Source organism: Leptodactylus fuscus, chromosome 4 (assembly GCF_031893055.1).
Source record: "Leptodactylus fuscus isolate aLepFus1 chromosome 4, aLepFus1.hap2, whole genome shotgun sequence".
NCBI classification, from domain to species: domain Eukaryota; kingdom Metazoa; phylum Chordata; class Amphibia; order Anura; family Leptodactylidae; genus Leptodactylus; species Leptodactylus fuscus.
Genome location: NC_134268.1, coordinates 204,713,142 through 204,785,230, shown reverse-complemented (window position 1 = coordinate 204,785,230; position 72,089 = coordinate 204,713,142). Strand labels below are relative to the sequence as shown.

General features: G+C 43.0%; 1 protein-coding gene across 1 annotated transcript; it reads left to right on the top strand.

Annotated features, from left to right (window-relative positions):
- The first annotated feature begins 14,852 nt into the window (after positions 1 to 14,852).
- Positions 14,853 to 70,084, top strand: ARMC3 (armadillo repeat containing 3). The gene is made up of 19 exons (XM_075271711.1): positions 14,853 to 14,869; positions 19,938 to 19,986; positions 21,591 to 21,708; positions 26,743 to 26,868; positions 28,900 to 28,968; positions 30,800 to 30,975; positions 31,217 to 31,411; positions 33,111 to 33,294; positions 41,667 to 41,819; positions 41,904 to 42,009; positions 53,010 to 53,259; positions 56,755 to 56,891; positions 57,223 to 57,391; positions 58,764 to 58,864; positions 60,411 to 60,509; positions 60,708 to 60,800; positions 66,840 to 67,046; positions 68,558 to 68,720; positions 69,881 to 70,084. Exons 2-19 carry the CDS (start codon positions 19,939 to 19,941, stop codon positions 70,082 to 70,084), a joined length of 2,598 nt encoding a protein of 865 aa, XP_075127812.1. The 5' UTR covers positions 14,853 to 14,869; position 19,938.
- The last annotated feature ends 2,005 nt before the right edge of the window (positions 70,085 to 72,089 follow it).

Sequence of the window (72,089 nt, the reverse complement as noted above, 5' to 3'; positions counted from 1 at the left end):
ATAATACACACAGTGATGTCACAGTACAGGGATAATACACACAGTGATGTCACAGTACAGGATAATACACACAGTGATGTCACAGTACAGGGATAATACACACAGTGATGTCACAGTACAGGATAATAAACACAGTGATGTCACAGTACAGGGATAATACACACAGTGATGTCACAGTACAGGGGTAATACACACAGTGATGTCACAGTACAGAGGTAATACACACAGTGATGTCACAGTACAGGGATAATACACACAGTGATGTCACAGTACAGGGATAATACACACAGTGATGTCACAGTACAGGGATAATACACACAGTGATGTCATAGTACAGGGATAATACACACAGTGATGTCACAGTACAGGGATAATACACACAGTGATGTCACAGTACAGGATAATAAACACAGTGATGTCACAGTACAGGGATAATACACACAGTGATGTCACAGTACAGGGGTAATACACACAGTGATGTCACAGTACAGAGATAATACACACAGTGATGTCACGGTACAGGGATAATACACACAGTGATGTCACAGTACAGGGATAATACACACAGTGATGTCACAGTACAGGGATAATACACACAGTGATGTCACAGTACAGGGATAATACACACAGTGATGTCACAGTACAGGGATAATACACACAGTGATGTCACAGTACAGGATAATAAACACAGTGATGTCACAGTACAGGGATAATACACACAGTGATGTCACAGTACAGGGATAATACACACAGTGATGTCACAGTACAGGATAATAAACACAGTGATGTCACAGTACAGGGATAATACACACAGTGATGTCACAGTACAGGGATAATACACACAGTGATGTCACAGTACAGGATAATAAACACAGTGATGTCACAGTACAGGGATAATACACACAGTGATGTCACAGTACAGGGGTAATACACACAGTGATGTCACAGTACAGGGATAATACACACAGTGATGTCATAGTACAGGGATAATACACACAGTGATGTCACAGTACAGGGGTAATACACACAGTGATGTCACAGTACAGAGATAATACACACAGTGATGTCACGGTACAGGGATAATACACACAGTGATGTCACAGTACAGGGATAATACACACAGTGATGTCACAGTACAGGGATAATACACACAGTGATGTCACAGTACAGGGATAATACACACAGTGATGTCACAGTACAGGGATAATACACACAGTGATGTCACAGTACAGGATAATAAACACAGTGATGTCACAGTACAGGGATAATACACACAGTGATGTCACAGTACAGGGATAATACACACAGTGATGTCACAGTACAGGATAATAAACACAGTGATGTCACAGTACAGGGATAATACACACAGTGATGTCACAGTACAGGGATAATACACACAGTGATGTCACAGTACAGGATAATAAACACAGTGATGTCACAGTACAGGGATAATACACACAGTGATGTCACAGTACAGGGGTAATACACACAGTGATGTCACAGTACAGGGATAATACACACAGTGATGTCATAGTACAGGGATAATACACACAGTGATGTCACAGTACAGGGGTAATACACACAGTGATGTCACAGTACAGAGATAATACACACAGTGATGTCACAGTACAGGATAATACACACAGTGATGTCACAGCACAGGATAATACACACAGTGATGTCACAGTACAGGATAATACACACAGTGATGTCACAGTACAGGGATAATACACACAGTGATGTCACAGTACAGAGATAATACACACAGTGATGTCACAGTACAGAGATAATACACACAGTGATGTCACAGTACAGAGATAATACACACAGTGATGTCACAGTACAGAGATAATACACACAGTGATGTCACAGTACAGAGATAATACACACAGTGATGTCACAGTACAGAGATAATACACACAGTGATGTCACAGTACAGAGATAATACACACAGTGATGTCACAGTACAGGGATAATACACAGTGATGTCACAGTGCAGGGATAATACACACAGTGATGTCACAGTACAGGGATAATACACACAGTGATGTCACAGTACAGGGGTAATACACACAGTGATGTCACAGTACAGAGATAATACACACAGTGATGTCACAGTACAGGGATAATACACACATTGATGTCACAGTACAGGGATAATACACACAGTGATGTCACAGTACAGAGATAATACACACAGTGATGTCACAGTACAGAGATAATACACACAGTGATGTCACAGTACAGGGATAATACACACAGTGATGTCACAGTACAGGGATAATACACACAGTGATGTCACAGTACAGGGATAATACACACAGTGATGTCACAGTACAGGATAATACACACAGTGATGTCACAGTACAGGGATAATACACACAGTGATGTCACAGTACAGGGATAATACACACAGTGATGTCACAGTACAGGGATAATACACACAGTGATGTCACAGTACAGGGATAATACACACAGTGATGTCACAGTACAGGGATAATACACACAGTGATGTCACAGTACAGGGATAATACACACAGTGATGTCACAGTACAGGATAATACACACAGTGATGTCACAGTACAGGGGTAATACACACAGTGATGTCACAGTACAGGGATAATACACACAGTGATGTCACAGTACAGGGATAATACACACAGTGATGTCACAGTACAGAGATAATACACACAGTGATGTCACAGTACAGAGATAATACACACAGTGATGTCACAGTACAGGGATAGTACACACAGTGATGTCACAGTACAGGGATAATACACACAGTGATGTCACAGTACAGGGATAATACACACAGTGATGTCACAGTACAGGGATAATACACACAGTGATGTCACAGTACAGGGATAATACACACAGTGATGTCACAGTACAGAGATAATACACACAGTGATGTCACAGTACAGAGATAATACACACAGTGAGGTCACAGTACAGGGATAATACACACAGTGATGTCACAGTACAGAGATAATACACAGAGTGATGTCACAGTACAGGGATAATACACACAGTGATGTCACAGTACAGGGATAATACACAGAGTGATGTCACAGTACAGGGATAATACACACAGTGATGTCACAGTACAGAGATAATACACACAGTGATGTCACAGTACAGGATAATACACACAGTGATGTCACAGTACAGGGATAATACACACAGTGATTTCACAGTACAGGGGTAATACACACAGTGATGTCACAGTACAGAGGTAATACACACAGTGATGTCACAGTACAGGATAATACACACAGTGATGTCACAGTACAGGGATAATACACACAGTGATGTCACAGTACAGGGATAATACACACAGTGATGTCACAGTACAGGGATAATACACACAGTGATGTCACAGTACAGGGATAATACACACAGTGATGTCACAGTACAGAGATAGTACACACAGTGATGTCACAGTACAGAGATAATACACACAGTGATGTCACAGTACAGGATAATACACACAGTGATGTCACAGTACAGGGATAATACACACAGTGATGTCACAGTACAGAGATAATACACACAGTGATGTCACAGTACAGGGATAATACACACAGTGATGTCACAGTACAGGGATAATACACACAGTGATGTCACAGTACAGGGATAATACACACAGTGATGTCACAGTACAGGGATAATACACACAGTGATGTCACAGTACAGGGATAATACACACAGTGATGTCATAGTACAGGGATAATACACACAGTGATGTCACAGTACAGGGATAATACACACAGTGATGTCACAGTACAGGATAATAAACACAGTGATGTCACAGTACAGGGATAATACACACAGTGATGTCACAGTACAGGGATAATACACACAGTGATGTCACAGTACAGGATAATAAACACAGTGATGTCACAGTACAGGGATAATACACACAGTGATGTCACAGTACAGGGGTAATACACACAGTGATGTCACAGTACAGGGATAATACACACAGTGATGTCACAGTACAGGGATAATACACACAGTGATGTCACAGTACAGGGATAATACACACAGTGATGTCATAGTACAGGGATAATACACACAGTGATGTCACAGTACAGGGGTAATACACACAGTGATGTCACAGTACAGAGATAATACACACAGTGATGTCACAGTACAGGGATAATACACACAGTGATGTCACAGTACAGGGATAATACACACAGTGATGTCACAGTACAGGGATAATACACACAGTGATGTCATAGTACAGGGATAATACACACAGTGATGTCACAGTACAGGGATAATACACACAGTGATGTCACAGTACAGGGATAATACACACAGTGATGTCACAGTACAGGATAATACACACAGTGATGTCACAGTACAGGGATAATACACAAAGTGATGTCACAGTACAGGATAATAAACACAGTGATGTCACAGTACAGGGATAATACACACAGTGATGTCACAGTACAGGGATAATACACACAGTGATGTCACAGTACAGGGTAATAAACACAGCGATGTCACAGTACAGGGATAATACACACAGTGATGTCACAGTACAGGGGTAATACACACAGTGATGTCACAGTACAGAGATAATACACACAGTGATGTCACAGTACAGGGATAATACACACAGCGATGTCACAGTACAGGGATAATACACACAGTGATGTCACAGTACAGGGATAATACACACAGTGATGTCATAGTACAGGGATAATACACACAGTGATGTCACAGTACAGGGATAATACACACAGTGAAGTCACAGTACAGGGATAATACACACAGTGATGTCACAGTACGGGATAATACACACAGTGATGTCACAGTACAGGGATAATACACACAGTGATGTCACAGTACAGGATAATAAACACAGTGATGTCACAGTACAGGGATAATACACACAGTGATGTCACAGTACAGGATAATAAACACAGTGATGTCACAGTACAGGGATAATACACACAGTGATGTCACAGTACAGGGATAATACACACAGTGATGTCACAGTACAGGGGTAATACACACAGTGATGTCACAGTACAGGGATAATACACACAGTGATGTCACAGTACAGGGATAATACACATAGTGATGTCACAGTACAGGGGTAATACACACAGTGATGTCACAGTACAGGGATAATACACACAGTGATGTCACAGTACAGGGATAATACACACAGTGATGTCACAGTACAGGGGTAATACACACAGTGATGTCATAGTACAGAGATAATACACACAGTGATGTCACAGTACAGGGATAATACACATAGTGATGTCACAGTACAGGGATAATACACACAGTGATGTCACAGTACAGGGATAATACACACAGTGATGTCACAGTACAGGGATAATACACACAGTGATGTCACAGTACAGGATAATACACACAGTGATGTCACAGTACAGGGATAATACACACAGTGATGTCACAGTACAGGATAATAAACACAGTGATGTCACAGTACAGGGATAATACACACAGTGATGTCACAGTACAGGGGTAATACACACAGTGATGTCACAGTACAGGATAATACACACAGTGATGTCACAGTACAGGGATAATACACACAGTGATGTCATAGTACAGGGATAATACACACAGTGATGTCACAGTACAGGGATAATACACACAGTGATGTCACAGTACAGGGATAATACACACAGTGATGTCACAGTACAGGGATAATACACACAGTGATGTCACAGTACAGAGATAATACACAGAGTGATGTCACAGTACAGGGATAATACACACAGTGATGTCACAGTACAGAGATAATACACACAGTGATGTCACAGTACAGGGATAATACACACAGTGATGTCACAGTACAGGGATAATACACACAGTGATGTCACAGTACAGGGATAATACACACAGTGATGTCACAGTACCGAGATAATACACAGAGTGATGTCACAGTACAGGGATAATACACACAGTGATGTCACAGTACAGAGATAATACACACAGTGATGTCACAGTACAGGATAATACACACAGTGATGTCACAGTACAGGGATAATACACACAGTGATGTCACAGTACAGGGATAATACACACAGTGATGTCACAGTACAGGGATAATACACACAGTGAAGTCACAGTACAGGGATAATACACACAGTGATGTCACAGTACGGGATAATACACACAGTGATGTCACAGTACAGGGATAATACACACAGTGATGTCACAGTACAGGATAATAAACACAGTGATGTCACAGTACAGGGATAATACACACAGTGATGTCACAGTACAGGATAATAAACACAGTGATGTCACAGTACAGGGATAATACACACAGTGATGTCACAGTACAGGGATAATACACACAGTGATGTCACAGTACAGGGGTAATACACACAGTGATGTCACAGTACAGGGATAATACACACAGTGATGTCACAGTACAGGGATAATACACATAGTGATGTCACAGTACAGGGGTAATACACACAGTGATGTCACAGTACAGGGATAATACACACAGTGATGTCACAGTACAGGGATAATACACACAGTGATGTCACAGTACAGGGGTAATACACACAGTGATGTCATAGTACAGAGATAATACACACAGTGATGTCACAGTACAGGGATAATACACATAGTGATGTCACAGTACAGGGGTAATACACACAGTGATGTCACAGTACAGGGATAATACACACAGTGATGTCACAGTACAGGGATAATACACACAGTGATGTCACAGTACAGGGGTAATACACACAGTGATGTCATAGTACAGAGATAATACACACAGTGATGTCACAGTACAGGGATAATACACATAGTGATGTCACAGTACAGGGATAATACACACAGTGATGTCACAGTACAGGGATAATACACACAGTGATGTCACAGTACAGGGATAATACACACAGTGATGTCACAGTACAGGATAATACACACAGTGATGTCACAGTACAGGGATAATACACACAGTGATGTCACAGTACAGGATAATAAACACAGTGATGTCACAGTACAGGGATAATACACACAGTGATGTCACAGTACAGGGGTAATACACACAGTGATGTCACAGTACAGGATAATACACACAGTGATGTCACAGTACAGGGATAATACACACAGTGATGTCATAGTACAGGGATAATACACACAGTGATGTCACAGTACAGGGATAATACACACAGTGATGTCACAGTACAGGGATAATACACACAGTGATGTCACAGTACAGGGATAATACACACAGTGATGTCACAGTACAGAGATAATACACAGAGTGATGTCACAGTACAGGGATAATACACACAGTGATGTCACAGTACAGAGATAATACACACAGTGATGTCACAGTACAGGGATAATACACACAGTGATGTCACAGTACAGGGATAATACACACAGTGATGTCACAGTACAGGGATAATACACACAGTGATGTCACAGTACCGAGATAATACACAGAGTGATGTCACAGTACAGGGATAATACACACAGTGATGTCACAGTACAGAGATAATACACACAGTGATGTCACAGTACAGGATAATACACACAGTGATGTCACAGTACAGGGATAATACACACAGTGATGTCACAGTACAGGGATAATACACACAGTGATGTCACAGTACAGGGATAATACACACAGTGAAGTCACAGTACAGGGATAATACACACAGTGATGTCACAGTACGGGATAATACACACAGTGATGTCACAGTACAGGGATAATACACACAGTGATGTCACAGTACAGGATAATAAACACAGTGATGTCACAGTACAGGGATAATACACACAGTGATGTCACAGTACAGGATAATAAACACAGTGATGTCACAGTACAGGGATAATACACACAGTGATGTCACAGTACAGGGATAATACACACAGTGATGTCACAGTACAGGGGTAATACACACAGTGATGTCACAGTACAGGGATAATACACACAGTGATGTCACAGTACAGGGATAATACACATAGTGATGTCACAGTACAGGGGTAATACACACAGTGATGTCACAGTACAGGGATAATACACACAGTGATGTCACAGTACAGGGATAATACACACAGTGATGTCACAGTACAGGGGTAATACACACAGTGATGTCATAGTACAGAGATAATACACACAGTGATGTCACAGTACAGGGATAATACACATAGTGATGTCACAGTACAGGGATAATACACACAGTGATGTCACAGTACAGGGATAATACACACAGTGATGTCACAGTACAGGGATAATACACACAGTGATGTCACAGTACAGGATAATACACACAGTGATGTCACAGTACAGGGATAATACACACAGTGATGTCACAGTACAGGATAATAAACACAGTGATGTCACAGTACAGGGATAATACACACAGTGATGTCACAGTACAGGGGTAATACACACAGTGATGTCACAGTACAGGATAATACACACAGTGATGTCACAGTACAGGGATAATACACACAGTGATGTCATAGTACAGGGATAATACACACAGTGATGTCACAGTACAGGGATAATACACACAGTGATGTCACAGTACAGGGATAATACACACAGTGATGTCACAGTACAGGGATAATACACACAGTGATGTCACAGTACAGAGATAATACACAGAGTGATGTCACAGTACAGGGATAATACACACAGTGATGTCACAGTACAGAGATAATACACACAGTGATGTCACAGTACAGGGATAATACACACAGTGATGTCACAGTACAGGGATAATACACACAGTGATGTCACAGTACAGGGATAATACACACAGTGATGTCACAGTACCGAGATAATACACAGAGTGATGTCACAGTACAGGGATAATACACACAGTGATGTCACAGTACAGAGATAATACACACAGTGATGTCACAGTACAGGATAATACACACAGTGATGTCACAGTACAGGGATAATACACACAGTGATGTCACAGTACAGGGATAATACACACAGTGATGTCACAGTACAGGGATAATACACACAGTGATGTCACAGTACAGAGATAATACACAGAGTGATGTCACAGTACAGGGATAATACACACAGTGATGTCACAGTACAGAGATAATACACACAGTGATGTCACAGTACAGAGATAATACACACAGTGATGTCACAGTACAGGGATCATACACACAGTGATGTCATAGTACAGAGATAATACACACAGTGATGTCACAGTACAGGATAATACACACAGTGATGTCACAGTACAGGATAATACACACAGTGATGTCACAGTACAGGGATAATACACACAGTGATGTCACAGTACAGGGATAATACACACAGTGATGTCACAGTACAGGGATAATACACACAGTGATGTCACAGTACAGGGACAATACACATAGATGTCACAGCAATAAGTTCATTAGTACAGTTCCATCACAAATAATCTGACAGAGGGGCCACACGGTGGCTCAGTGGTTAGCACTGCAGCCTTGCAGCGCTGGAGTCCTGGTGTTCAAACCATCTGCAAGGAGTTTGTATGTTCTCCCCGTGTTTGCATGGATTTCCATCCCATATTCCAAAGACATACTGATAGGGAAAAAATGTACATTGTGAGATCTATGTGGGGCTCACAATCTACATTTAAAAAAAACAACAAGAAAAAAAAAACAAAAAACAAATAATCTGACAGACCCCATTATACGGCAGTGAATGATGACTTAGGATTTCATTGTTTACTATAACTGTCATGGCTTTGCTTTGAACATTAATGTGAACAAAGCCTGGATTCCTTCTGCCGTTTTATCTGCCAGTTTCGCCTCCTCAGGTTCTGTTGCATACATTGGATATAATATCTCCCCATACAGTGTTATTACCATTACATCATCAGACACCTCGGCACACCCCCATGTATTCCTTTCTTAGTCCTGGGGTTCCTTCGTGCATGGTCGGGGCCCCTCTTATGATAGTTTTGGGGCTGTCGTGCTTTCGGTTATAATTGGGAGCCACAATACAGATGTGAACAGATCAGTTATTAGAAAATGGGTCGGAGGAAACCTCGGCACTGATTCCTAAGTGTAAGTGACATCCGTGACACCTAAATCTGGTAAAATCCCGCTGTCACTTAGATTTAAGTAACAGAATGAGGTTATATGGTGTTCAGCTTGTTATAGGAACAGGTGGTCGTGATATGATATACCCTCAGCAGTGTAATAGCCACCAGATGGAACGCGCCCGCACCATCCACACGGACTGGAAACGGCAAAACTTTGCAAATTTCATCTATATATATTTTGGCTCCGTACGTTGGACAATGAGACTGTGATTATGAGGCCTGGACAGTCAGCCAAAAGTCAGCGGCCTATCAGATACTTAGACTGTCACGAAAACCCTCATTTCAAGGTCTTTACGCCCACATCGGGTGACCCAGAGGGGAATTAGGGCCATTTTTAAACACATTGGATCATTGGATTTTTACCAGGTTCTTTTTGGTGTCGTTTGTGTCATTTTTTTTTATCATTGAACCTTGTGTTTGTCCAGTTTGTCTGTACATTGACCCCATTTTTCCTCTTATCTGAGTCGTGTTCATAGATAGAAGAGGATTTTGATCAATTTCGCCTTCAGCCAAACTGAATTTAAAAATACCGCACTTCAGAGGCGTAATGTGAATCCCCTGGGCCCCAGTGCAAAATCTGTACCAGGCCCCCAGCTATAATGTATCATAGTACTGGTTATATTGGGAAGAGACACCTCTTAGGCCCCCCCAAGGCTCCAGGGCCCGGGTGTGACTGTACACACCGCAACCCCCTCAAGTTATAAATTCTGAGCTGTATTAACACTTTATGTGCCCCCCACATATATACACAATATAGTAGCCCCCTTATAATACCCTCTGTCCCCTCAGTGACCATTCAATGAATATATTACATAACCGTTAAAAAAAATAAGTTATACTCACCTGACCAAAATCCCACGGAGTTGCCTGCAGTGTGTAGTGGTGTCACCAGCTTCGCACCTCCCTAATGGTGGAGCACAGGGCGGATCGCGCCATTCTCCTCCATTGTATTCAACTTTATAGAGTTGAAATCACTACTTTCCTCCCTGGACATCACCCAAAATTTGGGACCGTCCCTATTGATGTGGATGCACCCTTTACCCTATAGTGAAAGCGGCCACGAATACATTCCCATTACCCTTCCTCCCCCTCGCAAATGGTTCCATTTTATGGGACTACGTATTAGGGTGTGTTCACATAGTCAGGTTGTTCAGGTGCAGATTCTAAAAACAGGAGAAGCGATGTCTGTTGTCTAGGGGTGTATGCAGATGGAGTGCTATTAAAACTGCATCAAAATCCACACAGGAAGTTCTCTAGGCGTAAGGACAATTGTTCCCGATCTACAGGACAGAGGATTAGTGTCCAATCGCTGACAGCAGAATGAACAGGTCCCCTCAAGCCTCCTTCTATATGGAGCACTAGTGCGCTTACATGACCGACCCTATGGAGATTTCGGTTTTGGTAGCCCAGAAATAGAACAGAATGGTCACACAAGAGCGCTAGCGCTCCATTTACAAGGAGGCTTTAGAGAAAGTTCACTCTGAGTTTTTTGGTCAGGATTTTGAGACCGTATCCGCCTCAAAATCCTGACCAAAAAGACGGCTCCCATAGAAATCAATTGGAGTCGCTCAGGTCTTTTTTCCAGGAGCCGTTTCTTCCGACTCCAAGAAAATTAAGCGAGGTGCCCATTCTTCAGGGCGAGTCACCTCGCAATTCGGCCTGAAGACACTCCTTTCTCCGGACTAGGCCCATTCATTGGGCCTAATCCAGAGCAGAGTGCGCGACTGGATGCTGGTGCATCAGTTGTGGCTACCCGCTTTTTGGATTGGAATCTGAGGCGGCCTCCGCAGCTTATTGACTGTCTGCATTACTTTATAGTTAGTTCATGGACTAGAGCAGGGAACAGCAACCTTCAGCTCTCCAGCTGCTGTGAAACTACAACTCCCAGCATGCTCCATTTATTTCCATGGGAGTTCTAGGAACAGCAGAGCAAGGATGCATGCTGGGAGTTGTAGTTTTACAACAATTGATTTCCTACCTCTGGACATGTCGAGGTGACTCCTGACGTGTCCTTAGAAGTTGGAGACCAGACATGTGATATCCTAGTTGTAGAATACAAACGTCATATTCCTAGAAAAGTTAAAATAGTCGTTTATTAAAGGATATTACTGGAGCCAAAACTGAGTATCTGACGGATGGGGATGGAGCCAGGATGAACTTGTGTAACCTGAACCCACTAGTACAGTAGAGCTGTGTACAGTATGGCGGTATCAGGACCTACCCAAGGACACGAGTACTGTTACCCTTACTAGAGCACAAGGTCAGTAAATCAAAATTGCGATTAATTGGGCATTTTACCCCAATTATGATTAATGGTGATTATTTAGGCCAGGCCAAAACCGTTAAAACAGCAACAAGTAAAAAGCCCATGTCCTGTATTTCTTTTCCACCCTGATGTGCTAGAGTAGGGTTTGGCATTGGTTAGGTCAGGACCACAGACTGTGAGCAAGATTCGGATTTTCCATCAGGTCAATTCAGCATCGTGTTCCTACTAAACGTTCACATTTTTCACAAACTTTTTCACATTTTTTGCATTTGATGGGTTCCCATTTTCAGAACATTTCGGTGTATTGAGGGATCCGTTAAAAGGGATAAGAATAGAACATGACCCATTTTTTACAGTCCCTAAAAAAGGACCATCTAAATGCCGGTCACGTGAATATCTCCATTAACATACGTGAAAAAATTGCCGATTTTCATACTAAGACACTGCCGGGACGGTAATCTCTGGTGGCACCGCAACCCTATAATAGTGAATGCAAGCCGGTCATGCAAGTGTATTGATGCTCCATTCACAAAGAGGCCTTAGGAGGACTTTTGATCCCCCGTCCTGATTATTGGAGTGTTTGGGCCCCAATCGACCGGACCCTTATTCCCTGTCCTGTGGATTGGGAATAAGTGTCCATAATGGAACAACTCCTTTAACTCCAGCAGGTCCCAGGCCCTATTTACTTACCGATTCTGCTGTCAGCTGTCGGTGCTTCCCATTCCGTGGAGGCGGCGGTAATCGGTAAGTAAGGCCGTGGGCCTGTGAACCCCAAAAACACCACAATCATTATACTCAGGGGGTCTTTTCAGGAATTGAGGGAATAAAGGACAGACGTCTTCTCCTTCTTCCTCTTCTTCTTGCCCAATCCACTTGTGGCTTTCAGAAACCGCAGCTAGTGATTGATAAGTAATGTCACCTGCCTGACAGTGTACAGAGCCGGAGTATTGCTGCCAGGGACGGGCACAGCCAGAAGATGATTCCAGCCATCCATCGTCTGTCGCAAGCTGTTGTCCCCATTACTGCAGCAGGGACATAAATATTAATTTGCCAACACAAACTTCATATAAAATGTAACTAAAGTGAAAGAAACAATTACAGTGAATTAATGAAGAGCTATTAAATCCGCGCGCTGTGTGAACGCAGCTTTACATTATTATTCTAAACACCCGCGCGCATAATTCATGAGGGAGGCGCGTAAAAATGGAAATTCACACGATGAGAACAATTCTCTCATTATCAACCTGCAAGGCATTCTCAGGTGCTAAAAACCAAAAAGATATACAATAGAATACAGTGAAGGCGAGAGACCACACAGCCGTATAGTCAGGTATAGGAGGGAGACGTACAAGTATCCAGTACATAAGTGACCGGAGTTCTAACATGATGTCAGGATTATCTCCAATATTCTGTACTGATACCTGTTATACTATATATTGTCAGGGGTCAGATATAGAGATCCAAGTCACCTGTATACGGTAGTCCTAGAGTTCTATTCTATATCATATCTATCTATCTATCTATCTATCTATCTATCTATCTATCTATCTATCTATCTATCTCCTATCTATCTATCTATCTATCTATCTATCTATCATCTATCTATCGCCTATCTATATCCTATCTATCTATCTATCTATCTATCTCCTATCTATCATCTATCTATCTATCTATCTATCTATATCTATCTATCTATCTAATATATATCTATCATCTATCTATCTATCTATCTATCTATCTATCTATCTATCTCCTATCTATCTATCTATCTATCTATCTATCTATCTCATATCTATCTATCTATCTATCTATCTATCTATCTATCTATTATATCATAAATGCATAAGGATCTATTTTCATTCATTATTTCTTTTTTTACATGCTTCCTTCTTTCCTTTCATTTTTACTCTTTCATTCTGTCTATTTTTCTGTTCTGCCTATCAATCATAGATATGAAAGGATCTTTGCATTTTTTTCTTTCTCTCTTTCTTTCTCTAGGTTTCTTTCTTTCTTTCTTTCTCTAGGTTTCTTTCTCTCTTTCTTTCTCTCTTTCTTTTTCTAGGTTTCTTTCTCTCTTTCTTTCTCTAGGTTTCTCTCTTTCTCTCTTTCTTTTTCTCTCTCTCTTCCTTCCTTCTTCTCTCTGCGGACAGAACACTGTGTTACAGCAGGCAAAGTGTTTTATGCAAATGATGCAGCTGCTTTCAATTAGTATTATGTAATATAATTAATACCGGGTTATAAAGGCTCATAGATAAAACCTGCGTTTGCTGAGATTCTACCAGAGCTGATCATTATTTCTGATGATATTATTATATTTCTAAGCTCTTCATTGTCTCATCCTCCAGGTGTTGTGTATGGCCCTGTCTTCTTGTGTTCACAGTATCTTACACTGCGGTCAGGTTCATAAGTGTCACATATATAATTGCCTCTTTACATGTACAACCATGTGACTGTTCCATGCCTGACTATATCTCTAGGCTATCATTTATCATCTTGAAAGGTGAAACATCTTATTTTTTCCTCACATATGACAACCATCATAAGCTGAATGACTCATATACCTTATTCTAGAGACAAATGACGGTCCTTGGGCACAATGTTGGCTGGCAGCTGTCTTACCTATTGGATATAGGAGGACGAAGAAATAGAGCTCTAAGCTCACTTTCTCTCTCTCTATTGTATAACCCTATATATATATATATATATATATATATATATATATATATATATATATATATATATATATATATATATATATATATCTCCTTTATCATATAACCCTATATATCACAGAGCTCAGCTTCTCTCCTATATCATATAACCCTATATATCACAGAGCTCAGCTTCTCTCCTCTATCATATAACCTATATATCACAGAGCTCAGCTTCTCTCCTCTATCATATAACACTATATATCACAGAGCTCAGCTTCTCTCCTCTATCATATAACCCTATATATCACAGAGCTCAGCTTCTCTCCTCTATCATATAACCCTATATATCACAGAGCTCAGCTTCTCTCCTCTATCATATAACCCTATATATCACAGAGCTCAGCTTCTCTCCTATATCATATAACCCTATATATCACAGAGCTCAGCTTCTCTCCTCTATCATATAACCTATATATCACAGAGCTCAGCTTCTCTCCTCTATCATATAACACTATATATCACAGAGCTCAGCTTCTCTCCTCTATCATATAACCCTACTAGCTGGTACCCGCGACTTCGTCTGCGGTGATTGTAGCAGTGGGTATATACAGGCGTGGGTAAGGTTTTCGTACTGTGTATAAGGTATGGGATATGAAATGTAAGTTTGTATCTTGTTTTTGCTGTAATTCAGAGAATACGTGAGACTTTTGTGTTGAAGTTACTTTGTATTAGAGCTGCTATATATACGCTGTTGTGAGAAACTTTACATAGTGACTTTGGGACAGAAGTATTTGAAGTTAACCCTTTCCCGCCGATGGCATTTTTTGATTTTCGTTTTTGACTCCCCTCCTTCTAAACCCCATAACTTTTTTATTTCTCCGCTCCCAGAGCCATATGAGGTCTTAATTTTTCCTGGGACAAATTTTTCTTCATGATGCCACCATTACTTATTCTATATAATGTACTGGGAAGCAGGGAAAAAATTCAGAATGGGGTGGATTTGAAGAAAAAATGCATTTCTGCGACTTTCTTACAGGCTTTGGTTTTACGGCGTTCACTATGCAACCAAAATGACATGTCCCCTGTATTCTGTGTTTCGTTACGATGCCGGGGATACTAAATTTATATGGTTTTATTTACATTTTGACCCCTTAAAAAAATCCAAAACTGTGTTAAAAAAATTTTTTTTTGAAAAGTCGCCATATTCCGACGGCCGTAACTTTTTTTATACGTCCGTGTACGGGGATGTATAGGGCGTCTTTTTTTGCGGGACTGGGTGTACTTTGTAGTTCTACCATTTTTGCGAAATGTTATTGCTTTGATCACTTTTTATTCAAATTTTTATCAGAATCAAAACTGTGAAAAAACGGTGATTTGGCACTTTTGACCATTTTTCCCGCTACGGCGTTTACTGAACAGGAATAATATTTGTATAGCTTTGTAGAGCGGGCGATTTCGGATGCGGGGATACATAACATGTATGTGTTTCAGAGTTTTTAAGTACTTTTATATGTGTTCTAGGGAAAGGGGGGTGATTTGAATTTTTAATCCTTTTTATTTGTTTTTATATTTTTTTTACTTTTTTTTAAACTTTTTTTTTTTGCATTTATTAGACCGCCTAGGGGTATTGACATGGGTGGGCGGTGTCGTGGATTGTCAGAGCGGTGGGGGTCGGCAAACATGGCTGCTCCGGAGCGTTAAAGAGAGCCTCCTGGAGTATCGTTAAGGTGAGGGGCAAAGTGGTAAAGTATATGTATATGAGATTGTGTGGGGTTAGGGGCGAGGCTGTAGGGGGCAATATGAATTTTTTGGCTTGCTATGGTCCAAAGTGTGTGAGATTGCAGAGATGGTGGTGTGAGTTTGGGTTTTGTGGGGGTCCTGGCACAAACGTATGTGCGCTATTGTGACGAAAAGTAGCCTATTGCGCAATCGGGTGTATTAACTATGTTTGTGGAAAATTTCAGCCAAATCGGTGGAGCGGTTTTTGCGTGATTGAGGAACAAACATCCGAACATCCAAACTCACAAACCCACAAACTTTCACATTTATAATATTAATAGGATATATCACAGAGCTCAGCTTCTCTCCTCTATCATATAACCCTATATATCACAGAGCTCAGCTTCTCTCCTCTATCATATAACCCTATATATCACAGAGCTCAGCTTCTCTCCTCCATCATATAACCCTATATATCACAGAGCTCAGCTTCTCTCCTCTATCATATAACCCTATATATCACAGAGCTCAGCTTCTCTCCTCTATCATATAACGCTATATATCACAGAGCTCAGCTTCTCTCCTCTATCATATAACCTATATATCACAGAGCTCAGCTTCTCTCCTCTATCATATAACCCTATATATCACAGAGCTCAGCTTCTCTCCTATATCATATAACCCTATATATCACAGAGCTCAGCTTCTCTCCTCTATCATATAACCCTATATATCACAGAGCTTAGCTTCTCTCCTCTATTATATAACCCTATATATCACAGAGCTCAGCTTCTCTCCTCTATCATATAACACTATATATCACAGAGCTCAGATTCTCTCCTCTATCATATAACCCTATATATCACAGAGCTCAGCTTCTCTCCTCTATCATATAACCCTATATATCACAGAGCTCAGCTTGTCTCCTCTATCATATAACCCTATATATCACACAGCTCAGCTTCTCTCCTTTATCATATAACCTATATATCACAGAGTTCAGCTTCTCTCCCTCTATCATATAACCTATATATCACAGAGTTCAGCTTATCTCCTTTATCATATAACCCTATATATCACAGAGCTCAGCTTCTCTCCTCTATCATATAACCCTATATATCACAGAGCTCAGCTTCTCTCCTCTATTATATAACCCTATATATCACAGAGCTCAGCTTCTCTCCTCTATCATATAACCCTATATATCACAGAGCTCAGCTTCTCTCCTCTATCATATAACCCTATATATCACAGAGCTCAGCTTCTCTCCTCTATCATATAACCCTATATATCACAGAGCTCAGCTTCTCTCCTCTATCATATAACCCTATATATCACAGAGCTCAGCTTCTCTCCTCTATCGTATAACCCTATATATCACAGAGCTCAGCTTCTCTCCTCTATCATATAACCCTATATATCACAGAGCTCAGCTTCTCTCCTCTATCCTATAACCCTATATATCACAGAGCTCAGCTTCTCTCTTCTATCATATAACCCTATATATCACAGAGCTCAGCTTCTCTCTTCTATCATATAATCCTATATATCACAGAGCTCAGCTTCTCTCCTCTATCATATAACCCTATATATCACAGAGCTCAGCTTCTCTCCTCTATCATATAACCTATATATCACAGAGCTCAGCTTCTCTCCTCTATCATATAACCCTATATATCACAGAGCTCAGCTTCTCTCCTCTATCATATAACCCTATATATCACAGAGCTCAGCTTCTCTCCTCTATCATATAACCCTATATATCACAGAGCTCAGCTTCTCTCCTCTATCATATAACCTATATATCACAGAGCTCAGCTTCTCTCCTCTACCATATAACCTATATATCACAGAGCTCAGCTTCTATCCTCTATCATATAACCCTATATATCACAGAGCTCAGCTTCTCTCCTCTATCATATAACCCTATATATCACAGAGCTCAGCTTCTCTCCTATATCATATAACCCTATATATCACAGAGCTCAGCTTCTCTCCTCTATCATATAACCCTATATATCACAGAGCTCAGCTTCTCTCCTCTATTATATAACCCTATATATCACAGAGCTCAGCTTCTCTCCTCTATCATATAACACTATATATCACAGAGCTCAGATTCTCTCCTCTATCATATAACCCTATATATCACAGAGCTCAGCTTCTCTCCTCTATCATATAACCCTATATATCACAGAGCTCAGCTTGTCTCCTCTATCATATAACCCTATATATCACACAGCTCAGCTTCTCACCTTTATCATATAACCTATATATCACAGAGTTCAGCTTCTCTCCCTCTATCATATAACCTATATATCACAGAGCTCAGCTTCTCTCCTATACCATATAACCCTATATATCACAGAGCTCAGCTTCTCTCCTCTATCATATAACCCTATATATCACAGAGCTCAGCTTCTCTCCTCTATCGTATAACCCTATATATCACAGAGCTCAGCTTCTCTCCTCTATCATATAACCCTATATATCACAGAGCTCAGCTTCTCTCCTCTATCCTATAACCCTATATATCACAGAGCTCAGCTTCTCTCTTCTATCATATAACCCTATATATCACAGAGCTCAGCTTCTCTCTTCTATCATATAATCCTATATATCACAGAGCTCAGCTTCTCTCCTCTATCATATAACCCTATATATCACAGAGCTCAGCTTCTCTCCTCTATCATATAACCTATATATCACAGAGCTCAGCTTCTCTCCTCTATCATATAACCCTATATATCACAGAGCTCAGCTTCTCTCCTCTATCATATAACCCTATATATCACAGAGCTCAGCTTCTCTCCTCTATCATATAACCCTATATATATCACAGAGCTCAGCTTCTCTCCTCTATCATATAACCTATATATCACAGAGCTCAGCTTCTCTCCTCTACCATATAACCTATATATCACAGAGCTCCGCTTCTCTCCTCCATCACATCCTATTCTCAGATAAAGCATAGAAAACCATGTCACAGCTTCACTTTAAGTTGCTTTTAAAGAAAATTGAATCCTTTGTTTAATCGGAAATTTAGCAATTTAACATGTAGAAATTTTCTGATTTCATGGAAACATTAAGGCTTTAAGGCTGTAATGTGTGAATCTAGCCTTAAACTTTTTATTGAAAGTGGATTATCCTGTATGAATATGTAGAAATTCTAAATTTATTATGTTTTGTTTGTAGAATGGGGAAAAAAGTTAAGAAGGAAGTTGAACCACCTCCAAAGGATGTGGTAAGTACATAAGTAAGCAGTAAGGAGCGGCGGTAGGAAGTACTGACGTTTCTAAAAACTGAAGCAAATACTATGGCCGACATCATTGTAAATATCCTTAAAGGGAGTGTGTTACCAGAATCCGCCATGTAAATCCATCCCCCAAAGTAGATAGGTTCGGGTCATCTGCATCAAACAGTGTTTACTCCTTACCGAGATATTGTTGTGTTTGTCAATATGTAAATTAGTTCTTTGGAGCTATTGTAACGCCCTTGTTGCTCCAAAGAGTTCATTTGCATATTGAAAAACACAGCAATATCTCAGCAATGGAGGCAGAGATTCACAAGGGGGAAACACTGATTCAGATGATCCTTACCTATGTATCTGTAGTTTGCTGGGTTCTGGTGACAGACTCCCATTAAATATGGTAGATGACCATGAGCGTACACAAACTAACAGTTTATATTAATCATTTATTTTCATGAATTCATAGAGCATTATTATACTGTAGTGTAGATCATGAATATGAGATGGGAGTCTTACACCTGGAACCCCCACCAGTCAGCTAAAAGCAGTAGCCGCAGCCACTGGTCGTAGCGCAGTGTATACTTGCTGAAAGTACGCCTAAATGGGAGCTGAACTGCAGTAACCCATGGATGGCTACTATACAGTGTACTGAGCTATGCACTTCTGGTGAGCACTAGAGATGAGCGAGTACTGTTCAGATCAGCCGATCCGAACAGCACGCTCCATAGAAATGAATGGATGCACCTGGTACTTCCGCTTTGACGGTGGCCAGCCGCTTAACCCCCCGTGTGCCAGCTACGTCCATTCATTTCTATGCGAGCGTGCTGTTCGGATCGACTGATCCGAACAGTACTTGCTCATCTCTAGTGAGCACAGCTCTGTACACTGTGTGGCTATCCATTGATCAGTAGGGGTGCCGGGTGTTGGACCCTCACTAATCTGACATATATGCTGAGGCCTGGCCTTGGGTCGCCTAAGTCCCAGCACCTTTTGATTTCTTTGCAGTATCAATGTACTACTTACAAATATAACACTTACACTGGCTATTAAAGGGATTTTCCGTGCTAAAAACCATTGCTAACCTATCCTAAGGATAGGTCACCAATATCAGAATTGTGGGGGTCTGACATCCAGCACCCCCATCACTCTCGCATGTGGTACAGAGAGAATGGAGCAGGAAGCAGTCAGCTCTGTTCTCTGTGCAGTGGCTGAACCGAGTCACTGCAAATAAACCGTAGCCGATCTGCAGTACCTGGTCTGGCCACTGCCCAGAGAACAGCACTGTCTGCTTCCCACTCCCACTATTGTGATATTGACCTATCCACAATATTTTATACCAGAAAACCCCTTAAAGGAATTGCTCAACCATTGCAACTATTTTTTCACTTTTCTAATGCATTTGAGTCTACAGCTCCCATTCAGGCCTATGTTTTTCTTTCTTATGGATTCCATGTGGATTTCTAATATATCTATGTCTAAAATGCCAGGTATAGTATTCGCCTTCACTACCCATCCACCACTCATGACTAGTTTGGGTATGTATAATGTAATTCACATGTATCGCTCACATGTACTTTCATTTCCCTTCATTTTTGCAGTTTGATCCTTTAGCAATTGAAAGCAAAAAGGCAGAAACTGCAGTCCTGATGCTTCAGTCTCCAGAAGAGGACATTCTTGCCAAATCCTGTGATGCCTTATACAAATTTGCACAAAAAGGTTTGTAGTATACAATGTAGCTTAATGCAACAATTTGTGATATAAAAATATACCTAAATAAGGAATAAAGTATATGGCTTTCACAAATCTGCCTCCTGGTGTAGCAGGGAGCTGCAGTTTTCCTGTTGCACCAGCTGTGCCATTTTGGACCCTCAGAGATCAGGTGAGTGAAGTGGCAGTGCCACATCCACTTCATAGACTATGTGACTTCACATTCATCGGCCTGTTCACAGATCATTTGTATTCAAGTGAATGGGCAGAGCTGTGATATCAATCACAGCCGCTATACAAATGTATGACACTGTGCTTGGTAAGCAATGAAGAGGCCGCAGAGCTCAGCCAAACACTAAAATAGCTGATTGGCAGGGGTGCTGACATCCGGGACCCCTGTGAAACTTCAATTGATGACCTAAGGATGGGTTATTAATTATTAAAAAGGTTATCCAGCTTCCAAAACTTATCTGCTAAATACTCTCTGTTTCCTTTTCTTGGCTTTATTTTACTTTCTGCTCCTTGTGTCACTGTTATTTACATTCAGAGAATCCGTTAAAAAACTACATTTCCCACAATGCATCTCCCTGCTCTCACTCTCTGTGTTTGCTGCACCCATGGGGAAGGGAATTGAGCTTCCAAACGAAACATGGCAGCAGTATATGGCTGGGGATCTGGGAGTGATTTATTACGTGTGATTTCAGTGCAGGGGAGAGTGGAGAAGAGAGGGGTACACAGAGAGTGAGAGCAGGCAGATGAATCATGGGAAATGTAGTTGGTCTACAGATTCACTGCATGTAAATATAAGTGATACAAGGAGCAGCAAGTAAAATAAAACCAAGCACAGGGTACACAAGGGAACGGGGAGGATTTAGCACTGCTGTGGATGTGTTTACAGATAATTTTTGGAAGCTGGATAACCCCTTTAAGTCTGGAAAATCCCTTTAATAAACAGGGAGTATGTACACCAGGATGTTAGTGAAGGAATTCTTGCATATTTGTATAACTTAATGGCCATCTGTACACCATTTTTCATATGGGTATAGTGAGGACCAGCAGCTCATTGTCACTGTGCAAGAACATCAGGCTGTCAACACAGTGCCCCCCCCCCCCCCATATAACAGTGTATGAGCTTCTCACTGGTGACCCCATAAGACGACAGCTACTTCTTCATAATAACTAGGCGGCCCAAGGGTATAACATCCATTCCTTGTATTCCTCAGGGTTGGACTGACCCATCACAATACAATAGCATTTTATGGTGGCCAGACATGAGTTCCAAACGTCCAGAAGAAGACAACCCCATTTAGAGCTGATTATAGAGCCAATCACTTGTCAGTAGAGTTTATTACTTAAGACGTTCTTCATCATATATACCATGCAATGATAACCACTAAGCTTGCGGTGCAGTAATATGTGGCTGCGTACATATTTAGAATGAATGAAGGGGCAGAACTGTCTCATCTGCTGCACCCAGTTTGATGCTGGTATTCATTGACATTCGCTAGTGGTTTATTGTACATTTTTATATGGCTGAATGGTTTTTACGTAATTCTGTGTAGTACAGTACAACTTGCTCAGTCAGGTGCCCGCTGGACGTGACTGCTGGACTTTGCCTCCATGTATTCCTTCACTTACAATAACATCTCTATATCTTAGGCTGGCAGGTTACTTTCTGTTCCCACATTGATGTATATATCGCCTATATACACTCATCGGCCACTTTATTAGGTACACCTGTCCAACTGCTCGTTAACACTTAATTTCTAATCAGCTAATCACATGGCGGCAACTCAGTGCATTTAGGCATGTAGACATGGTCAAGACAATCTCCTGCAGTTCAAACCGAGCATCAGTATGGGGAAGAAAGGTGATTTGAGTGCCTTTGAACGTGGCATGGTTGTTGGTGCCAGAAGGGCTGGTCTGAGTATTTCAGAAACTGCTGATCTACTGGGATTTTCACGCACAACCATCTCTAGGGTTTACAGAGAATGGTCCGAAAAAGAAAAAACATCCAGTGAGCGGCAGTTCTGTGGGCGGAAATGCGTTGTTGATGCCAGAGGTCAGAGGAGAATGGCCAGACTGGTTCGAGCTGATAGAAAGGCAACAGTGACTCAAATAGCCACCCGTTACAACCAAGGTAGCCAGAAGAGCATCTCTGAACACACAGTACGTCGAACTTTGAGGCAGATGGGCTACAGCAGCAGAAGACCACACCGGCTGCCACTCCTTTCAGCTAAGAACAGGAAACTGAGGCTACAATTTGCACAAGCTCATCGAAATTGGACAATTGAAGATTGGAAAAACGTTGCCTGGTCTGATGAGTCTCGATTTCTGCTGCGACATTCAGATGGTAGGGTCAGAATTTGGCGTCAACAACATGAAAGCATGGATCCATCCTGCCTTGTATCAACGGTTCAGGCTGGTGGTGGTGGTGTCATGGTGTGGGGAATATTTTCTTGGCACTCTTTGGGCCCCTTGGTACCAATTGAGCATCGTTGCAACGCCAAAGCCTACCTGAGTATTGTTGCTGACCATGTCCATCCCTTTATAACCACAATGTACCCAACATCTGATGGCTACTTTCAGCAGGATAATGCAATGCCATGTCATAAAGCTGGAATCATCTCAGACTGGTTTCTTGAACATGACAATGAGTTCACTGTACTCCAATGGCCTCCACAGTCACCAGATCTCAATCCAATAGAGGAGCATCTTTGGGATGTGGTGGAACGGGAGATTCGCATCATGGATGTGCAGCCGACAAATCTGCGGCAACTGTGTGATGCCATCATGTCAATATGGACCAAAATCTCTGAGGAATGCTTCCAGCACCTTGTTGAATCTATGCCACGAAGAATTGAGGCAGTTCTGAAGGCAAAAGGGGGTCCAACCCGTTACTAGCATGGTGTACCTAATAAAGTGGCCGGTGAGTGTATATTGCCTAGCAGAGTGGCTGTCAGATGACAGCTATTCCTTTTTTTTATGTAGATTGTGAGCCCCATATAGGGCTCACAATGTACATTTTATTTCCTATCAGTATGTCTTTGTAGAATAGGAGGAAATCCACGCGAACACGGGGAGAACATACAAACTCCTTGGCGATGTTGTTCCTGGCGGGATTTGAACCTAGGACTCCAGCACTGCAAAGTTACAGTGCTAATCACTGAGCCACTGTATTGCCCTGTCAGCTACTCCATTTTGTATAATTGCTAGTAATTCTCCTTAAGGCCGGAGCCCAACGTAGTGAAAACGTAGAGTTTTGACTGCGGCAGTAATGCCATATTTTATACTATCTGCAAAGTAGATGGGATTCTGACTACTCCCATCCACACATTGCAGAATAAATCTGCAGCGAAAAAGCTGCTTTTTTAAAAAAAAATCCAGCATTTTTGACAATTGCAGCATGTCAATGATACCTCTGGAAACGCTGGCGTTTTCTATCCAGGTATAATAAGGGCACTGCGGACTTTTTGTAAAAACACAGGGCGTTTCTGCCACATTTTTTCCACAGTGTTTTTTTTTTGCTCCAGCTCACTATGTAATTATAATCTATGATATAGTTAATTTTTTTATTTTGAAGTCAGAGTTGGAGTCAGCAACATTTTTTCATAGCCCAGCTCTACCCAAATCTGTTCCCGAGTGCAACTCCACGACTCCAACACCATGTCTGGAAAATCATCTAATTTCCCCAGGTCCCGCTCTCTTTGTCCCTTGTAAACAGCTATTTTGCCTGGGGAAGCAGCAGCTAACCAGCTGGCCATTTCTCTTCTAGTCGCAACTGCAGGCGAAATGCAGTATTATAGGGTAGCCACAATGGTGAACCTAGCCTCTCTACTGTCTGAGGCGGACGATGAAGAGACTCCCCCCACCCCTCACCGACTGAATACTGGGGAGTGATTTATTACTCACCTCTCTGGGATCCAATGTTAATCCTAGCAGGCTTCAGGCCTTCTCTATCAGTACCATACAGGCCAGAAGCCTGTGCTAGTAGTAACAGCTTGTTACCATAAAGGCCCAAAGCCTGTGCTAGCAGTAACAGGCTGTTACTACTAGCACAGGCTTCGGGCCTATATGGTACTGCTTCTGTATGGTAATGTCCCAGATCACGTGACATCTTGGACATTACCATACAGGTCCGAAGCCTGCTAGGATTAACATCGGATCCCAGAGAGGTGAGTAACAGTGTTTATTATGTTCCCTCACCTCCCCTGGGGTTCCAATTATTATACTCGGGGGTCTGAGAAGATCTCCGAGAATAATAGCGGTAGTGGGATCGCGACCTGGGCCCGAGCCTGCTCACTGCCCTAGGAGCAGGCCCGGGGAGGTAGGTAAATAGGCCACTACCTAATGGGGATACTCCAGCAGGTAGCGGCCTATTATAAAACAAAATAAAAGTATCTTTACTTACGGACCTTGCCGCCGCCTCTTCACTTCCCCGACAATAAGACGTTTGCGTCTCAGCGCAGGAGGCATGATGGTGCCACCTACACTGAGACACAGAGGTCTAGACTATCACAGGAGAAGGCGGGTTCTTTTCTGAGCGGCTGTCTCCTGCACTAGTTTAGAAAAAAAAGTTAAAAAAAATATATATATGATTGCCGCGGCTGCCGCCTCCTCCGGAGTGCCACCTGAGGCCGTCGCCTCACCTTGCCTCATTAGAGGTGCGGCGCTGGGTAGCCATACTGATAATTGTCTGTCTCTGTAGATTTACACATGTTTTGGGTGAACCCGATGATTTCGTCAGGACCAGCTGACTGTATAGGGGCCTTCTACTCTCCCTCTTTCGTAGATGTGGAGGCGGTAAGGACCGGGCAATTGTCCTCAGGCAGATAATGATAAGCCCCCACCAGAGAAGTCTGACAGCAGCCATCTCCCCTCTACTAGCCAGCTAGTGTGTGATCGGCTTTAGCTCTGATTTATTGTTATTTGCGATGATGATACTATATCGTACTGCCTTTTATTACTGCTAGCTGGTATTGATCACTTAACAAGCTGACAATATTGTGGGCACCAATAAATTATTCATTTATATTCCTTCAGGAGTTGAAAATAAAGTCACCCTTCTGGGACTTGGAGCAGTGGAGTCTCTGTCTAAACTCATCTGTCATGAAGATAAAATAGTGCGCAGAAATGCCACCATGGTCTGTGGAATCATGGCGGCACAAAGTAAGTCAATATGTCCTGGAATAGACAAAAAATGATGCTATTTTGTAAAGTTGTGGTAGTTTGTTAGCGTGGTTTAGCGTGTTTGAGTACTGCTTATGGGGCAAATTTATAAATTTATTTTATTCATCTTGCAGTCTTGAAACAAAAGTCCATTGGAGTAAATTACGGAAAATTTATGTACAAGTTCTAAGAAAATGTTGTTTTTCAGATCAGGGATTGCAAGTTTTCTATGGCCTTTGACCCATAGCCTGTAACTACACTAAATTATGTTGTACAGCGTCCCTTATTTTGTCTTTTTGCAGTATTTAGGCAACAACACTGTTTCCATGTTTTATGGATCAAACTACTTTAAGAGATGTAGTGGAAGAAAAAAAATCAGATTTGATGCAAATCTATCAAATAACCTTTCTTCTTGTATCATAGGAGAATAGTTGAGGCGATACTGAGCCTGGGGATATATGGCTTTATATTATTTCATTCAGTATTTTCCATATGAAATGCTGTTTAAATTCTGTCATAGAAAATCTGAGGCTACTGGTCACATCTAGAGAAAGCCTGTGAGTCCTGCTTCACCCCCTACTCATAGAGAAAGCCTGTGAGTCCTGCTTCTCCCATCTACTCATAGAGAAAGCCTGTGAGTCCTGATTCCTCCACTCACTTATAGAGAAAGCCTGTGAGTCCTGCTTCCCCCACCCACTCATAGAGAAAGCCTGTGAGTCCTGCTTCACCCCCTACTCATAGAGAAAGCCTGTGAGTCCTGCTCATCCCACCTACTTGTAGAGAAAGCCTGCGAGTCCTGCTCCCCCCACCTACTCATAGAGAAAGCCTGTGAGTCCTGCTTCACCCACCACTCCTAGAGAAAGCCTGTGAGTCCTGCTTCCCCCACTCATAGAGAAAGCCTGTGAGTCCTGCTTCCCCCACCTACTCATAGAGAAAGCCTGTGAGTCCTGCTTCCCCCACCTACTCATAGAGAAAGCCTGTGAGTCCTGCTTCCCCCACCTACTCATAGAGAAAGCCTGTGAGTTCTGATTCCTCCACTCACTTATAGAGAAAGCCTGTGAGTCCTGATTCCTCCACTCACTTATAGAGAAAGCCTGTGAGTCCTGCTTCTCCCACCTACTCATAGAGAAAGCCTGTGAGTCCTGCTTCACCCCTACTCATAGAGAAAGCCTGTGAGTCCTGATTCCTCCACTCACTTATAGAGAAAGCCTGTGAGTCCTGCTTCTCCCACCTACTCATAGAGAAAGCCTGTGAGTCCTGCTTCCCCCACCTACTCATAGAGAAAGCCTGTGAGTCCTGCTTCCCCCACCTACTCATAGAGAAAGCCTGGGAGTCCTGATTCCTCCACTCACTTTTAGAGAAAGCCTGTGAGTCCTGCTTTCTCTGAGTGGGGGAAGCAGGACTCACAGGCTTTCTCTATATATGCAAAGAGCATGCATAATAGCTCAAGACAAAAAAAAAAAAATTCCATGTATTGGTCACACTAGACAGATATTTTTTATTTCTGGGTCTGAGCTATTTTGTGGCTTGAAGCTTTATATAAATGACTATAATAAATGTCCATTTTTTAAAAAAAAATGTGGCACTAAATTCCGTAGTGTTCATGTCTGATTGCTGAGATTGTGAAGCGTCCGCCACATTCGGTGCGGAGAGGCTGATGTCTGACATTATCTCAGGGGGCCTGTACTCCAGCAGAGCGTCAGATCACAGTCTCTACACTATGTATAACACGGCGGCCATAGCTGTACTAGAAATTCACCGCTGACCCATAAGCACAAGGCAATAGGTGTAAGAGTCACTTTACTGAAGTGCGACTAAGTGTTTACATCTGCTATCCCCATATGTGCCTGTCACACTTCAGTGCACTGTGGATACAGTCATAGGGTTATGAGGGCTCCACATGTGTTAGTCTCTTATTCCATCAGTAAAGGATTGTCATATATGGCACATATTACTGCAATAAGTCTTGTAGGTTTACAGCACAATGCCTGGTCCCATCCCATTAACTTTTACCATTTGGATTGTTCCCAGATGATGTGAGGAAGATGATGCAGAAGTTGGATATGATACCTTCGCTAATTGCTCGCCTTACACCAGAAGGTAAAACTGAAAAATGTTCTGTTGACAAACCCAACCATCTGTTCCTAAGTTTGCACCGTAACTAATAGCCGCTTACGAGGATTATAGAAAACTGGTTTTATAGTGCACGTCTCAGATGCTTTGTTGAATAAACCACTTAAAAGCAGCTTCAACATAGGACGGCATTCCCTACACAGCGGATATGTGCATTTAATCACATGTACACCTTCTGCATTATTAATGCTGCACAATAAGAACCGCAGCAAAATACAAAAGACCCTCTAAAATACATTAGGTCTTTATACACAGAGCCGAGAGGTCATGTTACAATGATCTTTTTATATGTCTTCAGATAAATAATGCCGTCATAGCATACCCAAAATATAGCCGTACAGAGTGCTCATCAAAATAATAGGCATATAGTGCCATTTTTATAACCCCATAGCTATAATGCTACTTAAAGAGGTCTTTCACGTCCTCGGGCGCATGTGGCGTAATACACTACTAGAAAGCCAATAGTGCACTGAATTCAGCGCGCTATCGGCTTTCCCGTTCTGTGCCTCCGCTGAAGAGCTATTGGTCCCGGTACCGTAGCTCTTCACTATCAGAAGGGTGTTCCTGACAGTCAGTCAGGATCGCCCTTCCTCACAGTAACGTCTATTGCGCTGTACTGTGAGAGGGGACGTTCCCTACCTCTCAACCATGATGCTGAACGGTGAGGAGCGTCCCCCCAGTACTAATCTATGGACGAGCACTATCAGGACGGGAGGCGTGCCTCATCGCTCAACGTCATGACTGGGCGGTAAGGAGGCCCCCCTCTCCTAGTACAGAGCTCTACTATAAGGAACGCCCTTCTGACAGTGAAGTGTTACAGTACCGGCACCGATAGCTCTTCACCAGGGGCACAGATCGGGGAAAACTGATAGCGCGCTGAATTCAGCACACTGTTGGCTTTCTAGCGGTGTAAGGTCCTCTTTAAGACTAAGGTCCCACGTAGCGAGTCGCAGTAAAAACACATTGCATCATTTTCCTCTGTGGACTTTCTGCCCTTATTATACCTATATGGAAAACGCCAGCGGTTCTGTAGGTATAACTAACATTCTGCGATTTGAAAAAACACAGCTTTTCCGCTGTAGATTTTTTTCGGCAATGTGTGGTTGGGATTAGCTGGAATCCTTTCCACTTTACAGCTCCTGTAAAACACGGCAATGTAGGGCCCTGGAAGGGAGTCCAGAATTCAGCACATCAAGTCTTTGGAGCAGTGAAGGTGTTGCTGCTTTCCTCCTTGCAAGTCCATCGGTTCTGGATCATCTCCATTATACATCAGCATGTAAACAGCTATAAGCAGAGCTACAGATAAATATGTTTAATATTATATGGACCATGGTAGGATAATATAGTTTAATGAGGTTCTCTAGTCACATGTTATTGACTGGAGAACAATACTAAAATTTTATGGATATAGTAATGCTCCTACTCTCTAAAGTAGCTGCCCCCTTGGGGCCATTTGTGATCCTGCCATCCCCTTGTAAACTGGTAGTCAGGCAATAGCAGGCAGCCAAACAGCTGTCTGAATTGTATATGAGCAGACGCCATGTTCCCTCATTTACAGCTCTTATTTCCTCCAGGCATCTGGCATAGTCTAGTAGACAGCACTAACTATAGAAATAAAGGGGATGTCAGGGCTTAAGCAGCCCCCTAAGACATTAAAGACCTGTGTTCAGAATCTAGGATACAGTTTGTCTCCTTTAGTTTGGATGAATACAATATGAATCTCAATATAACCAGCCATACGTAGTCCATTATAACGTCATAGGAAAGGCTATAGTTTGTATACTTTGTTCTCTTGCAGAAGAGGTGGTCGTCCACGAGTTTGCTACCCTTTGCCTGGTACACATGGCTAATGAATATATCAGTAAGGCAAGAATATTTGAGCTAAATGGCTTGGAGCATCTCATCCGTTTGTTGAGCAGCCCAGATCCAGACGTGAAGAAGAATTCTGTAGAATGCCTTTATCTGCTAGCACAGGTAACAGGATAATCGTGGGATATCCCGGAGAAACAGGAGGGAGGGGCGACCCAGGATTAAGTGGGGTACTCCAATCTGACAAAGTAGAACTCATTCCATGTTTTGCTATGGGGACCCATGGTTATTTGTTACGCCCCTAGAACCTTGCTCAAGGACTACTTTGCATGGCTTCTTATCCTTCTTTCCTGCTGGACCTCGCTCATACAGTCCTAACTATATACATAATACTGTTACCATGCAGGACTTCCAAAGTCGCAGTGCTATATGTGAGCAGAACGCTATCCCGCCATTGCTGGAACTACTAAAGTCAGACTATCCAGTTATTCAGCAGTTGTCTCTGAAGACTCTTGGTAGTGTCAGCTGTGAAGCAGAATGTAGACAAGCTCTAAAGGAACGCCAAGCCTTGGACCAACTCTTAAAAATCCTGGAAGCAAAGGTATGCATTGTGCATTTTGTTTTGTACTCAATAACTTGCAGAAAGCTTCAGTCTGAGGGGTTTATGGCATAGCCTTCATCCTATCCTGACCCCTGTTTATAAAGGGATCGCATTAATGCCATTGGGCTGTATGTTCGGCTCTTTATGTAACTCTCATAGACTCCATAGGTAAAGCCATTGCCATTCTTCCAATAAATAGGGTCTCGAGTAGTAGAGTCTCACATAGGAGCCAGTTATGGCGTGTCCTGTGATATGGCATAAATGCTTCAGATCAGAATATGTTTTCAGATACTGTATATTTTCGAGTATAAGCCGATTTTTTTCAGCACAGTTTTTGTGCTGAAAAAGGCCCCTCTGCTTATACTCGAGTCAAGCAAAAAAAATGTTGTTTTTTTTTTTTTTGGAGGGGGGGGGGGGGATCTATGACCAGCCACAATAGTAATGTATAGAATCTCCCATAAAATAGTGGGGAAAAAAAGAAGCTTTAAAAAAATATAATAAAAGATAAAATAAATAAAAGTTTAAATCCCTCCTTCCCCTAGAATACATATAAAAGTAGAAAATGACTGTGACACACAAACACATTAGGTATCCCTGTGTCTGACAGTGCCCGGTCTACTGAATATGGGGGATCTGCAGTGCTCCTGTTCCATTGGGAAGGGGGTTAATAGGAGCACTGCAGATCCCCTATATTCAGCCAGACTGAATTCCAAGTGGGGGAAAAAAATCTCAGTCCTCAAGCTCAGGGAAGGGGCAGACAGACAACCAAAACACCCCCCTCCCCTTCCCCAGCAACTACTGCACCCAAAAACTCCGACCATTTTAATTTTTGAAATTTCCCAGTAGCTGCTATATTCCCCCCCCCCCCCCCCTCAGCTTATACTCCAGTCAATAAGTTTTCCCAGATTTTTTTTTTGTAAAATTAGGGGCCTCGGCTTATATTTGGGTCGGCTTATACTCGAGTATATACGTAATATAGTATATGTAATAATGGAGCAGGCCATATATGTTTTTCTGAAAGTTCAATACTATGAAGCTTTATTTGAAATCAGCACAGTATGGGCTTATAGATTCTCAATCTTTGTTTCATGGATCCTTAAAGGGAATCAAAACTGGTAAGGGATGAAGTGGAGGTGCACACAGTTGACCCATTCTAAGTCATGTTCTTCACTCCATAAAATATGACTAGATCACAGTGTGCATGTCCAACTCAAACGGACCACTGGACTCTCCTGATCAGAAGAGATCCCAGCGGTGGATCCCCTTGATCAGACACTTAAGGTCCCACGTTGCGGTCCCACGTCTGTGAAATACTACATCTAAGGGTATTCCATTTTTGTCTATTGAGCGATCCGTGAAAATGGCATGTTCTACTTTTTACTCAGATCACTCACACGAACCATTACGGTGGTGTGAATAGGTTTATTAAAGTCTATGGCTGTCTGTTCATACAATGGCTGTGGAATCCTTTTATGTGAATAAGCCCTTATACTTATGGCTGATGGGGGTTTAACGTTTCAGCCATGCATTACAATTGTACATATGGAGTCTATTGGTGAACTTTGTTAGAATCCCTTATTATAGAGCTTACATAAGTGTATCTGCAGAGTCCTGTCCAGTATATCACTTACAATTTAGTTAACCTAGTTATATGGGAGTTAAGTGGCCTTACTACGTATGAGCTCATTCTCTCTTATAGGAACTTAATGACTTACATGTGGAGGCGCTTTTGATCATTGCAAACTGCCTTGAGGACGTAGACACTGTTCAACTTCTTCAGCAGTCAGGAGGACTTAAGAAGATATTGACCTTTGCGGAGACATCTCCCCTGCCTGACGTGCAGAGAAATGCCGCCAAGGCCATTGCCAAGTCAGCTCACAATGGTATGTGACATTCAATGTTAAATTACATTCAGAGTAATTCAGAATAATGGATGTGGATAGTCTCAGCTGAGAGAAGCTTCTTTCAATGTGCTGCTTCTTAATGGCAACGTCTTAACAGCCTGCCTCTCTATTATTTTACACAATGCTAAAGAAAATGACTCTGCTTAGATAAGAAGAAGAGATACTAGAAATGTATACATATATACTGTCTATTACATCCTGCAATAAATATATACCGTATATACTTGAGTAGAAGCCGAATTTTTCAGCACAGTTTTCTGCTTATACTCGAGTCAGCAAAAAATTTTTTAGGAGGAGGGGGTCTATGACCAGCCCCACAATATCAATGTAGAGAATCTCCCATAAAATAGTGCAAAAAAAAAAAAGATTTAAAAAAAATATAAAAAAATTAAAGTTCTACATCCCTCCTTTCCCTAGAATACATATAAAAGTAGAAAATGACTGTGAAACACATAGACATTAGGTGTCCCTGTGTCTGACAGTGCCCGGTCTACTGAATATAGGGGATCTGCAGTGCTCCTGTTCTGTCCGGAAGGGGTTAATAGGAGCACTGCAGATCCCCTATATACAGCCAGACTGAATTCCAATTAGGGGAAAAAAAACTCAGTCCTCAAGCTCAGGGAAAGGGCAGACAGACAACCAAAACACCCCCTCCCCTTCCCCAGCAACTACTGCACCCAAAAACTCCGACCATTTTAATTTTTGAAATTTTCCAGTAGCTGCTGCATCCCCCCCCCCCCCTCGGCTTATACTCGAGTCAATAAGTTTTCCCAGTTTTTTGTGGTAAAATTATGGGCCTCGGCTTATATTCGGGTCGGCTTATACTCGAGTATATACGGTAGCTTTGGAGGTTTATTGTGACCTTGACTATTGTAAGGATAAGGGTAAGTTCTCACAGGGTTTTTTGGACCGGAATCTGAGGCGAGGCCACCTCAAGTTACAGTCCAAAATACGGGTAACTGCGACTGGATGTCAGTGTAGTGCAACGGCATCCAGTCGCGCACTCCGCTGTGGATTAGGCCCAAATGAATGGGCCTAGTCGGGAGGAGGGAGTGTCTTCAGGCGGATGTCGTGAGACAAATCTGCCTGAAAGAATGAGCATCTCGCTTCTTTTTTATGGGAGCCGGAACAAACGGCTCCCAGAAAAAACAGAACTGACCGGCTCCGCTTGGTTTCAATGGGAGCAGGGCCGGCTCCAGGTTTTTATGGGCCCTTGGGCGACAGAGCCTTAGTGGGCCCCCTTGTAAAGGAGGCAGGGGAGTCGAGACACTGTGCGTTGCAGATGAAGCAAGTGACGTCACCAACGCCATACCTCCCAACTTTTAAAGAATAGAAAGAGGGGAAAAATGTGCGGCGCGCTCTGCGCGCAGCGGCAAATTTGGCTCCGCCCACTCATTCATTTATCATGTGCTCCCACAAAGTATAATCCTCCTACAGTCACCCGTAAATGATATGCCCCCCCTCCATCTCTCCCCCAGTTTCATATACACCTTTCCTCTGCCCCCAGTTTCATGTCCCACCCTCCACCTCTGTCCCCAGTTTCATCACGTTCTCCCCCTTCATCTGCCCACAGTTTCATGTCCCCCGTCTCTGCCCCAGTGTCATGCCATTCCCCCCTCCCCTTCATTTGCCCCCCAGTTTCATTGGGCCCCCTCCTTCTCTGTCCCCAGTTTCATGCCGTTCTCTCCCCACCCCCTTCATCTTCCCCAGTGTCATGCCGTTCCCTCCCCTTCATTTGCCCCCCCAGTTTCATGGGCCCCCTTCATTATGTTCCACCTTAATATAATACAAAACAAACACACTCACACTCACCTTCCCCCGACGCTCCTCTTTCCTCTCTCCGCTCTCTCACTCCAGTCACATAGCGATTAAAGCAGGAACTGTGAGCGCAGCTCCTGCTTTAAAGCCGCGGCCCGGTGTGCGTGTGTAAGCGCGATGTGATGATGTCATCGCGCCTACACACGCAAGCCGGGCCGCGACTTTAAAGCAGGAGCTGCTTTAATCGTCTATGTATTCAGCTCATCGGCATCCGTCGGACGCCGATGTGCTGAAATCGGGACAGGCAAGTGCTGGGGCGGGCAAGTGCCGGGGGCCCCCCAGAGGCTCTGTGGGCCCTGGCACTTGTCCGACTATGCGGTCCGCTGACGCCGGCCCTGAATGGGAGGCATCTTTTTGGTCAGAATTTTGAGGCGGAAAACCAAAAAACTCCATGTGAACTTATCCTAAGACCCCACGTAGCCGGCCGGAGTAAAAAATCACTGTGGGAAAAACTGAGGTGACAATGCATCACATTTTTTCCCACTGGCTTTTCACAGAAAGTCAGCGGAGGTTTCCTCTGTGGACTTTCTGCTTCTGTGTTACCTATAGGGACATTGTCAATGTTGCTGTAGGTATAAGTGACATGCTGCGATTTTCCAAAACCGCAAAGAAAGCAGCACTTTTCTCGATGCATGATTCGTGCAGGCACCACGCAGAAAACACACAGATCCCATTATAGTCTGGTCCGTGTGGTTTCTTAGCTAACCACTTCTTAATGCGCATAGGTTTCCATTTGGGGGTCCCCAAGTGGACTTCCCGAACGGAATACCGAATGCAGATGTGAATCGGGCCTTAGCTTTTCAAGACAATATTGTTGTGCAATATTGTGTCACAAACTGATATGCTATATATGTTTATGTGTTGCCACCTAGTGGAAGTCTTATGAATTGCAGCTTTTCAAGATTTCGTGGGCTTGTGACATTGGATTGAATTGGTTTCATAAGAAACTGGAGTCCTTAACTAAACCTAGGACAAGTTAAGATGGACACTTCTGTATATTTGTGTGAGACAGAAAAATGGAGGATATGTTGCTGCTGTATAAGGAAAAGGAAGTAGATATGAATTAAGTAAGAAGAAATTTGGAAGCACCATACACATTATAGTCCATATCTTCTCTCTTCACTCTTCTACATCCTTGTAAGGGTGAATTCACACTGAGTAAACGCTAGCTTATTCTGAACGTAAAACACGTTCAGAATAAGCGGCGTCTAAAGCAGCTCCATTCATTTCTATGGGAGCCGGCATACGAGCGCTCCCCATAGAAATGAATGGGCTGCTTCTTTCACTCCGTGCAGTCCCATTGAAGTGAATGGGGAGTGTCGGCGTATACGGCAAGCTCTGCTCATGCCGGAGCGTACACGCCGGCACTCCCCATTCACTTCAATGGGACTGCACGGAGTGAAAGAAGCAGCCCATTCATTTCTATGGGGAGCGCTCGTATGCCGGCTCCCATAGAGATGAATGGAGCTGCTTTAGACGCCGCTTATTCTGAACGTGTTTTACGTTCAGAATAAGCTAGCGTTTACTCAGTGTGAATGCACCCTAACGCAGCGATTCTGTACTTACAAGTAGAAACTATTCACCTTGGCATCTACCATATATTTTTTCATAGTTAAGGTATATTCAGTGCTAATAAGTTTTCACTTTTCTAGACCCTTGCCTTCTTAATTATACCCATTGCCTGTTAATGAGCCCTTCCCCCCCGTCGTGCTGCTCGGAGGGCTATATGGGGCCTGGTGAGCACGGCGTGATACCAGAACATCCCCAGCACGATTATCCCTCTAATTGGATGACACTATTGATCTGCCGGCAAATGTCATTTCCCTAAATGAAATTGTATTTACTACTTCTCTTCCCTAATGTAGCCATGAAATGTGACATTGTCAGTAGTTACAGGTAGCAGAGCAAAGAACTGTGAGCAAATCAAATGGCATTTCCATTACAACTAGTTGGAATATTTTTAGATTTATTAAAATTTTTCAGTTGCAACAAAATTCTACAGAATTGTAAAATACATAAAAACGTGCGTGAAATAAGGCCACGCATTGCAGACAAGTTGTTGCAAAGCCAGGCGCGGATGTAGCAGAAGGGAGAAGTGTAAGTGTTTCCTTTATAGTTCCCATGTTATTTTGAGGCCGCTCTTTTTGTCACTATGCAAATGAGTCCTTTAGAGCACAGACAACACCCGCATTGCTCCTAAGTGCTCATTTGCATATTGAAACAAAAGGGCAATATCTCAGCTGCGGAGATACGTGACCGATGGACGTGATATCACTTCCTGAGAAGAACAAATCAGCCATGTTTTCTAATCCTGCACAGGCACAGCGCTGTACGTTGTTTAGTGGCTATGAATGGTACTACAGCTGTCTCTTAGGGCTAGGTCACACGGAATTCTGCGTGTACACATTCTGTCGCGGCTGCCGCAACGGGATGCTGCTGCAGTGCACTGGCATCCCGTTGCGGTATTCTGTAATGGATTAGTCCCAAATAAATGGTCTGGAGCCTCGCACCGCGGATGGCGCGGCTGATTCAACTGCGCAATCCGCAGTAAGATAAGGCAGCTCGCTTCTTTTTTCCGCTACTAGCCAGTGGAAAAAAGAAGCGAGCAGCTCCCATTGAAGTCAATGGGAGCAGCGGATTTTGAAGTGGATTCCGTGGCAAAATCCGCTGGCAACTTGCCCCGTGTGAACTAGCCCTTCTTGTTTCCCCAGTGGCAGATATCGCATACCGCCCAACATTCAAAGAACAGAAAGAGGAATAGAAGGGCGGTGGTACACGGATAATTTAGCTCCACCCACTTCCACTTTGACCCCACCAATTCCCATCCATTTCCCTCTTTGTTCCCTCACACAGTATAAGGCCCCTACAATCATCCTAAAATTATATGCCCCTACACTATATGTCCCCCTTTAATTGACTCCACAGTATAAAGTCCCTCTTCTGAAGCTCCCACAATATAATAGCCCTCTTGAGCTGCCCTGACAGTTTAATATCCTCCTCCTGCTGCCCCCAAATTTTTATGTCCCCCCTATAGTTCCCCCACAATATAAAGTCCCCCTCCATCTACTTCCACAGTTTATTATCCCCTTCCAGCTACCCCAATAGATTATTGTCCTACCCCCACATTTATGGTCCCCTCTTCAGCTACCCCCACATTGTAATGTCCCCCTTCATCTGCCCACACAGTTTAATGCCCCCTTTCATCTGCCCACACAATATCATGCCCCTTTCCTGGTACCAAACAAATATTAAAAAACCCCAAAAACGTAACACTCTTCTTGCCCGATTCCCCTTCTCTCCTGTCTCTGGTCCAGAGCTGTCAGGGAGCAGAAGGTGCGATGTAAGTGACATCATTACACTGTTCCTACATCTCTTAGAGCAGAAGCAGGGGCTCATGCCTCACCTTGTTTGCAACGCAGATGAGTTGAAATCAGGACATACCTCCTGCCAACCAGGACAGCGGGACACGACCCGGAATCCAGGATGGTTGCGAGGTATGGATATTGAGTTTTCTGTGCAATCCTTTGCTCTCGAGGGAGATAAGACGCCTCTAGAGATGTCAAGCAGCTAATTTCCCTCTTCCTATCAAGAACACATGCATGCTTAGCTGAGCCCAGTGTGTAGGTGTACGGAAGTAACAAGAGAGAAGCCGCCGAGCTTTTGCAGTCTAGATTCTAAATAAATACATTTTTCCTACATTTTCTGTTATTTTAAGGTGAATTGCTCTCTCAATGCAACGTCGACACTAAATGAAAATAAATTTGATACCTTGTCTGTATGACGGGGGGAGCTGTACATTGCACGCCTTTTATGCGACATATTGAACAAGATGGATGATCCATTCTGCGGTACTTACTGTACATAAATTAACAGATGTACCGATCTGGAATGTAAGCCTGGAACAATACGGCGCTACAGTGTGTGTTGTAATTAAAACTCTGCTCCATTAGATAACATATGTTCTTCTGACATGTTATATTACTCTCAAGCTCGGTGATAGATACAAGAGCCGTCTATGGAGTACTGGCTTTCATCTAGGCTCTTTGTGCAGATCGTTTTTTTGTATAAACGCAGCTTTTACGGAAGCTTTTACAGTCTGTCGTCTCGCACAGACATGTTATTGGGGTGTCATGGGTTAAAGGGAAGGTCTCATTTATTTCATTCATTAGACTGATATGCAGATGAGCTGTCTTCAGGAGTAAAAATGTTGTCTCTAGTGCAAGGGTCTCGAATACACGGGCCGCATGTGATCCCGGAGGCTGTCATCTGCATCCCGCAGCCAGGGGTGGGCTAAAGACAGTTTTCTCCGATTGTTAAAATTGCAGAATTGAGGAGAACAGGTGTCATGGTACTGAAATTGGCAGAGCAGGAAGCTATAGGTTTCTTGCCTTACCACTTTCAGACCTGTTCGCCACAGTCCACATTAGAGTAATCCGCGGTCCTTCCCGTTCCTTCTTGTTCTGGGTGCACATGACATGTCACAACAGTGCGCCCAGAGTGGTAGAAGAGCATGGCTGGGAGGCAGTGAGGTAAATACTATACTAATAATTAACTCTGTATGGGGACAGTGATGGGACCCTGGCCACTGATGGGGGCCTTTTTATTGTATGGAGCCAACATAAAAAGCGGCCCATTTACTGATGGGCAGCCCATTTACTTGCCGAAATTTGAGACTCCTACTCTAGTGCCACCTGTTGGAGGTACCTACCCTATAAGTCAGTGTCTGATCCTTTAATAGACTGTGCTGTATGATTTAGCAGGGTACTGAAACTAGAATCTTCTTCAAGAAGAAGAGACGACTTTCTATTGACAGCTGTAAAGAGTAGGATGCTGGTTGACCATGCAAGAGGCTAACAAAATAGGTTTGGGGGTACTATTGCTCTTTGCTGAGACTTCCAGTTGGAGTAAGGAGTCATATAGGCAGTGCTCCATTATGCAGGTAATGCAGTAATGGGAAGCAAAGGTTGGCACGTCTGGTTCAGTCACATTGAAGATCTGTAGCAGAAATTGCTGCTTTGGTGGCCCAAGAATTTTATTCAGCAGTACAGGTAATCAATGCAAACTTCTTTGCTAGAAATGCATACTTCCTTGCAGGTAACCTAGAAGATTTTATTATATGTCAAGACGTATTTGGGCTCCTTGCCTACTATTCAGTCGCACATTTTTAACATCTTCCTCTGCTTTATATGTGTGTATGACTCAGCTAACTCTGCCCTAGTCTACACAGCAAAACTGACAAGGGAACTGCAGAATAAGAACAGCATAAGCCTAAGGTGTCTAGCAGTGTCTTATTGCTCTCTGCTTATTGAGAACACATGCATGCTTGTCTGAACTTAGCATTTATGTGTATAGGGGGAAAAGATAACATAATGAGATAGCTCTGCTAACCCTGCCCCAGTCTGTACAGCAAGCTGAACAAGTAAACTGCAGAATGTAGAAAAGATTAGCTAATCGTGGTGCCTAGCAGCGGCTTATTTCCTTCTTTCTATTGAGACCACATGGATACTTGGCTGGGATTCACATTTATGTGTATGAGGGAGGGGAAGATAATGAGATGACTCTGTTAACCCTGCTCTAATCTATATAACAAAACTGACAAGTGAACTGTGGCACACAGGAGATGTCAGCCTATTTTATGGCTGCTCTAAAGGCCTGTGTAAAAACTGCAATGATTTTTGTATGAGTTTTCAAACGAAAAAAAAAGACAACAAAAATGTAAATAACAAAACCTAAAAACAGCCAAAAATGGAGTAAAAACTGCTAGTGAATCTCTCAAAGAAGAGAACGATATAGACAGAAGATGGGGAAATCAGATGTGGATCTACTCAAACAAGTTGGTGCGACCAAACCATGTCATTTATGCCACGTGGACCCCGGCCTTAAAGGGATTTTCAGTAGTTTATTCGTTGATTTTATTTTATTTTTTTTTTATGTAGATTGCGAGCCCCATATAGGGATCACAATGTACATTTTTTTCCCCCTATCAGTATGTCTTTGTAGCATGGGAGGAAATCCACGCAAACACGGCGAGAACATACAAACTCCTTGCAGTTGTTGTTCCTTGCAGGATTCAAACCCAGGACTCAAGCAATGCAAGGCTCCAATGTTAACCACTGAGCCACCATGTTGCCCCTTTATTTGTTGATTTTTTTTGTCCTTCCATTGAACAGGTTATCAATTGCAGATCAGCAGGAGTCCAACTCTGGAGCGCCCTACAGATCAGCTGTTTGAGAATCACTTCTGCTCCACAGGCCCATTGATGTCACGTTCATTGGTCACATGATCTAAGCTCAGTCCCATTGAACTGAACGGGCTGAGTTGCAATACCAAACACAATTGCTGTACAGATGTTGATCGCTGTGCTTGGTAAGAGACTGCAAAGCTCACCCAAATGCTGTGGCCTATACAGACAGCTGATCGGTAGGGTCCCCAGGTATGACCTATAGATAGGTCATCAATTAATAAGCCTGGAAAACCCCTTAAATTGTTAAATTGTTTTGGTAGTCTATGTATGACCTGTTTTTGTTTGTTAGCTGAGAATAGGAAATTTTTCCATGAGCAAGAAGCGGAGAAGACCCTGGTGGATCTGCTGGGATCTGATAATAATGGGGTTAAGGTGGCTGCTCTGCAAGCTATTTCTGTGCTGTGCGCAAATATGGCCAGCAAGGATGAATTCAGTAAGAGCGGTAAGTGCAACAGCGGGAAACCCTGGATTGAGCCTTGCAGAGCACTCGAGCAATCTGAGCTAATAACATGGTGTTGTCTTATAGGAATTCTTCAGGTTATTAATTTATTGAATAAAGACAATGCCGAAGTCCAAGAAGCTGCGGTGTTTGCTCTGGCAAATCTTACCACCGGCTGCCCTAATAATGTCGGGTAAGTATCCCCTAGAGATTACTAATAATAAGTGCTGGTATTTTCATTGCATTTAAACTCAGATCATGCGGACCAGCAATATACAGAATTCCCATAATGCACTTCACTTGACATCTGTGACATTTGCTTGACCTTTAGTCTGTGTGATGTTAGAGTTGGCCTTCTAGATCAGGACCAGCATTGGTTATTCTACCCCTATAGCACATGTCACAGGAAATACCAGTACGTGATATGGCTAAGAAAGCCCAAACAGGGTGACAAACAGAAGCCCGACAAGACAAGTGCAAAATGCAGGCATAGGCTTTACTAAAAGCATGAGGTAATAATTTATAAGGTAGGTGTAAAGAGGTGACGGAATCAAAGGTGGAAGTTGATGAGAAAATGTAAAATATAAAAAAACAAATAAATAAAATTAGAACTTTTTGGCATTTAAAAAAACAATATATATTGTGATGTACGGGGGATTCAGAAGCTCTGGTTTCTTTCCCAAAAGCAGTCTTTATTGCAGCAGACAAGCTTAAAGGTACAGGTAGTGCTGCTCAGCAGCTCAGCATGTCAAAACAAACAAATGAAAATAAAGACCTACGCCTCTCCGGCGGCTTACTAAACGAGTTATTCCCTCACTAACCAGGGGGTCAGCTGCTGACCTCCTAACAAAACAGGGTTTACAAGTAAACAAGGGGTACACATACCCGGCACTTTAACAGCGTCCTTTTTGGCAGAGCTTTCTCAGACTGGTTGATTGAGTGTGTTTCAGTCTCTCTCCTCTCTCTCACTAACCAGCACGCCTGTGCCACTTACAGAGCTCTGCTGGTCTGTTTCCAAGCCTGGAATGGATTGCCCTGCAGGACTGGCCCGATCTTTACTCCAGTACGGGACCTACAAGCTAAACGCCTGTGCATACTGCAACAGTCTTGGGGAAAAATAGCGGTTCTCCCACACTATACCCCTCTCCACTTCACAATATATATATACAGTATATATGCACGGTCCAAGTTTTAGTCTGGGCAAGGGTCAGTGCACAAACAGTTTTTTGGTGCTCATTTTGACGCTGAATCCGCCTCAAAATCAGTCCCCCAATAGAGTCCGTGCAGGGAAAAAGCCTCCCTTTGACTTCAATGGATTCAGAATCTGCACCAGAAAACTCTGTGTGCTTGGAGCCTTAGGCTAAGTTCACACAGGAGTTTTTTGGACTGGAATTTGACGCGGGGGGCCGCCTCAGATACTGGTTCAAAAAACGGCTAGCCGCAACTGGATGCTGGTACAGTGCACTGGCATCCAATCATGGCATTCTGCTCCGGATTAGGCCCAAATGGATGGACCTAGTCGGGAGGGAGGTATCGCGAGGCGGACGTTCTTGGCTGAATCAGCTGAGGAATCCGCCTGAAGAAAGGGCAGGTCGCTTCTTTTTTCTGTGAGTGGGAACAAACCGCTCGTGGAAAAAGGCAATGACTGGCTCTCATTGATTTTAATGCGCTGCGGTTTTTTGAGCAGGATTTTGACGCGGATTCCACGTCAAAATCCTGACCAAAAAACTCTCATGTGAACTTTCCCTTAGGGCCCGTGAACACGATGTAACGCAGCGCTCATTCTGTCACGTAAACTCGTGTCAGAGTCAGCGCTTCAAAACAGAATCCCATTGACTTCAATGTGTTGCGCGCGTTGAACAGAACCCATTGAAGTCAATGGGATTCTGTTTTGAAGCGTTGATTCTGACACGAGTTTACGTGTCAGAATGAGCGCCGCGTTACATCATGTGCACAGGCCCTTGGGTAAGTTAACACATAGTTTTTTTGATCGCCGCCTCAGGTTCCGATGCAAAAGCCGGGTCGCCGCGACTGAAAGCCGGTGCACTGCGCTGGCATCCAGCCGCACGCTCCGCTCCACTCCGGATTAGGCCCAATGAATGAATCGTAAGGCGACTTGGCCTGAAGTATGAGCACCTCGCTTCTTTTTTCCGGGAGCCGTTTATTCCGGAAAAAGCTCCAGAGCGGCTCCCATTGATTTCAAAAACCCTGTGTGAACTTACCCTTAGTCTCAGGTATTTGTCCAGTTTCTAAAATAATTTTTTGCAATGCATTCAAAAAGGATAAGACAACAAATATTTTTGGCTTGGACTTGAAAAACTGCACCAAAATCTGCATCAGTACTGCCTATGTGGTTAAGAGCAAGGCCAGAGCTGGTAGCCACAAACCACTGAGCAGACCGCTGCGGTATTCTAAGGGCTTGTTCACACGGATTAAACGCGGCACGCAATGTGTCGCGTGTACGGGACGTAATGCGACCGCAAACATGCACCGTCAAAATCGCGGCACATTGCGTGCTGCGTTTACTCCGTGTGAACAAGCCCTAAGGGTTAGCAACAGTGATGTTTTATTGTTATTGGCCATGTGGCTTTGCACGTAAACCTGTATATTGTAGAAATGCATAAAATAGTTCAGTGCCACCTAAAATATTTCCATACATTTAACCCTGTAATGGGATCCATGAAAAGCAGAATCTGAGTAGATAGTGAGTAAGATTTGATGACGATTACCATTGTAATGGTCACTATAAGCAGATTACAAATACAATAAAACTAGGCAAACCCTTGCAGATTTTTGTGGCGCCCCACTATTTTAAAAACTACCGCATGGTTTTCAATACAGTAAAAAAAAAAACGTATCCTGGTAGGTGTAACACTGACCGCATATGTCTGCTCCTCACACAAGTCACTGGGTACAGTACAGTATACACCCGCTTACTATAGGGGGGGTACAAACATTTACGGAAACCGATATGTCCGGACTGGTAGATTCTCTGCAGGCCGGGCCTTCACTACGCAGTTATATTCCTATTTATTATATTTAATCTTTTTAGTGTCTCGTTTTTGTATTTATTTAAATATATTTAATTTCCTAAGTGTTGAGATGGGAATTGGTGACAGTAGGGTTAATAGAAACAGATTGCGACTAGAGAATTTCACTTAATTTGCGAGTGAATCGCCCAGATCTTAATGTGATCTCTTCTATTACATTAGAGCTTTACTGCCATCTATTGGTGGATATTCCATATACCATGCGATGTGCGGACCAGTTTATACGCTCACGACATACAATTCAGTTTACCGTTTATTTCATCTGTTTATGGAAAAGTTCAGTGACTGTCCGTGTGGAGGCCATGACAGCTCATCACCAGAGATGGAACCTGAAGATCATGGACCCTGATAAAAGACCTGGCCCCAACCAGCACGTCTCATTTCTAGTATAGGACAGAGGACCCCTGTAAGCTCTAAGGTCAGATGCGACTGCGACGTCTACACCTAGGGAGGAAGGGAGAGGTAGGAAAGGGCCAAAAACCGACATAGATGAAGTCATCATCAGCCTAGGACAAGCGGTCAGAAGGTAACATTTCGTAGTAGCCAAGGATACCAGATTTCCATGTACTTGTCGTTTGATCTGGAAGTCCAGCTGATAAACTCCTCAAATCTGGACAGTTGATTGACCTCGTCTTCCCAAACTGATAGAGGAGGAGTCGTGTTCAGCCCATACAATGGAACAATACATTTAGCTGCAGCTAATAGGGAGAATGTGAGTCTATTTTTCTTGGGATGGCAGGTGGATGACGGAAGGTTCAGGAACAACAAGGATGGGGTGATCTGAAAAGTTGAGCAGGCCACACTGCGAATACAAAACCTGTAGACTGTGGGTAAGTTCACATGGGGTTTTTTGGTCAGGATTTTGAGGCTGTATTCGCCTCAAAATCCTGACCAATAAGACGGCTCCCATTGAAATCAATGGGAGCCGGTCAGTTCTTTTCTCTGAGAGCCATTTGTTCCGGCTACTAAATCACTAGAATCCCGTTCACCTTGCAATGACTGTGAAATGTTGCGGTTTTTGCCGTGGTGTTTCCACTTGCGGCCAAACAGTGGCGTTTACGTTACATGGGGCACCTACCTCAAATCGCCAGTATTGCTTTGTGTTTTCTTTTTTTTTTCTTAATTTATTTGGCATTTTCTTTACACTCATTTATCATTTTTGTGCCGTTTTTTTCCTACAAAGAAATCAGAAAGTTGTGTTAGAAAAAAAAATTCCTATAAATTGTAAATCCTATCCTGTACAAGGTTTACTTTTAGTGGTAGATGTGAGATTGCTGGGAGTTGTAGCTTTCAGTACAGTACTACAGTATACACCGTCATCATATCCTCCACCGTTTGTGACCATAAATGACACTTGCTCCTCCAGCAGCCTCATAGACAATGTTCCTGATATGACGGTGTAACGAGTGATATAATTAATAGCGCTCCATCATGTGTAGGAGATTATTAGACTCCTGCGACTCCTGGACTGGCTGATCTGGAGCTCATTTTGTGGATACAGTTCTGTACTATAATGGACATTTGTGATTAATCACCTTATTACTCAGCCGCACATTAATTAACATTGATGATTTGTCATGTACTGAATTTAGCCCAGAGATTAAATGACTCATTTTAATACCTGCCTGACAAGTATAGTCAATATCCTATAGGAGTTTATGGAACTAAGAGTTTCTGCTATGGTGCGACTTGGTATTTCACTAGATAGCTCCAGCCTGGGCAACCTGGCGGCCTCGGATGGCCATCCATGGGCTCTAAAGTCCTGTGTTACAAAGGCTTTCAATGTATAAGAAGGTGTTCACAACCCAGCAGTTGGCAGAAGATGACGGTAATAATGATGCCATACACAAGGATATGGGGGGGGTATGGATTATAATGGAGATCTATATCAGGGACGTAACTACCGGGGTAGCAGCTGCCACAGGGACCCGGCGTCAGCTGCTATCTGCAAATTTATTATTTTTTGTTATAGGCAGCAGGTAACGGGCCCTATTAACTTACGTAACCACTGTAGTTGTATTGCACTAAGCTCACAGCAGCATAGGCACTGAGTTCTGGAGAGGATCCTGGTCATCCAAAATACATGATATCAAACACGTCTCCTATCTCAGATCTAAGCTGTAAGTAGCCCTGATGGGACCTTGGGCTGGCACTGATACCTGAAGGCCAAGGCACCTTTGCACCAAGTACATTAATAAGCTGTCTACAGTGCCTTTCTAATTTTAGAGGACCAAGTACATGACAAAGATGCTTAAGGGGGCATTCACACGGAGGAAGTTGGCGCTGATTCTGGCATGATAACTCACTGAAAAAAGACTCCCATTGACATCAATGGGTTCCGTTTTCCGCACAGAACCCATTGAAGTCAATGGGAGTCTTTTTTTCAGCGCTGATTCTGATGTGAGTTATCGTGCCAGAATCAGCACCAACTTCCTCCCTTAGGCTGAGGCCCCACATTGAGGAAACTGTTTTTGTTGTTGCAGATTTTGCTGTGCTTTTTTGAGCCAAAACCAGTGGATTGAACAGAAGGGAGAAGTATATGAACTTCCTATATATTTCCCATTCCTTTTGTAGACATTCTTGGCTTTGGCTCCAGAGAACACATCAAAATCTACAACAAAAAAACTGCATTTCTGTAACGCGGGGCCTCAGCCCTAGTGTTGAGAGGCATCACATTCTTCTCAAATAAACTTTTTATTGCATGTGACCCATGAGCAGCTCTGGCAGCTTTAGCTTTAGTCTTATCTCTTATAGAATCTTATGTTTTTACTATTCGTTGTGGCTCAGCATTACCTTTCATGTTGGAAAGTGACTTGCACAATGCCAAAAATTAACAATTAGAGATGGGTGAACCGCCACGTTAGAGGCCGGGTTCGACCCAAAATATCCCAAAATGTTTAGTTTTTAGTGAAGGCAAACAATATGGGATTCATCTCAGACTAACTAAAATGGCTGCCTCAACATGCATTGCAGAAAATGATACTTAGAGGTCTCTTCAGAACCCAGAGTGTTATAGGTGGATGCCCAGGGAGGTGACAAAAATAAAAAAAACTTTCATACTCACCTTCCCTCACCTCCTTTGGCCCTCACCGGGGCCTCCGGAGCTTTCCTGGTGATGTCACATTCCCAAGGTCACTGCAGAGAGGTCTGTGATTGGGCTACAGCAGTCACATGGGCATGTAACGTCACCCACTAGACTGAGAGAGTGCAGGACTCCTCAAGGAGGCCCAAAAAAGGTGAAGAAAAGTGAGTATAAATGTTTATTTCTTACACCTACCCTCAGCATCCACAAGATGAGACCTCCGAGTATGATAACTTCACTTCTGGTTCACTATTGATCCTGAGACTAAACATATCTGGGGTCAAATGAAAGGAGAACATTAAAGGGAATCTGTCAGGGCACTAAACCACCAACAAGCTTTTATGGACTGGGGATTTAGTGTCCTAAGTCACCCTGTAATAAAGCCATCCATGCCTGCAGTAATAAAGGAAGGTAAAATATACTTTAGGTGTGCTGTCCCTTTAAATACTAGCAATGTCATTGATTTACTTCATGCAAAATTTGCTCCTTAGAAACTTTACAAAAGAGAAATGCAAGGTTTGGCGGTATTATATCACTACTGTTCCCAGAATAAGAGGCAGCGGTGTAGACGCCAGCTCCATATCCCTTATAACGAAGCGTTTATAGGCCAAGCTCTTACTCCTACAAACAATCCAAGATTAATATACAAGGTCTTGTTTACTTTGATAAATCTTCTGCTGAAGTCTCAGGTCAGACATTGAGCGCGGGGTAATAGCGAGCGTTTCCTTCCATCGTCATCAATTACCCCTGTTTTACATTCCCTCGGGTCATTTGCATTTTTAAGTACTTTAAACATCATTAATATTTTTTTACAAAAACACACAAATATACGACGATGTCTGACTTTCCAGGTCACTAGAAAATAAAACAATGGCTGAATGTAATATTCTTTAGCCTACGGTGTGGATGTCTTGTATCTAAGGCTACGCTCACATCTGTGCCCGGAGGAACGGAAAAGTGGACCGCAAAAATAGCAGGAACAAAAGGAGTCCGAGGGACCCCCTGACTATAATGGAATCTGTTGGGTGGCCTTGTTTTTTTAGCTGAAGTCAGTGAATGAAGCAGATTATACAGCACAATGAAGCTGGTATTGGGCTGGGTTATTTTGGCAGGTATCAATAGAATTTGCCGGTTGAGGTTATTACGTTCAGCCCCATGCAAGGTACAAGGAAAGTCACATGGACAACCGGTGGTTAAAAGCAGGAACCGTTATGATATTTTTCCTCCGTGGACTTTCTGCCCCTGTTATACCTACATGGCATTTCCACCGGTATAATTGACATGCTGCGATTTGCAAAAATACTTACATTTTTGAAATCTCAACATCTCCACTTTTTTTGCAATGTGTGGATGGGGTTAGCCAGAATCTCATTAACCTTGCCGAAAGTTGCCTATTTTTTTTAGGTTGTATTTCCGCACTGCAGGGCTTTAGCCTAAGGGTGCATTTGCGGCTGCAAAATCACGGCCGTAAAATAACGCGGCATATACGATCCAGGCTCCCATTGAAATCAGTGGGAGCGTATACGGTGCTCAAAGTTTCACAAGCCGTATATGTGCCACATCACGCAGCACGTTACTCCGTGTGAATGCACCCTAAAGGAGCTTTTCAGGAGTTTAAATTGGTGACTAAGGGAGCCTTCACATGGAGTAAACGTGTGTGTATTTTTGCAAAATACACGTGTAAAAATATACGAGTGAAAATAAGACTCCCATTGACTTCAATGACATTTTACAGGCGTATTTTTACACGTGTAAAAAATATCATTGAAGTCAATGGAAGTCTTATTTTTACACGTGTATTTTTGCAAAAATACATGTGCGTTTACTCCATGTGAAGGCTCCCTTATACTTAAGACTTAGGTCATCAGTTGAAGATCCACAAGCATAACTTCTGCTGCAAAGGCCAGGTGACATCACATTCGTTGGTCACATGACCTGATCCCAGCCACTGCACAAATGCAACAACAACAACAAAGAATCTTTATTGGCACGTCCAAATAGGTGAATGGGTGGGTGGTAGGGTGGTAGGGTGGGAATTTGGTTTGGGGTACAATAGTTTTGGGGGTCTAGTCGTTTTAGACTTTTAGTGGCAGGTGGACAATGGACATGTGATGGTTATGGGCAGGCGTAGGGTGAGAGAGTGTATGATTTGGGGTATAATAGTCCTTGGGATCTCATCTGCCCCTCATTTGGTGTCAGTTGGACACATATTGGGAAGCGATCTCCACAGTGGACTCCTCTTCTCCTAGTAGGATGTAGAGTTTTCTCTTCTCGTCTGCCGATGCAAAGTCTGGGATGTGGGCTGAGAGTCTTTGGTAGTAGGTGGCGTGGCGCTGTGCTTGGTAACTACTCGCGCTGATAGGTTTGGAATTCTAGGGGCCCATCTTTAAATGATGACCTATCCAGTTAACCTCTTTAACTGATCTTGATCGCTCGGGTGAATTCTTGCTTGGTCAGTTACCCTGGCACTTTTTCTTAGGCCTACTTGACCTGGCAGTCTTATAGTCACCAGTTGCAGCTACAGTTCTCTTCTCCAACCCACCACACTTTGTCTCCTAGACACTTTGATGATGTACTGACATCTCTTACCGTCTGCGGGACTGTCACTGTAATTCTGTCTGTTCTCCCCTTCCATTATGAATCCAACCTCCTATAGCTAGTCTCTAACCCCATCTCTGTGAGCCCTAAGTCCAGTATCCCCACACGAATGTGCCTAGCCAATAGCCTGGGGCTGCACTACGCCCCTATTATACATCAATGAGCCACTGGAACTATTCATGGGATGGGATGGGATCTGCAGTGACCCAGCATAGCCGCTACACCAGGGGTAGGGAACCTTCGGCTCTCCAGCTGCTGTGAAACTACAACTCCCATCATGCTCCACTCACTTCCATGGGAGTTCCAAGAACAGCAGAGCAAGTATGCATGCTGGGAGTTGTAGTTTTGCAACAGCTGGAGAGCCGTACGTTCCCTACCCCTGCACTACACAGTATACAGAGCTGTCTGCTTCTCGCTTCATCTACTTTATTGTTGTGATCGATGGGTGACGGTACCAGGTGTCAAATCTAATGATAGATCATCAATATCAAATGCCTATCAAACGCCTTTACCATATCTACCTGCGTGACCTTCATACAAATGCCAATATTCCATATTTCTATATTCGTTTCCATGTTTTCCACAGCGTTCTTTATTATTATAATTTTTCTTTTTTTTTTAATATAGCAAAGTGAAAAACACAGCATGCCGCGGTATTCAGCTTAGAAGCAAAACTGATTGCTTAATAGCTTGTTGTTATTATATTATGCAGATTATTTTGGCATTAATATGTAGATTTTGTCTAAATAATGTTTATTCAAATAGTATTTCTGTGTTATTTTGTATTTTAGAATAGATGTGTTTATTGCTGTATTTGTTTGTATTATATTCCTATTATGTTCCATTGTATTATTATTGCATTATGTTGTTTCATTGTATTTAATATTATATGTTTGGGTAAGGCCTATGCAGAAAACATAGAGACGCAACGCGGGACGCCTTCTGGTTAAAAGCTTTTGCCCTATTAATTACCTTGGCCTTTCAACTCCGAGCCACATCTAGTCTGATGCCAACGGAAATCAGACAATGGGCCCTGTCAGTTACATTTATATGCACACGCGGTCTTATTTCTATCGGGTTTTGTTTTCTTATAATGTAACCCTATTGGTTATTTCTAGTCTGGTGTGTTGCGGTTCTACCTACTTGTGAAAGAGGTGAGAATTCAAGAGAGTTCAAATTGGCTTGGGAAATGACTAAGCGCCACCTGGTGTTCAAATTGTAAAGCAATGCATATGTCCACCTGCTGGTGGATACACATGTTGGCTCCCCATAGTAAGGCGTCTTTATAGTGATCCTCCGTTTACTGCAGAGCAACCTATAAAAATAGCTTTTTGCCAGGGGCATAACTTGAGGGAGTGCAGAGGGTGCACTGATGCACTGGCATCAGTATTGAGAGTGCAGCTTCCATCTGGCCCATAAGCCAAGGAGACCTACAGATTACCCGAACCTGGGGTAGGGAACCTTCAGCTGTTGCAAAACTACAACTCCCAGCATGCATACTTGCTCTGCTGCTCTTGGAACTCCCATGGAAGTGACTGGAGCATGATGGGAGTTGTAGTTTCACAGCAGCTGGAGAGCTGAAGGTTCCCTGCCCCTGCCCTAACCACACTAAGGTGGATTAAACTCCTTGGGACCTGTAACCATCACTATAAAGAATTTGCTGTAGGGATGAGATAGGGGGCCCCGGACAAAAGATTTCACTGAGGGCCACAAGACTTTAGTTACACCACTGCTTTTTGCCCCACTTGTCAGGTACCGCTGTAGTAGCATACCTGTATAACGAAGACTATAATGTCAGCTGCCTGGGTGGGAAGGAGACTGATTCTGTCCAGAAACAAGTGCTGCTTGGGTTTGTCAAACAAGAGTGCCACTGTCCACTATATAAGTTGTACTGCCACCTTTAGGGTAAGTTCACACAGAGGCCGCCTCAGGTTCCGGTCCAAAATCCGGGTAGCCGCGACTGAATGCCAGTGCACCGCAGCAGCATCTAGCCGCGCATTCTGCTCTGGATTAGGCCCAATGAATGGAGGGAGTGTCTTCAGGCCGAATCTCAAGGTGAAATGGCGTGAAGAATGAGCAACTTGCTTTTTCGGCTCCCGGAAAAAACACCTGAGCGGCTCCCATTGATTTCAGTGGGAGCCATCTTTTTGATCAGGATTTTGAGGCGGATACGGCCTCAAAATCTGACCAATAAACTCAGTGTGAACTTACCTTTAGGCTAAGGCTCCACGTTGCAGAAACGCAGCGTTTTTTCTTGCAGATCTTGCTGCATTTTTTTGAGCCAAAGTCAGGAATTTATTTAACAGAAGGGATAGGTCTAAGAAGCCTTCTTTATGTTTCCCATTCCATTTCAATCCACCACTGCCGTAAAATCAGCTACAAAAAACGCTGCAAACATGGGGCTGTAGTCTTAGAAGACATAGCAGTAACTAATGTTTTTGTGTTTTTTTCCCCTCAAACCAGTGCATTGGTGGAAGCTGATGGAGTCGATGCCCTAGTCAGTCTTTTGACAGATAACAGAGAGGGAGCGATCGCCAATGCATGCACAGTCCTTATCAACATGGCTGCTCAGGAGCCTCTCCGGCTTGCTATACAGAACCACGGGGTTATGCAGGCCCTGGTGGCCACATTGCAGTCGGCCAGTAATTTGGTGCTCAGGAAAGCCGTTCTTACAGTGGCCGCCTTGGGATGTGATGCTGAAGCAAGAGCTGAGGTAAGGGGGCTTTATAGTGTAGAGAGTGTTGTATATGGCTGCGGCCATGGGCTGAAAACACACAGTCTTTTTGTGACAGTTTTTGTCCAGGGTTTGCAGTACAAGTATAAGTCTTTTCCTTTATTTTGGCTTTCACTGAACACTGCTTTCCAATGTGTTCAGTAGTCCGTTTGAGGCGTCCCCTTGCAGACTCCCCTGAATACGAACACAGATATGAACATGGCCTAACCTATCTAACTGCAGGGCTGGGATGATAAGCTCAGTTCAGGTGATAGACTCCCTTTAAGAGGCTCTGGCCTTGTTATAATTTTGGTACACCTTGGGAGGTTTTCTGTGCCAGAATATTAATGGCAGATGTAGATTTCAGCTATAACTCTTTCCAGTTTTGTGCCATGACTTAGAGTAAATCTGACAGTCTGAGGCTTCCCTGCCTGCCTCGATCTCTGTCCACTGGCTTAAAAAGTGGCTAGTGCAGAGCAAAAACAACAACGTGGTAAGTCAATGGCACAAATTGTGGCCATACACTAATGATGTGCCACTTCTTTGTCAGTTTTCTGGCATTTCTGTCATAATAAATTCCTCCTCTTATTTCTTACTGTCTGCAGTGCATATCGGGGTTGTTGGGCTCATTTGTTACCCCTCTGCGTTCGGTATTCCGTTTGGGGGAGTCCACATGGGGACCCTCTGAACGGAATACTGAACGCAACTGCAAGCAGTGACCAATGAAAGCACACGGACCCCATAGACTATAATGGGGTCCACGTGCTTGTTGTGTGCTGCCCACACGAATCATGCGGACAGGAAAGTAGATTGTGAACCACTCTCCTGTCCGCATGATCACTGCGAAGATCTCGCGGTAAGCACATGGACCTCATTATAGTCTATGGGGTCCGTGTGCTTTCACTGCACAGCACTTGCAGTTGTGTTTGGTATTCCGTTCGGAGGTCCTCATGTGGACTTCCCCGGCTGGAACGAGGCCTTACTCCTGGTTTCTTTGTCACTTTATTTTACTTGGGGTCCACGGTTATATTGTGCCATCGTGCCACAATTGTTATAGAGACTTCTAACAAGCCGATGCCCACAGAGTAAAGTATCTTCTATGTTCTTTTCAACATATAAATGAAACCTCCATGGTGGAATCCTGTTTTTATGCAAAGGTAAAATACGATTAAAATGAGAAAATGATGAAGATGATTTAGAGGTGCTACGTTACAGCAAGTCATTGCTCAGCCATGGAATCCGTCATCTGGCAGATTACCGCTATAAATCAGTCCGCGCTCATGTGTCAGCGCCGCCGGTAATTCTCGGAGCTGTGAGATATTAATTGTATACGAGCACTGGAAGATGACACATTTAATATCTTGTTGGCTATGCGTTTGATTATTGCTTATTGTTTTGTAATATGTATTTAACACATAAAAGGTAAATGACAAATAATATATATAATATAGTATAAACGTAAGAGGACCACCTTCATGTACTAGCGCATCTCAATAAATTAGAATATCATCAAAATGTGGTGGGTTTTTTAAGTAATTCAATCGAAAAAGTGACCCCATATATTATATTGATTCATTACAAACAGAGGGAACTTTTCCAAGTGTTTCTCTCTGTTAATGTTGATGACTATGGCTTACAGCCAAGGAAAACCCAAAAGTCATTATCTCAGAAAATTAGAATATTATATAAGAGCAACTGTAAGAAAATTATTTAGCACAGAAATGTTGTCCAAATGAGAAGTCTGTCCAGTAAATGCCCTCAATACTTGGTTGGGGATCCTAGTAGATGAATGACAGTCCCCACACCCCAGATACACCCTGCCACCACTATTAGCTTACATGGGTTTAGTAGGAAACCCACTCACATATGCACACATGTTTCTAGCAGTCAGACGCAAACACACTTTAATAAGGTAAAGGGTAGAGATGAGCGAGTAGTATTCAATCGAATACCTCCCTTTGTATAGTTATTGGTGTACTCGGTCGAATAACATGCAGTAAACATTCAATTCCCCTCCCACCTTCCCTGGTGCTTTTTTTTTTTACACCAAAAACTATGCAGGGGAGGTATTCGATCGAATATGCTCACTCATCTCTAGTAAAGGGTTCATAGTGCATACACGAGTCACTAATAAGTTGAATGCTTTAACACCCTGGGGTTCAGTGCTTGTATATATTGTAAGCCGATGGCTGGTCAGGTAATGGAGGGGGTGTACATCTGACCCAGACTACTAAGGTGGATGAGATGAGAAAACTCCAGAAAGACTGGTTCTCAGCAGATAACTCTGTCTGCTGAGGGTTATTTCAAAGTTCCGGTTACTGGGCTGGATTTTTAGGAATGGCAGGTAGGTTGGTAGTGGGACCTGTCATTCCACCCCCCTCCAGTCCACACTTTGGGGATGTTCCGGCAGCGACTCAGCTGCAGAGAGTCTCCTCGTCAAGGAGGCTTAAGACACCAGCTCCAGCAGCAGACTTTGGGCAGGGCTTGACTGGAGAGCCAACAGAGAGGTCATATTTTTGGAGTTGTGTCCTGAATGATTCTACTGGCTTTTGGATTTCTGTTATTCTAGGTGAGGTAACCTATTCTATGTTAGTTAGCGCCTAGCCGGGCAGGGATTTATTTTTGTATTGTTTCCTTTTGTTGCTGCACTGCCTTTTTGAGTGAAAATAAACTCTACCTTTGTTTTGGACTAAAGAGTCTGGACTTGTGTGTCTATGCCACCCCACCTAGCAACCCCAGACCCTGACAATATACAAAAATAAAGGTGACAAAACAAGCAAACAGTTTTTAAAATAAAAGGGAGAAAAGACAGAAAACCGTTGTACACTAAAACCTTGTACACTATAGTTCTTCTGGTTCCAAGGAGCTTGGAGAAAATACGAGATGGCCACAAACAGCTTGGCTGATTCCACAGGTGAGGCCATTCTAGAAACCATAGCCTTTGTAATGGTGAGCTCCTGGCTCATTCAGAGATGCTTCCCCCCACCCTGGTGCTCCCCCACTACCTCTTCATGAGGTGAGAAATGAACCGCTTCAGACCTTTGTGGTTAATTCTAGTTCCAGCTTCCCCTCACTTATGTCTGACTGATTCCTGATATTCTGTATTACTTCAAAGAGCTGTGACCAGACCTGAGATCTGATCCTGTGATCACAGGAAGGTAATAGTCCTGACTGGTCCCAGACATTACACATGTACACACATGAACAATATAACACACTGATGATACCTAGATAAGCAATACAATCACTAAGGATCTATACCAGTAGGGGATTTCATCACAGCTTTCATTCTTATCATTATTATGGTATTTCAGCCTTTGCAATACATGTGGTGAAATCCGAAGCAAATCTACAAAAATAATGACAGTATAAATTCTGCGTCAGGTCAGTTCTGCATCCGCTGCAGAAAATCTTCAGGGTATCAGTCCTGTGTGATCACATCCTTAAGGATATAGAATGATTTCTTGGATCACTTATCATGTTTACTGTGTTCAGTTTAGAAACGCAGACGGATCGGTCCATCTTGTGAAACTTCTCAGTTCTAACCATGATGAAGTCAGGAGAAATTCATGCTGGGCTATCGCTGTGCTTGCAAATGATGAAGTGACTGCGGCCGAACTGTACAAACTGGGGTAAGTAACCCCTTGTTCACATCTCCGTTCGGGGGAGTACACATGGGTGTCAGACCCCCTACAAATCATCTATCCTAAGGATAGGTTACCGTATCAGTATAAAGGTCCTAGAAAATGCCTTTAAAATGGAGAGTATATTACAATATATCAGATCCAACATATGGAACCACATAGTATCAGACCAGTGAGCATTGACCCACCAATTGGCCAGTTCGCTGATTTGCCAAATTCTCTGGATACCGATGCAATGTTCTGATGTAAGTAAGAATATTGTATTATTCCTATGTTCAGCGCATTTCCCTTCATTTATAATGATCTTTTATCTTTTTAGGGCCTTTGAAGTTCTTCAGGAGATGAATCTATCAACAAGTCGTAGAAATAATTTTAGTGAATTGGCGGAAAACAAGCTGCTGGATAACAACCTCTCCATGAAGTACAACCAGAAAGGAGAATTGTCCTACAGTAACCTGATAAAGGATGGCTTTTATGACCATGGTCGGGTATGTGAAATGTTTATCTGTTATATCAGTGTATTTTTGGCTTTACAAAGAACCTGACCCATCCAGCCCACTGGAGTGATAAGAACAGTAGAAGTCACATATTGCGGGGAAAATACTGTTTTTAGCAATGTGTCTCCTCAGCCTGAAAACAGGGAAAAGTCACATGTCATATGTACAACACTGGAGTAAAAATGTTAGCTCTTTCTTCCCAACTGCATACTGTTTTATTATTAAACCATACCTCCATAGATGAATAGTGCAGAGGAATATAAGAAACTGTGTAATATATCTTAAGGATATCTGTTTCTTTTACCACTTAGTAAGTTCTTCTCCTACTCCTTATCTCACTCAGACTGCTTGCTTACCTAACATTCATCTCTATATTCAGCCTCACACACAGACAAGGCGGCCGCTCTAACCATAGGGCCAACGGTGCCCTTGCACCAAGCCTTATTATAGCAGGGACCCCCTTGGGCAGCAGCACTTTCATTTTCCCAGACCCACTGTTCCGGGCAGTGGGTCCGGGCTGCCCCAACTTAAACTCATTGGTGTCCTAAACATTTTACAAAGCGACCATGAGGCCAGTACCTCTATTAGGCAGCCTTCACACGGAGTTTACGCGCCACACATTCAGACACGTAAACATGTGTCAAAGTGAGCGCTGTAAAACACAATCCCATTGACTTCAATGTGTACCGGTCTTGCGCGTGCTACATGTTTAAAAGCCTCCCATTGATTTCATTGTGTAGCGCGCGTAAGATCGGCACACATTGAAGTCTATGGGATTGTGTTTTACAGCACTTTGACACGTGTTTACGTGTCTGAATGAGCAGAGCGCGTCAACTCTGTGAAGGCTCCCTTACCTTACATTGTTTGATTGTGTTACATCTAACACCAGTGAAGATTATCTCAAGACTAGAGTGCATAAGGCATAGTATGCAGACAGCTCCTGCACTCCCTCTAGTGGTGACGACAAGCAGCCAAATTGCTATCTTTCAATTTTATTTCTGCTAAGATTTTTTATTTTTTTTAATTTTTTTTTTAGACAGTATATATGCTATATTGTGCTTGTTTCTCTGCCGTTACTTTACAATAATGTTATATTTGTGCCGCTGTGTAATAAATACCTTTATATGTGGGGTGGAGTGGGTCATGAATATTCACATTGCAAGCTCTAGTTTTTCTTCTGCAGTTTCTTTCAGAATAATCTTTGCTGAAATGAGCGCAAGTGTTGACAGTTTCTAACACGGCTCCTCCGCTCTGGGCCTGTAAAACTCCTGATAATCTTACCTTTTACTGGATTATAGATGACACAATGTTTTCATTCAATGCAAGACAATGCAGTAACAGGAGGTTTTTTTTTTTCTTTTAGCTAAAACCAGGTGCGAAGTTACCATCTTTAGAAGAACTCAGTAAGCAGATGCTGAACCAGAACCGAGCAGTTCTCTTAGTCAACACAAAGTATCCTGAGCTGTGAGTGATCGTCTTGTTCATTTTTCTATAGTGTCTCGGTGTGTAAGCTAATCTTTATTATTCTTTTTTACAGCTTTGAGAGTTTAGGGAAAAAAAAGGCAATATCCTCCTTACACAAGCATGCCAGTAAAACAAATAGTTTTACCCATCCATTGGAAAATGAACCTGCATGTGGTATCATGTTCTTGTATAACTGAGTGGCAGTTTTATTGTGAAGTTATATGCTCTCCTCTGGAGCACTGACCTCCTCTCTTCTCCTCTGATGCACACAGTGGAAGAGATTTATTATTACTGTTCTCATTTTTTGAGCACCGGTTGTGATAGAAATGGTCACAATTAGTATTTTTACGCCTTCCTCACCACTTTCTGGAGTCCTGGGTTCGAACCCAGCCAAGGACAATATCTGCAAGGACAAACTCCAAAGACACAAGGATAGAGAATTTAGACTGGGAGACAGTGACTGTAAAGGTCTGTAAAGCCCTGCTGAATAGAATGGTGCTATATAAGTAAGCAAAAGAAATAAATTAAGGGCCTACTGTGATAGGGTTATCGGACTCAGCCGGATCATTTCTCCCAGAAAACTGGCATAAATTATGGGTACTAGAGATGAGCGAACACTGTTCAGGTCAGCCGTTCCGAACAGCACGCTCCCATAGAAATTAATGGAAGCACCTGGCACATACACTTTGCCGGCGGCCGGTCGCCGTGCCAGGTGCTTCCATTCATTTCTATGGGAGTGTGCTGTTCGGAACGGCTGACCTGAACAGTGTTTGCTCATCTCTAATGGGTACATCTCCATCAGTGCGGGTAATACAAGGACCGTTGTCTTCATACAGGAAACTGTGGGGAGGGGGGAAGTTATGAACAGGAGGTCAAAGTCTTAGTGCAGGTCTATGGTAGTCAGACCAGCGTCTGCATTGTGAGTTTGCCTCCTGTTCATTCAGATACCACTGTGTGTATCAGAGGAGCAGGGTTAGTGCTCTGGAAGGGAGCATACAACTTCACAATAAAGGTAAGGTACTAAGTAACATCACACTACTCAAAGGCTCATTTACCAAACGGAGGCAGTTGAAGTTGAAAATTGTATCTAATCCGAAACTAATTTCATACATAGTTTGTTACATGTTTACTGTCATAGGAATTCACTTTCTGCCGAGGGGAAACACCACAATTTTCCCTCGGCAGAAATGCCGCGGGAAACATTGCGGAGTTATACAGTACTTGCACGGCGGATGGGATTCATGTGAAACAACTGGAAACAGGCTGTGTAAAGACAGAGGAGTCGGAGTTGGTGCAGTCACCTGCTAACTCCACAGCTCTGGGCTTTTCTATGTAACATTATATAAGATACAGATCAAACAGAATTTTTCAGACTTATCATTTAGAATATAAACCTGCCCACGCTATTGCAGCTTTATCTACATGTGCTATGTGTTAGTTTGGCAATGTTTATACGTGCTTCAGTTTTCTTACATTTTCTAACGTACATTTTAGATGGTTATAGTAGATGGAACGGGTACTTATATGCAGCTAACTATACTTACAGCATTACACTATCACCACCTCCAGTAGAGGAAAAGCCAGAGCCAAATCATGGACGATCCCCTTCCTCCCACAGCCGGAGCGCTTCTAGAGAAAAGGGAGGGTAGGTGACAATTCTTACGTTACACTCCTTTACATTGAATGAATGGGGCCGCAGAAGCACAGGCGGCACACAGATGACATCCATGTGCCACTTGTCTACTGGCCATGTTGTTCACTCACGGCTAGCAATCTTGTGCAGCCAGCCTGTTGTCAGATTCATGGACAACCCCTTTTATTAGACTATCTGTTTTCTTCCCAGAACAAGTGTCCCATCTCCAGTGGACGATAAAGACCTTCCTTCAGGGCGATCTCCTTCCCTAAGCAGAAGCGGTCTCAAGGAAAAATCATCCAGGTACATTTACCTTAAACATATTATTATAAAAAATGGCGCTGCCTTTTTATTTTTAGTTGTCCATGTGCTATTCATTTTTTTCACAAAAATGCATTCAGAGACTTAAATGGTGAAGATGAGAAAAGAAAAGGAAAAAAAGTAACGCTCAAAGCAAATTTTATCTCAGTGTCTTTAAGGGCCCCTTCACACGGCGTAAGCCCAGCGCTCATTTAGACACGTATACACGTGTCTGAGCGCGGTGCTTCAAAACAGAGCCCATTGATTTCAATGGGAAGCGCGCGTATATCGGCATATAAAAAACAGACGTGTGAATGGCTCCATTCACTATAATAATCCCGTTTTTTTCATAGACAGAAAAGTAATTTGTAAGGGCCCCCCATCTCCCCTGAGAACAGAAGGATTGGGCATGTTGAATTCCAACAACCTGATCATCTGACTGAAGTAGAGTCTGGAGGTCGCCATCACACGTAATATACCGTAGCCAAACGGGCCGGCTGGAATCTGCTGACTTTGCTCTTCTGTATTTGGGGGCTTGTGCATTTTTCCTGTACGTAGGTACGTCATGTTCTATATCTGAGTGAGTGGCTAGACTTGGCTGTTTAGGTTACCATATCTGACAGCGATTAACCCCCTCAGCATGTACATGACAGGTCAGATCACTCTCATTGCTCCTGCAGCAGACCTGTCTGCATTATAAGCTGTGGCCATCAGCAGCATGTGAAGGTAGGATGCATTCATACGTGCCGGAGAACGCCGCCATCATTTTACCTCCGCTCCTCCGAGCCACCCAGGACTGCAGCATATGTAACATTGTTCTCCTGGCAGATGTTTTTACTTTCCTCTAATTAATAGGAACCATGTGCGGCTTAACATCATGTACAGTTTTCTCCAGGATCCTGAAATCCTCTGCTGAAAGACATATGTGCCATGGGATGTGTCAGACGATGCTTTTTCGTGAATTAACGAACGACTAAATTGAAGCAGATGTGTTTTCTAACAGCAAGGCTCCATGTGATGGATATCAGGGCAACACGTCAGCCGCCACCATTCACCGGGCTTATCTCCACTGACATCGCCGCTTTATTAAAAATATCATGCCAAATTCTTCATTACCTAATATGTATCAATGAATGGGGGGCAAATCAGATCTACTAAAGATTATAATATACATTAACTAAGGCTTCATGCACACGACCGAGTGTGCAGTCCGAGGGGAACTCCTTCTGTTCTGAGGATTATGGAGCATGTTCTATCCAGGTCAAGAAAAATGGCTTGGAATGGATCGGAACCTCATTGAAATCAATGTTAGATGGATGGCACTCGGATGTCATTTGAGTGTTCACCAAGTGCCTTTTGTTAAAAATCGGAACCCCCTCAGGCTGCACACTTGGTCAAGACTTAGTCTTAAGAATGTGCAGTCACATATACTTTCCAATTTTGCAGTCTAGTGAATAAGGGTGTGTAAGTCCCATCCTCATACCCTCACAGACTGGCCCCTAATTGTCCCAGAACGCACCTTGTTTTTTAAACACACCCGCTCCTTTTCAGACTCCGATATGCTCCTATATGCAGGAATTATTACTGAATATTTAGGACAAGTGGCAAGTATATCCTCACACAGTAATAGTGCCCCTTGACCCCCACAAGCTTTCATAGTGTCCTATGTGTGGTACACATTAAAAGTGTTCCCAATGATGATACCATTTTATTACTCCTTCCACCTACTTATTTATTTATTATACTTACTTATATAGCGCCATCATATTCCGCAGCGCTTTACAGACGTTGACAGTCACTGTCCCATATAGGGCTCACAATCTAAATTCCCTGTCAGTATGTCTTAGGTGTGTGGGAGGAAACCAGAGTACCCGGGGGAAACCCACGCAAACACGGGGAGAACATACAAACTCCTTGCAGATGTTGTCCTTAGCAGAATTCAAACCTGGGACTCCAGTGCTGCAAGGCTGCAGTGCTAACCACTGAGCCACCGTGCTGCCCTATCAAGATTTTTTTTCAAAAATATCACATTGATTTCAAAGTGTTTTTCAAGGTGGAATCCGCCTGCAGATAGGTCATGTGGCTTTTTTTCCTCTAGTTGAAAAATTAGCTACAGGAAAAAATCTGCTACTAACTCCCATTGAAATGCATAGGAGTCATTCTTTGAGGGTCAGTGCATACAGAGTTTTTTTGGCACTGATTTTGAGGCTGAATCCTCCAAAAAACCCTCCCAATGGAGTTCTATCGGGAGGCTGATTTTGAGGTGGATTCAGCGTCAAAATCAGTGCCAAAAAACTCTGTATGCACTGACTCTGAGAGGCAGATTCTGCCTCAAATTCAGACTGCTAAAAACTCTATGTGAACATAAGCTTATAGTGTCCCCTTAGTCCACACAGTGGTGATGCCTCAATAGCGCCCCCTTACTGTTGTGATGCCACCTTAGTGTCTTTCCACATATTACTGATTCCATATTAGTGCCCCTGCCTGCTGATAGTCCCCACACAGTCCCTAGTAATGGGCTGTTAGATAGAGGCCCCTTTAAGCGATAGATCTTACCATATATACTCAAGTATAAGCCGACCCGAATATAAGCTGACCCCCCTAATTTTACCACAAAAAACTGGGAAAACTTATTGACTCGAGTATAAGCCGAGGGGGGGAAATGCAGCAGCTACTGGAAAATTTCAAAAATTAAAATGGTCGGAGTTTTTGGGTGCAGTAGTTGCTGGGAAAGGGGAGGGGGTGTTTTGGTTGTCTGTCTGCCACTTCCCTGAGCTTGAGGACTGAGTTTTTTTTCCCCCACTTGGAATTCAGTCTGGCTGAATATAGGGGATCTGCAGTGCTGCTATTAACCCCTTCCTGACAGAACAGGAGCACTGCAGATCCCCTATATTCAGTAGACCGGGCACTGTCAGACACAGGGATACCTAATGTGTTTGTGTTTCACAGTCATTTTCTACTTTTATATGTATTCTAGGGAGAGGAGGGATTTAGAACTTTTATTTATTATATTTTTTTAAAGCTTCTTTTTTTCCCCTATTTTATGGGAGATTCTATACATTACTATTGCGCCCAAAAAAAAAATAATTTTTTTTTGCTTGACTCGCGTATAAGCCGAGGGGGGCTTTTCAGCATAAAAACTGTGCTTAAAAATACTCGAGTATATACAGTATGTGTATTTTTTTTTCCTAAATTTTTAAAACATTTTGGCGGAGATAATTATGTTTTCTATTTTCTATTCTTTCTTTTTCATAGAACATTATTTAACATGTTTTTACATAATTTTTTAGTTGCCCTTGGGTACTGTAATGCAATTATTTGATCTTACATTATACATTGCACTTGCATTTATACGGTGTATTATGATGTCAATGTAAAACTGATAGGCTGATTGAAACGATCTGTTTTACAAGACAACATCTCCAAATAGCTGATCTGTGGAGGTGCTGGACGTCAGACCACAACAAATCTGATACTGATTAACATAAACATAAAGGGGTTTGTCAGCCCATACTATTGATGACCTATCTTTAGTATATGTGATCGATGAGACCAACACCCATAACCTGCACCGATCAACTGGATGAAGAAGCTGTGGCATGAGTGATTTGGTCTCTGCACGGAATACCAAGCATAGCGCCATACATATTATAGAGGCCATGCTTGGTATTGCAGTTCAGCCTCATTCACTTGAATGTGATATCATTAGTACAGGGATGAGCACAGCACTTCACTTCTTCCAATAGCTGATCGTTGGGGTCTTGGGAATTGGATAGATCATAACTGGGTAAGTCTCGGGAACCATTGCAGATCATACCAGTTATGACGTCTATAGTAGAAACCTCCTCCAATCCGTGTTACAGTGGGGTTGAGGTAACAATAGGGGGTTACTTAGACGGAAATCGCTTTTGCAGGGGATTCCTCCTGGTAATAAGATTGGGAATTATTCTCCCAGACACCCATCAGTAGTTTTATTTATGATTTTATTACTTTTGACGTGTAATATTTCAGCCTCCGCCGTTTTATCGTCAGCAGAGACTTTTTCTGTAGTTCATCTAAATTCAGTGACTTGGCTTAAAACAATATTGCAGACGATATATCTTCCATCCAACATGTCTGCTCCTCGCTTGTAAAGGTCGGCTAGAAGCTTTTTCTTCCAGTTCTGTCAATGTGGTATTAATGAATCTGTCCAGGCACGTGAGATTTATGGCCACTAACTCTTATTGTAACCCAAATTTGTCACCCAAAGAAAAACATTTCTTGCGTATATTTATGCTTTTCCCATATACTCTGCATTTTTGTGTGTCCTTTGTTACATCGCAGAGTCCATAGGTCTCGCCTAATAAATGACAGAAGGGAACAATATGCTTTACATGCATACACTTATATACACTTATGTCCTGCGGGCCGTCTGGGACGTGTTTTAGAACAGTAGTTTTTGTCGATTCTCTGCTGAACGCATGTGCAGAATAGTGTAAGAGGACAAAGACAGAAGTCCTGAATAGATGAGATGGATCAGATACTGATGGATTCGTTGTACCGAGTGGCTGGTGCTAAGAGACTGTACATCTGTAACGGGAAACTGGCAGGTCAATTTGGGACACTAAACCACCCACAGGTCCTTATAGACGGGGATTTAGTGTTCTAAATCGCCCTGTCTTAAAGGGATCCTATCATTGGATACCCTTTTTTTCTAACAGGTAAGAATAGCCTTAAGAAAGGCTATTCTTCTCCTGCCTTTAGATGTCTTCTCCACGCCGCTGTTAAGTAGAAATCTGGCTTTTCTTCGGTATGCAGATTGAGTTCTCTCGCAGCACTGGGGGCGGTCTGCACATGCCCAAGGCCACAAGAAAATGGCCGCTTACACCAGTTTACTGTGTAAGCAGCCACAAGAAAATGGCCACTTACACAGCTTACTGGCCATTTTCTTGTGGCTCGGGCATGCGCAGTCGGCATTGCTTGAGGCCTAGAAGATTGAAACCCAGGACGGAATAAGACACAAGGAGAGAGTGTTCCAGAAGAAGATGGAGATGTCGCTGGAGAGTTCTCTCGCAGCATTGGGGACCGCCCCCAGTGCTGTGAGAGAACTCATTTGCATACCGAAGAACACCCTGATTTCTACGGAACGGCGGTGCGGAGAAGACATCTAAAGGGAGGAGAAGAATAGCCTTTCTTAAGGCTATTTCTACGTGTTAGGGAGAAAAAAAAGGTATCCAATGATAGGATCCCTTTAATTCCATCCGTGCCCATATTTTTTAACAATAAAACCCTTATACTTATAGTATATAGTCTCATCGGACTCCTTTCTGTTGCTCCCAGCGCCTGCGCTGTTCTTTAAGGACATACATCCTGGCTTTACTGAGACATACCGGTCCAAGGAGTACAGGGGGAGTATAAAGCTTTTATTATTTTTATTGCGGGCACGGATGGCTTTTTAACAGGGAGATTTGGGACACTAAATCCCCAGTCCAGAAGGATCTGTCAATGGTTTAGTATCCAAAATCACCCTGACAGATTCCCTTTAAGGGGGAATTCACACGGAGTAAAGTGGTGCGCAATCTGGCACGTATACACGTGTCAGAAGTTTGCCCGCTCAAAAAAGATCCCACTGATTTCAATGGGAGTTACGATCGTATACGGCGCGTAATTTCACCAGATTGCGTGCCACTTCACTCCGTGTGAATTCCCCCTAAGGCTGAGCCCACACGTTGCAGAGAAGCTGTGTCTAGGAGTTGCAGATTTTGCTGCGGTTTATTGAGCCAAACCCAAGAGTGGATTTAGCAGACTGGAGAACTATAAGAACGTCCTTTATACTTCCAGTTCCATTTGTGGCTAATTTTGGCTTTTTGCTCAAAAAAATGCAGCACAATCTGCAACAAAATAAACACAGCTTTTCTACAAAGTTTGGTCTCAGCTTTAGGCCATGGCCACACATAGTATAAATGCTGTGATTTTGCCACGGTAGAAACGCCGCTACAAAAACCGCTATGTTTTACTGTCCATGCATCATCTTATATCTGACCCTGTGACAATCCATTTCAGCAAAATGAAGAGTAAAGTCAAGAAGGGGGAAGAAAAGATGAAAGAAGAAGACGAGATATCCTTGGCGAAGATACAACCAGAGCCGGTTCCTCAGATAACTCAGTGGTTTCCACCAGTTGACCAAGACTTGGTTGACTATATCTCAGAAGTCACCAGTACGATCTTGCCCATGCCTCACCCCAGGGACCAAGTTGTTGCTTTGGCGCAGTAAGTAAATCTTCTATCTAGCGACTGCATGGTATAAAAGAAGAACCGTGTCCGTGTGTTGTCTGCCGGCATAGACTGTCCTATGGCAAGCTTGTCTATGTCTGATGGTTATAGTCAGTATTGAGCTTTCTGTCCCATTTGTGGTCTCTATATTGAGACCCCAGGCCTGGCCCCCACAGTCTATAGACACATGCCATTCCTTTGTCTCCCCTTTATTGATATCCTTCCACTTCAGGACTATAAGATCAATCTCCTGTAACAAAAACAAACGTCATCCGCAGACCTGACAGCTTATACATTTTCTCCATAGGGGTTAATAAACCCCTATTGAGAAATAGAAAGCCCCTTTACATGGGCTGATCCGGCAGGCAGTGATGGGGAACAGACCTTCCTAGAAGCATTCGTTCCTGATCACAGGGAACAAGGGAATCCTTCAGAAAATGGCAGATTTTTTTAAGTCACGTTTTATGTTAAACATATATTTTAAGAGTTTTCAATGATTTTATTTTGAATTTTTCATGTCACTATATTTGAAGAAAAAAAAAATATATATATATATATATATATATATATATATATATATATATATATATATCCTGCAATTTTCATTCTGACCACTAAGCATAATAATGGACAGACACTTGCCAATTCTGTAATGGTTCAATCATTTACATCACAGACAGGTTACAGCTGAAGATAACACCTCTAGAGATAATACTACTGAGACGTCATTACCTCCAATAGACTAATAATAGATGATGTCACAGTTTATCTACATACAAAATCCATGCCGAGAAAACTCTGCCATAGACCTAAATGAGTCAGTCAGGTACGTCCTTCTCTACAGCAGCGCCTATAGCGCTGTACAGTGTGAGCAGGGAGGAACGCCCCCTCCCCTCCTGATAATACTCGTCTATGGACTAGCACTGTGAGGAGGGGAAGGGGCGATCCTCCCCGCTCACACTGTACAGCGCGATAGGCGCTGCTTTGAAGAAGGACGTTCCTGACTGACTGTCAGGAACGCCCTTCTGACTGTAAAGAGCTCCGGTACCGGGACCAATAGCGCTTTACCCGGGGCACAGATTGGGAAAGCCGATAGTGCGCTGAATTCAGTGCACTGTCGGCTTTCCAGAAGTATATAGAACTGCCTGTGCCCAAATCGGTGAAAGGTCCTCTTTAATGTAGTATCCTAACCTTTAGCCCTCTGCGTTCAGTAACCTGCCGGCTCACACATCATCATTATATTTGCCTCATTTTTACAGTCTTTGGACTAAAATTGATTCCATTTTACGCTTTTATGTTGGGCTTTTAATCTTATGCAAACTGCAGTTTAGCAGACGAGACGCTCCCTGGCTGAATACATTACCATCTTAATTGATCTAATGATCGCCGTATAATTGTAGCTGTCACTCGGCCGCCATTGGATAAAGCTACTCTTGTTTTTTTGATGGTACTTGAAAAATGTCACAAAATCCTGAAACGTGATGGATTGGCTTTTACATTTCCTGAAGGTTCGTTGCCGAAAAGATGGGCGGACCTATTGCGAAAGATCGATTGCAGGAATTCAGCTGGGAGCTTCATGTCAGCGAGCTAAAGTATGAGCTGAAGTGCAATGTCATACCTATCGGGAAAATCAGGAAAGGAATATTCTATCATCGAGCATTGCTTTACAAGGTAAGTGTATCCACATGTAGTATATGGGTATGTAGACTGCTAGAGCAATATTCATAGAGGAACGCTCTATGGACCTCTGTCTGTGTGGATGTTTCTTTCAAGGACTGATCATACAACCTAGTACTTACTGAGTTGTAACTTGAAGCTCCTGAGCCCCAATGCAGAATCTGTAATGGAGCCCCTAACTACCTACATATATATATTTTTTTTTCCTATCAGTATGTCTTTGCAGAATGGGAGGAAATCCACGCAAACTCGGGGAGAACATACAAACTCCTTGCAGTTGTTGTTCCTGGCGGGATTTGAACCCAGGACTCCAACGCTGCAAGGCTGGAGTGCTAACCACTGAAACACCGTGTTACCCCTTCCTATGTTTTGTGTCACAGAGGGACCTTTGGGGTCAAGGGCCTGGTACTGACTGCTACTTCTGCATCCCCTATAGCTACGCTCCTGGGTACTCGCCACGGCCTGGGTACTCACCTCCATTGGGCTCTGGCGCAGATCCCCATCCTCTTCAGGACTGTAGATTGGTCCTCAGCAGTCCCCTGATGTCATTCAGGAGGCTGGAAAAGGCCCTGTTTATGTTTACTCACCTCATCTGGCCTTCCAAGGGAGACCCCAGAGTATAATAATAGCAGTTCCGGATCGGACATGTTTCATCGTAACGAAACTGCAGATAAAACATTGCAAATACTAAATAATAACTGAACCAAATTATCTTATGTCATGTCAGTTAATGAGTCTGACATTTGGTTTTGATTATTTTTGGATTAATCGCCCAGCACTAGGGTTTTGCCAATCTTGAGATTTCAGGATCGATTTTAAAATCCGATTTCCGATCATTTTCCAGCCGATCACGATAGTGAAATTTGCTCGATCGCCGATCGGAATCCGATCTTTTCCAATCCCGATCACTCAACCCTAGTCAATGCTTCTCTATGGGAAAAGTCACTTTTAGGGTTAATCCGATCTTGAGATAACCTCCGACCTCAATCCTGCTGGAAAAGATCGGGATCAGAATTCCAATTGCGATTGTGAAATTTACTCCGAATCCGATCTATTCCGATCCCAATCGCTCAACCCTACCCAGCACTAAATATCCCTGAGCAGTGCTACTTTCTTACTGTGTATTGATATGCCGCATATACTTCCAATCCCAGGTTATAGCCGACAGAATTGGCCTCAGCTGTTCCCTAACACGAGGAGATTATGGCCGAGCATGGAACAAAGTGAAGTTACTCGACGACTCCATCCATGCAGGAACCAAAGCTTTCCCGGAGACTTATATTGTGGACCTCATGTATGAGCCTGGACGCCTGATGAAACATGGCGGTGCGGAGGCCGATCACTACCTGCACATCTAGGACTATCTACTCTGCTGTGTATAGTCAAATTGTACAGCGCTGCGGAATATGTTGGCGCTATATAAGTAAAATTTATTATTATTATTATTATTCAGTCACATTGCTGCTCTAAGGCATAAATCTTTCTATATTATACCATCATGGTGGAGTGTCACTAAACTGCTGTAGATATTTCACCCCTATGTGGGATTTTTAGGGTGATATATTTATATTTGGGGCCAATTTCTTATTATATTGTAAAAAGGAAAAGTGTGGACAAATAAGTATTGTAATATAGAGCAGGGTGAACGGGTTGTCCGGTTTTGGATGAAAATTCGCCATGGGCAGATTGAGCGCCACAGTAGTGTGGATTCAGGAGGTAAGAAGAGCTCCACTCTGGGGGGTGGGAGAATGAATAGATGGCTGCCACCTGCTGGTGAGGAGGACGTGGCTTTTGTGCTGCTGTTCCGCAGGACACAGGGTAACTTACCTCACCCCTACACTTTACTAGTAACCGAAGGACCTGCACAGTTGGACCCAAGGCCCCTATTACATGTAGTACAACAGGGAAATAACAGTTTGGTCACTAGGTGGCAGCATTGTAAACATAACTGCTATGCAGTTGTTCAGTGAAGTCGGGCAAAGTACATCTCACGTTCACTGCGCATGCACCACAAATTGAGAGCATGCACAATAAAACTAGGTGTATGTCCACGTTTTTACTGTACAACTAAGTAGTCAGTTCAATGTGGGCAGGAAAACTTTACAATTGAGCTGTGCAAGACACTAAACATGAGGACCCATGGGTGGTTTTACGTTACAAATCACCCTGGCAGTCTCCCTTTAAAGGGGCTCTATCATTGGAAAAAGTCATTTTTAACTAATCACATCCTTGCATAGGCTTTAGAAAGTCTATTCCACACCTACCTTTTGTATGCAAATTGCCTCAGTAGATTTTGAATAAGTCCGTTTTTATCCATATGCTAATGAGCTTCTCGGTGCACAGGAAGTTGTCAGCAGCAGTCCTCTCCCTGTGTTGTGTATGAGAGCAGGGAGGAGGAGGCAGCAGCCAGTGCTGTATATACAGCAAACAGTGCACGAAGAGACTTCTGGGGTGCACAGAGAAGCTCATTAGCATATGAATAAAAACTGACATTCAAAAACTACTGAGGCGATTTACATACAAAAGTTACATGTGGAATAGCCTTTCTAAAGCCTATGCAAGGATGTGATTAGTTAAAAATGACTTTTTCCAATGATAGAGCCCCTTTAAAGAGGACCTTTCACGGCCTATGGTATTGGCGGTATTATATACCGCTAGAAAGCTGGCTTCAGCGCACTGGTATGCCAGACATATCAGTGCCCTTAGTTATGGCACTGATATCTCTCCACTGACAGGACGATGGGCTTTACATCTCAGCATCATCAGTGGACGGTAAGGAACGCCTCCAGACAAAACTGTGAGGAAGGCGTTCCTTATGGCCTAGCAATGACACTGAGCTGTAAGGCCCACCTTTCTGTCAGTGGAGGGAAATCGGCACCAATATCTCTTGCAGCGGGACACTGCGCCAAATTCAGCACACTGTTAGCTTTCCAGCGGTATGTAATATCGCCATAACGCCTTAAATACAATGAGTTACAGCTACTTAATTCTTTCAATGACAACTGTGTTCCACGATGAGCCCTGTCAAGTTAAACTTTGCCACATCTATACATAAAGAAGTAATCCCAGCCATTGGAATGGCGATAAAAAGCGTTTCCTTCTGTACTGCAGCGTCTATAAAGTTCAGAATCAAAGTGGTGCCAGGACTGCAGGCCCGGAGAGAAAGAAGAGGGAGCCGATTATTTCAGCCAAAGATTTATACAGCGGGGGATACTATCCTGGAAGGTCTTACAGTGCCACCTAGAGGACATCTTCACATTTTTGGTAGTCATATGTTTGATTTTAAAATCTGACTTATTTTATTTGGTCTGTGATGTCATATACTGTACACTCATAAACCTCCCATGTATGTTTCCAAGAACT

Bases quoted from the DNA above. Each gene is read 5' to 3' on its own strand.
- ARMC3 (XM_075271711.1), top strand. From the start codon at position 19,939: ATGGGGAAAAAAGTTAAGAAGGAAGTTGAACCACCTCCAAAGGATGTG. The intron at 33,295-41,666 runs GTATGTGACATT...TTTGTTTGTTAG, and splicing joins TGCCAAGTCAGCTCACAATG to CTGAGAATAGGAAATTTTTC. The intron at 42,010-53,009 runs GTAAGTATCCCC...CCCTCAAACCAG, and splicing joins GGCTGCCCTAATAATGTCGG to TGCATTGGTGGAAGCTGATG.